At 44.2% G+C, this 72,089-nt stretch overlaps 3 long non-coding RNA genes across 3 annotated transcripts; 2 read left to right on the top strand and 1 right to left on the bottom strand.

Annotated features, from left to right (window-relative positions):
• Positions 1–19,727: 19,727 nt before the first annotated feature.
• Positions 19,728–28,119, bottom strand: LOC147371103 (uncharacterized). Its single transcript, XR_015165824.1, has 2 exons — positions 27,808–28,119; positions 19,728–26,976 (listed from the first exon to the last, which is right to left on the bottom strand). It is a non-coding gene; the product is annotated as an uncharacterized LOC147371103 (long non-coding RNA).
• Positions 28,120–30,289: 2,170 nt separating this feature from the next.
• LOC147371104 (uncharacterized) lies at positions 30,290–35,666 on the top strand. Its single transcript, XR_015165825.1, has 2 exons — positions 30,290–31,506; positions 35,200–35,666. It is a non-coding gene; the product is annotated as an uncharacterized LOC147371104 (long non-coding RNA).
• A 2,880-nt stretch (positions 35,667–38,546) lies between these two features.
• Positions 38,547–54,305, top strand: LOC147371105 (uncharacterized). Its single transcript, XR_015165826.1, has 2 exons — positions 38,547–41,149; positions 54,089–54,305. It is a non-coding gene; the product is annotated as an uncharacterized LOC147371105 (long non-coding RNA).
• Positions 54,306–72,089: the final 17,784 nt, after the last annotated feature.

A 72,089-nucleotide genomic window follows, 5' to 3' on the forward strand; every position in this document is an offset into this window, starting at 1 on the left:
TATCGGTCATCAATTGCCGCAAACAAATTGTCCCAACGTAGCAGTTAAAGACAACAGATATTTAGTATCATACAATATCTGAGGTCAGTGATTGAGGAATCTGGTCTGGTATTAGAAATCACACAGCATTACTTCATTTTATTCTATTTGTTAGAAGCAAATCACTAAGTCCAGCCCAAGATCAAGGGGAGAGAAATTAGGTTCCACTTTTAGAAGATACTGTTAGAATTTATGGACATATTTAAATCACCACATCTTACAATCTTTTCTCTTTTTGTCTTCTATTTAGAAATTTTTATTGTTGAGGCCATCAAATAACAGGTTAAATAGAATCAGAGATCATAATAACTTTATTTTGTTCAAGACCTTAAAGGAACTGATAGCTTGTGAGGTTTCTTCATCTACTACCATGTGGACCTTAGTTTTTTGGTATAACGTCTATCAGATTAAAAGAGTTCCTTTCTCTTCCTGGCTACTGAAACTATTATTATTTGAGCATAACTAAATGCTAAACTTCATGAAATACCTTTTGCATTCATAGGTTTTCGTTTCTTCCCTTTTCTTCTGTTTTCTCTTTTAAGATAGGTTTTCTGATATTAAACCATTCTTGCATTCCTGGGATAAACTGCAGTAGGGTTGTGTTTTTTAACACAAAATTAGATTCACTTAGAAAGTAATTTATATAGGATTTTCCCCTATATGTTCATAGGCTAAATAGATCTGTACATTTTTCCTGTGCTATACATACTGGTTTCAGACTCAAGGTTTCATTAGTTCCTAAAATGAGTTGGGCAGCTTTCCTCCTTTCTCTGTTCTTCACCTTGGAAGTCTTGCAGCATGCCTCCGCGGGAGGCTGGCCTTTTCCTTTCCATGCACCCGTTTATCTACATTGACTGGTCTACTTGCTCCTCTGGCCCCTGACTTACTGCCTCACTTCCAGTTCATGGTTTGCACCTTCTTTCCTGGCTCTGTGTTGCTTATACAGGCACAGCTCAAAGATACTGTAGGTTGGGTTCCAGACCACTGAAATAAAGCAAATATTGCAATAAAGTGAGTCACATCAATTTTTTTGGTTTCCAGGTACCTAAAAAAGTTACATTTTCACTATACTGTTGTCTATTAAGTGTACAATGGCATTGTCTAAAAAAAATGTACATGCCTTAATTAAAAAATGTTTTACTGTTAAAAGTGCAAACTATCATCTGACAACACAAGGTTGCCACAAACCTGCAATTCATTAAAAAAAGAAAAACCCTGAGATCTTTGCAAAGTGCAATAAATCAAAGTACAATAAAACAAAATATGCTTGTATACAGCAGGGGTCTAAATTTATACTATTTGGGTCAGATGTGTAATTAAAAGTGAAAGTGAAGTCACTTGGTCATGTCCGACCCTTTGCCTACCAGGCTCCTCTGTCCATAGGATTCTCCAGGCAAGAGTACTGGAGTAGGTTGCCATTTCCTTCTCCAGGAGATCTTCCCAACCCAGGGATCGATTCTCCTGCATTGCAGGCAGACACTTTACCATCTGAGCCACCAGGGAAGCTAATGGTAATTAATGGTAACTGCTTTATTCTGCATAGATAACTCAGGCTTCCTCATGAACCCTTCACTGTCAATGATGGAGGCAGGGGAAGTGATATGAAGCCATGTGGTGTGCTAAAATTTGTCAAATAGCAAAGAGTATCTTTATATTTTACTGTTTAATATAACAACCTCACTTTGAAGAAATATTCTCCCTCTCCCTTTTAGGTTCCAAGATGGCTTCTTGGATCCAAGGGAAACTGACTTGTGTTCATGGTGATGAGGGGAAAGGAGGCTGGTGGCTTATCTGCATGGCATTTACTCAACAGTGGACATAGCTAAAGAGGCATCAGAGACCAGAGAACAGCAGACACACCTGAGCTGACACCAGGCAGCTCCTCTAGTCACTCAAAGACACACAACATACCCAGGTGCTTTCTTAGGGAAGTACACTGGGGGTTGGGGAACTTTGAAAAGAAGACAAATGGTCCCGGTAGGAAGTTTGGACGTTGAACTTGACTAAATATTTATCCAAAAGAAAATAAACTAGAATGAATTCCTTTTTAAAACTGAGAGACATTGCACTTACTTTAATTAGGAGATTTAAGTGTTTGTTTTCCTTACTACCCAGTGGTATGTGGCTTGAAAACAAGATCAGTTATAGAAACATAAAGAATGGTCCAATTTTTACACATCTCATTATAGGGGATAAAAATCTGATACATGAACCAACAGATCTTGGCTTCCTTATCTTGGAATCTCACCCACCAACAGACTTCATGTCACCCGGTCCCCCCTCATCCTATCCCTTCCTGGCTCTGCCAGAGAGGAGAAAGGTATTGGATAGAAAACTGTGGACGAGTTCTGGCCGTGCTGCTAGCTGGCTGTGTGACTGCTCTGCCTCTTAATTTTCTGATCCATAAAATGGGAAGATAAAGGTAAATGAAGTTTAAAGTCTTTCCAGCTTTATGGATTTTTTTTTTTCTTTTCACAATCTTTCCTGCATCCTAGCACCTTCTTCTCCTTCTCACCAGAGTGTATGTAAACTGAAGGGAAGGTCAGACTTTCCAGATCATTTTTTCCACTTTATCCGGCCCTTTCACTGATTTCTCTGCTGAGTTGACTTAGGCAGCGGTCCTGCTGACTGCAGAGTGGCCACAGCGGTTAGAGCTGGTTCAGGTCTGTAACTGTTCCTTGTGGCCTCCTGCTCCTCTCACCTGCCTCTCCTTCCCACTTTCTTGTGAAAAATCCTATTGGCATTTCATACCCTTCAAGTTCTACATCATACAGCCTGTGTGACTCTAAATGCTGGTTTTAAAAATCAAAAGCACCAAAGCAGAGAGTCTGTTTGGATCAGGAAGGCAAGAGTACACTTTCCTGATAACACTGTTTCCCCAACAAAACATAAATCTGAACAAATGGATCTACTGAATCACTGGTGCTGGGGTGCACTCTTTTTCTCTCTTTTGGCGCCTGGTAGGGTTATTTCCCATCTTCCAAAGCCGGAGCCCTAATGAGCTCCAGGGGGACAGAAGTCTGTCAATCACAGGGTACTTTTCAAGTATAGTCATCTCAGCCGCATCAGAGAACCACAAGGCATGAAATAATTAGAAAGCCCAAAGTAACTGCTCTGTTTTACAAGAGCAAAATCCGTATGTGGATCATTTACATAAACCTGTCACTTCCCATTACAGTTCTAATGTAGGCTGGGCAGTAATCGCAGGCCTGCTGTCGGGGGAGGGGAGGTCAAGGTAGGCTGGGCCTCCATATTGGAAGCGCAAGGTACGCATGTGCTATGCCGGCCGCCGCCCCCACCTTCACCGACTACTGATTTAAAGTATCTTTTCTTTCCGTTAAAGAAGAACTATTCCTGCTGCTATGGCAGCAGACCCGTGCTTAAGAGAGAGAGAGAAAAAAAAAGCTTTTGCATCAAGCTATTGTTAGGGGAGAATTCACTTTGAGAAGCATTTCAAAGCTGATCCGATTGGGGAAAGAATCATGTTAAATATTTGCTATGAAATATTTATAAGAAGAGCACAAGAGCAATTGACAAAGTTGCCTGGGAAAATAAGCATTTCTCCTCATTTGAAAATTTGGGGAGTGGGGGTGGGGGGTTTAAATGCCCTAGGGAGAATTTATATAAGTACAGATACGTGTGTGATGTTTGTTCACAAACGTGTGCGTGCACACATGCACACTTGCACACATGGTTGAACGGGTTGATAGGATTTAGGTCAATCTGCATCTGAATGCAGTTTCCCAAATACGGCAGCAATAAGAGGTCACTGAAGATTCTGTGATAATTGTGTTTGAAGAGGCACTGTACTGATGCCCACAGAATGAGATGCCCTGGACTCAGCCTGGCCGGCCACAAGGTACAGCAGCAGCTATCTTATAGGTGCTCCTCTCCTGTCCACACCCAGGAAAGGGACTCGTGAGGAGGAAGATTCCCCAAGCCTGACCCTTCATCCTATCAGCATAATACTAACAATGCGTTGAAAAGGGAAAAAAACGGTATGTCTGAAACCAGACCTTCTGCTTTTAGAGGATGTATTTCTATCTTACCTGCTTGTGGATTTTTCAAAAATATTTAGCACCCAAACCCTGCCCACCTGAACATACAGTGTGTAATAAACATTATGTAATGAAAGGTGACAATGATGTGTTGACTTACATAGTTAAAGAAGCTCTGCATCAACTGTGTATATTTTCAATATCTGGGGGTTCTTCTCTCTATTGAGAAGATAGAAATGAAAATATTCTGTCTAATGCAGTGTCTCCAATAAATCAATCACTTACTTAACCCTTAGCCTTTGCCACATGAGCCTTGCAAACATTGGACGTCACATTTTATATGACTTTGCAATTAACATAGTGTAATATGATGAGTGTAAGTGAACAGCTAACTGGGTAATGCATACACTGTTACTGATGCTTGTTTTAATCCAGAAGTCCTACAGAGAATTTTACTGTAGGCCAGTTTTATTAATCAACAAACACATCATAAGATTCTGGCCAAAAGAGCAAGTGGCCTGAAACGACCAGTTGCAATAATCTCTGCCGTACACGACTCTATCTGAGAGGTCCACGGCTGCCTAACGGTGAGCGAGGCGGGCAGGGGGAAGATGCTTGGGCGTGATATGGGTCTGAACCACAGCCAGCCTGTTTCTTATCTGAGAGATCACCAAGTGGGAAAGCATTGTGGATGGATTTAAATCAGCCTTTTTCTCTATCCCTCCTCCCTTGCACACAACAAAAGTCTAAATCCCTTTTCAGGCCAGATTGCCCCATTTCCCTGCATGGGCCAGGCAGATTGGAAACATGTTTGTCATTCAGCTTTTCTCCAGGCTAATCAGGAGACACTGGGGTGGTGGGATTTCTGCCTTTCATCTATGGAGCCTGCCTCTAAAATCAGCCGCGCGGAGGCCGCTGGGCCCACTCGAGAGCGGGGCTGCCTGTCATCTCTGCAGACAGATATAAAAATATTGTTAACCACGAGCCTAAGCAGAGGGTTTAACAGGGATTTGAATCTAAAATGTGATACTCGACATAGACTAACTTGATCTGGTCCAACAGAGCCGAACCCCTTATTCTGTTCTAACAAAGTGTGTCACATAATGGAGGAGATTTTGATGGGATTTACAACGTCTCTGTTTCAGGCTAGATGCTGAATAGATCTAAACTGTGAATGAACATTTCTGCCTCCAGAGTGGTCACGAGGAGAGGCCTTGGCCGGCCTGCCTCCTGAGTCAAGGTCCTATTGACAGGACAGCTTTCAAGTTCACCAAGGTGTGGTCCAGCGCGAGCAGTGACAGCTGGGCTTGGCAGGTGTATAGCAGGGGATCGTTCTGTGCAGAGCCTCACACAGTGCAGAGGGTCACTACACAGTGATTCTCACATCTTCTACATTGGGAACCCCAATGAACTTTTGAACCCCCCAGTTCTGGAAAATAACTGTTTGTAAAGACAGTGGACACCAATCATGAGGAGGCAGTATAGAGTGGTGGAGAGGGTCCAGCAGGGATTGGTTTGACTCTTGGCTTCTCTGCTCAATGTGGGATCTTGACCAGATTACTCTCTACAATTCAGTTTCCTCATCTATAGTAAGGAGATGGTGATAGTGTCTTTTCTTTGGAATTGTTGCAAGGAATACAAGGGATAGTGCATGTTAAACATTCAATCTAGCCTGGGTATAAATGCTTGATCTATAATACTGTTTGGCTTCCCAGGTGGCACAGTGGTGAAGAATCCACTTGCCAATGCAGGAGGCCCAGGTTCAGTCCCTGGATGGGGAAGATCCAGCTGTCACAAGCCACTACAATACTCTTGCCTGGAAAATCCCATGGACAGAGGAACCTGGTGGGCTACAGTCCATGAGGTCACAAAGAGTCAGACACAACTGAGTGACTGCACATACACACACGTAATATTATTAGCTATTGCTTGTAGTTCGTGGCAGTTGAGAATGGTTTGGGACCTTCCTTCCACCACATGCTGGCTCATTCTTAGCTATTGCTGTTTGGAAAAGCAATGATAAAATTTTTTGTTGTAAACATCAGTGATACAGTGACATCCAGTTATATTCAACTATCAAGAGACCACTTGGGAAAGTCCTATATTTCAGGCATAAGCAAAATCTAGAAAACAGTATAATGAACACTCATGGATATACCACAGAATTTTGACAAATTTTAATATTTTGCCATACTTACTCAGATCTTTTAAATGAAATGTTAGGCATTTGGTTGAGTTACTTGCTACTTTCCTTGAGCCCATTCTTCCTCCTACTTTCTCATCTCTGCTCTGAGATAACCACTGTTCTGAATTTGAGCTTTAATTATTACCATTGCATGTGTGCTAAGTCACTTCAGTCGTGTCTGACTCTTTGTGACCCTATGGATTGTAACCCATCAGGTTCCTCTGTCCATGGGATTCTCCAGGCAAGAATACTGGAGTGGGTTGCCATGCCCTCCTCCAGGGGATCTTCCTGACCCAGAGATCAAATCCTCATCTCCTGCATTGGCTGGCAGGTTCTTTACCACTAGTGCCACTTAATTATTACCAGATATGTTTTTAAATTTGATATAGCTGAAGCAATAGCTATGTATGCCCAGAAGCAACATTTAGTCTTGTTTTATACCAATGTAAATGGTGTATTGAAAAGTCCATCACTGACTTTTTTCATTTAATATTGTGTTTTTATATTTATTCATACTTCTACATTTTAATAAATCCAAATGGATAAATTTTTACTATGGTATAGACTTTCATTCATTGTCTTATTGGTAGGCATATAGGCTCTTTCGAGTTTTCCTTTCTGAAACAATTCCAGAATTAATCTTTGTGTGTTCTTGTATATGAGTGCCTGTCTATGGCATGTATCTAGAAGTGGAACTGCTAGCTCCTTCAGGGCGTACATTTTCATCTTCATTAAATATTGTCAAATTGTTTTTACCACTAGCAGAGTATGAGGGTTTAGAGAGATATTTATATGGAAGGGAATATATTAAAAAGGTTTACTCACCCAACTTTCTTTGAGTTTCTAGAAACGATTTAGGAGGTGATAATGGCTGCTCTCTTAGAAGCAGCTATGGAGTGCAGGTTATTTTTTTCCTCCCTGTGTCAATTAACCCCTTTGGACTGTGGTCCTGGTACAGCCCAGTGTTGATAATAGAACGTGCCTGGAGAAAACCAGACACTCAACTTGGGTCAAGAGGTTAGGAAACAAATAGTCGCCTGCGGTCCTTAAATACTCTTCTTCCTGAGGCACCCCCACTAAAATGAAGCTCCTAAAAATAAAACAGCCAGGCTGAAAATGGTTCATTAAACAACGTCACATCTTGAGATGCATGCTCCTTTGATAACAGGGCGCACATACAGAAGGGAAGGGGTAGAGAGGGCTGGGTAGACAATGTTGCGTCCTGGACACTTTTTTTGGCCATAGTCACTGCAGCGCTTATCCTGTGGTATAATGGATACGTTTCACATTCCCCAGAGGCCCGATGCGCTCTTTAAGATTGAAAAGATGCTTGAATGTCTTTAAATAAAGTACAGTCCAGAAATAATTTTACATAATTACACTGGTAAGGAAGCAACTGATTTTATTTTAGTTCTGTGTGAAGTGAGTCCCAGGAATAGAAAATTAACAGCTAAAAAGAGATGTGGACCAATTTTTCCGAGTTCTTTTGGGAGAGAGCAAGTCCTTCTAGATGATAAAATGGTAAATGTTACATGCACACAATTCCAAAGCCAAATAAAATTATTTTTGTAGTGCTTACTTATTATTTTAAATCGTGAGTGCCATTACTTCCCTTCATTCTTATACCTAATTGTAAGTTGACTGTACTAGGAAATGAACTATAGTTAATTTGACTGTTGACTAACAACCAAACTGAAGCCATAAAGGGCAGACTGTTGGCATTAATTAGAGACTTCTGTTTGGCCTTTAGATTTTTATCTCTTTGACCTTGTGCCTCCTCTAATCTGGCTAGAGGGTTTCTGGGTCAAATGAAGGCTTCTGAGTTGCTGGACTGAGAACTCTGCACTAGCTTGCTTTTTCTACATCAGGGAGCTTGCCTCAAGGTCATAATGCTGAGAACTCCCAGTTCAAACCAGGTCAAAGGACCTCAGGTTTTCTCAGACCCTGAATAGGAAGGAGATTTCACTTCTTTTTCTCCCTATTACAAAACATCTCTCCATTTACACAGGTCTTGGAAAGCAATCCCCATAACCTCAGATATGCAGATGACACCACCCTTATGGCAGAAAGTGAAGAGGAACTAAAAAGCCTCTTGATGAAGGTGAAAGTGGGGAGTGAAAAAGTTGGCTTAAAGCTCAACATTCAGAAAACAAAGATCATGGCATCTGGTCCCATCACTTCATGGGAAATAGATGGGGAAACAGTGGAAACAGTGTCAGACTTTATTTTTCTGGGCTCCAAAATCACTGCAGATGGTGACTGCAGCCATGAAATTAAAAGACGCTTACTCCTTGGAAGGAAAGTTATGACCAACCTAAATAGCATATTCAAAAGCAGAGACATTACTTTGCCAACAAAGGTCCATTTAGTCAAGGCTATGGTTTTTCCTGTGGTCATGTATGGATGTGAGAGTTGGACTGTGAAGAAGGCTGAGCACCGAAGAATTGATGCTTTTGAACTGTGGTGTTGGAGAAGACTCTTGAGAGTCCCTTGGATTGCAAGGAGATCCAACCAGTCTATTGTAAAGGAGATCAGCCCTGGGATTTCTTTGGAAGGAATGAAGCTAAAGCTGAAACTCCAGTACTTTGGCCACCTCATGCGAAGAGTTGACTCCTTGGAAAAGACTCTGATGCTGGGAGGGATTGGGGGAAGGAGGAGAAGGGGACGACAGAGGATGAGATGGCTGGATGGCATCACTGACTCGATGGACATGAGTCTGAGTGAACTCCGGGAGTTGGTGATGGACAGGGAGGCCTGGCGTGCTGCGATTCATGGGGTTGCAAAGAGTCGGACACGACTGAGCGACTGATCTGATCTGATCTGAAAAGCAATCAAAATTTCAATACACATGGGGTACTAAGCTCCTGGGTTTAACTGCTACACAATCTTCTCACTTGAAAAACTGATGTAATGATATGTGCTGAGCACTGGGCTAAGAGCTCATGTATTATCTTTTTCAATACTTATTTTAGGTTATGATTTAGATACTGTTTATTCTATTTTTGGGCTTCCCGGATAGCTTCTTTGGTAAAGAATCCACCTGCAATGCAGGAGAACCCAGTTCTATTCCTGAGTCAGGAAGATCCACTGGAGAAGGGATAGGCTACCCACTCCAATATTCTTGGACTTCCCTGGTGGCTCAGCTGGTAAGGAATCTGCCTGCAATGTGGGAGACCTGGGTTCAATCCCTGGGTTGGGAAGATCCCCTGGAGAAAGGAACATCTACCCACTCTACTATTTTGGCCTGGAGAATTCCACTTTCACTTCACTATTGTATTGTTGTTGTCTAGTTGCTCAGTCGTGTCTGACTCTTGGCAACCCCATCGACTGCAGCACACCAGGCTCCTTTGTCCTTCACTGTCTCCCAGAGTTTGCTCCAATTCATGTCCATTGAGTCAGTGATGCTATCTAACTATCCCATTCTCTGCTGCCCCCTTCTCCTATTGCCTTCAATCTTTCACATCATTGGGGTTTTTTCCAGTGAGTTGACTCTTCACTTCAGGTGGCCAAAGTATTGGAGCTTCAACTTCAGTCCTTCCAATGAATATTCAGGGTTGATTTCCTTTAAGATTGACTGGTTTGATCTCCTTGCAGTCCAAGGCATTATCAAGAGTTTTCTCCAGCACCACAGTTCAAAAGCATCAATTCTTTGGCACTCAGCCTTCTTTATGATCCAACTCTCACATCTACTGCAAAAACCATAGCTTTGACTACAGAGCTTTGTCAGCAACTCGATATCTCTGCTTTTTAATTTGCTTTCTCTAGGTTTGTCATTGCTTTCCTTCCAAGGAGCAAATGTTTTTTAATTTCATGGCTGCAGTCAACATTTGCAGTGATTTTGGAGCCCAAGAAAATAAAATCTGTCACTGCTTCCACTTTTTCCTCTTCTATTTGCCATGAAGCGACGGGACCATAATCTTAGTTACTGTATAGATACCCACCCCCCCCAAATGTAGTGACTCAAACAGGGTAGAAATATATTTCTCTCATGAATCCAGCAAATGCATGTCTCTGTTCCATAGAGTCAACCAGAGACCTAGGATGGTGGCGTGGGTCCTCATGATTGCTGCTGATGTTACTGTTGTTACCACTTCTAGCATCAGGAAGAGGAAAGAGAGCAGGAGGGTGCTCCTCCACCATCCCTACATCCTGACCTAGAAGTGACACATCTAATTTTGCTTCATATTCCACAGAGATAATTTAGTCATGGCCACACCTGGACATGAGAAACACAAGGAAATATAGTCCAGTTCAGCAGTCATGTATTCAACTATTATTCTACTGTTGAAAAAGGAGAGAAAGGAACGCTGGCACTGCTATCTCATTTATAGATATTCACACTTCTTTGAAATCTTAACTATACTTATTAACCCATCAAGTCTCTGGGCAACTTGCAGTCTCTACCAGTTATCACCTGTATTTTACTATTGAGGCAAGTTTGATTTAGCAAATTTAAATAACTTGCCCAAATGTTATACACTTACTAAGCAGAGGCAATGAGATTCAGACCAGGCAATTTGAGGCTAAAGGTTCAGCATTTAAGGACCATTTATACCGATTCTATATTGACAGCTGTATTGAATAATTAATTCATTGGCAAGTTACTGTCCTTTAAACGGATACCTACTTGGCTCTGCAGGAAGAATGAGGTAATCAGGAATTTTCCACTGTGGGAATAGTGGAGATGAGTCCCACAGTTTCCATTGTCGGAGTTCAGGAGGCTACACGTCTGCAGAGTGATTATCATGTCCTTGGAAGTGAGGTTTCTGTGGTATAGGTAAAATACCTCTGGATTTTCGTGGTTAGAGGATATTAAGTGACAAAGGAAGGTATTACTTTAAGTCATCTCTAATTAGGTAGTTTGGTTTAACACACCCAGTCAAGGATATTTTGAGCTGAAGCTTAAAAAATGCTGCCTCTTTAAGTATAACTCACCATTAATGTTTAGATGAAAGGTATTCTGAACCTCTGGGACCATGGTCCATCAGCTCAACTTTGTCACCCATAAAATGACAAGAAAATAGTTATTTTACTCACATTTCTAGTCAGAGGGTTGGGGGAGGAGGGAGCAATTTAGGTGTCCCTGAGGGAGAAGAAGGAAAAAAATTGTGTGAAAGATCAATGTTATTGTAATTTAATTAAATGAATGATGTTGAATTTGAGCCACAAGAATGAATGCTAATTTGTGTAACTGTTGAGTTACAAGTGCCCCAAACAATTAATGACCCTCCTTAATTCAAGCAGGGCTGTTCTTAAAACACGGTGTGAACTCATGGGAAATTGCTTAATCTCTCTAAACTGCTTCATCTGTAAAATGGGCAGACAAATGAATATTTTTTGTTGTGAGAATTAAATGAGATAACTCAGATATCAACATTTGCATATTAAATGGTGATTACTGAATAAATATTAGGGATTATGGCAACCCTCTACAAAATGCATTGTCAGTGCTGGTGGGGGTTGCTGTGGATCACTAATTCTGTGAGATTATGAAAACAGAGTTCTGTGGAGGGAGCCCTTAACAAATTCATTCAAAATATTAATCCAGAACTTTGCTAATGCCAGCTCTCAAATATCGTGATGGACTAAAGATTTCAATTAAAGTCTTATTTAATCTTCCCAGGCAAAAACAATCTCTCTCCTCCCTGTGATCTCTTTGCTCTTTGTTCATCATTCCATTATTGTGCTTAGCACATTGTGTCACAGAAATTTATTTGCCTGTTTGGATTATTTGCAAACTTCACTGGTGATCAGGTGGTGTATGAAATCCTCTAGGTCAGGGACCATATTTCCTGGCTCCTGGCCTGGTGCCCGGGACAAAGCAGGGTCTCCATAAATGTTTCTTTAATGAGTGGCTAAATGGCCTGGTGGAGGTTGCTAGCCCTTTAGACGAGGAATCTGGAAATGCCCTGGGTTGTATTTTTCTGGTTTGCCAATAATCAAGCCATTTCACACTCAGTTTCCTCATTTGATAAATATTCCTTCCAATGTGCTTCCCTTGAAAAGATGCTGGGATAATTAATGAGACTCCTTGGAAAGGAGCACTTTTCTCTCTCCCTTTGAAGTTGGCTTTTACAAGAAAATCTTTATACACAAGGCTGTAAAAATTCTGTTCTCCTTCCTGCTTTTTTCTTCCTCAAACCCAAAGGTCCGGGAGAGATTATCTGCCTATGAGGCTTCCATTTCCTACATGCTTGACTCCCAGGAGCATCACCTGCAGTGTCCCTGGCCACCCGTCCAAGCCCTCAGGGCTTCCCTTTTCACAAATCCATGAAAACCCGAGAAAACTGGAAAACCCAGCAGCTTGAGGCTTGTCAGAGATGGCCCAGGGGAAGCACTGGTGATTCACAGATGCTTTTTAGCTCCTCTGTTCTTCCCAGGGTTGTCCACGGCTTCACTGGAGAACCACCCATGAGGGTTTGTCAGGGATTCTGTGTGAGGAGCTGGGCCTGCTGTGCTGGCCTAACACACTGCACATACAGGCGAGTTCTCACATCACGCTGGAGTGCTGTCGGGCAAATAGAGCTGTGTACAGAGTGTGTATAGGGCAAGAGGAAGCTCAGAGACAGGTGAACTGTGGGCTGCGGCTGAGAGAACGAAGAGCCACACTGGAGGAGATATACCCGGGCCAGGTCTGGGGGATGAAGCAGATGAACTAACTTTGTGAACTTGGACTTAACCTCATGATGCCTCCATTTCCCTCATCCACTTTCATGCATTGGAGAAGGAAATGGCAACCCACTCCGGTCTTCTTGCCTGGAGAATCCCAGGGATGGGGGAGCCTGGTGGGCTGCTGTCCATGGGGTTGCACAGAGTCGGACACGACTGAAGTGACTTAGCAGCAGGGCTAATAAAACAGATAAATAAAGCAATTTGTAAATTATAAGATGCTTTGTAAATATTGATTATGAATTATATCTCTGAATTACCTTCTGTAAGGAAAGCAGTGAAGATGTGGCATGTAAGACCCTCCTGAGGTTTTTTCGGGGGGGGTTGGGAAGGAGGTTGTTGTTGCTGCTTTTGTTTTGTTTTGTGTTTTGGTGTTTTTTGGCTGCTCCACTTGGCTCACGAGATCTTAGTTCCCCAACTGGGGATTGAACACAGACCAGACAGGGACTGGGAAGCCTGTGGTAGGCCTTTTCCTGCTGGCAGCAGCCACCCAAGGGAAGCTTAATAGTTTACAGAGGCACTCTAATGAGAATGCAAAAGGAATAATGCGCTAGGTTTAAGGTGACATCTAGTATTTACAACCTAACTTGGAGACTGGCAGGATGTTTTCTGCACACTTGGGCATGACCCCATCTGAGTTGAACTTCCATTAACTGTTTTTATTTCTAAATCTCTAAGATCAAAAAATGTCACTTACTCCCACTCAGTTACTTTCCAATCAACTTATCTTCACATTTACCAAAATGTCTAGCCCCTTGACCCTGACATTTCCTCCAGGCCCTTTCTGACTTTACTTTTTCCACTATCTAGCAATCACTGTCTTGTCAACCGTCTCAACTCATTCGTCCCGTACCTTTTTAAAGAACATGCCTCTCTACACCGCAGCCTCTGTGCGACGATCCGCTCAAGCTCAGCCTTCTGAGCCTTGCTAGAGAAGACCGTGCAACTGTGAGAGCAGCACTGCTCTGAATTCACAGTTTCCAACCTCAGCTACCGCCTGCCATTCTTCCCTAACAGGACCATATTTTAAAATATTATTGGATGTACCTTCCCTTGCTGGTAGTTTCCGCTGCCCCCATGGAAGCCCAGGGCGTCCCTTGCTGCAGGGAGAAGGCAGTAGTAACCAGCCAAGAACAAAGGCGTCAGTGTTGAGCTTCTCCAAAATAGGCTCTTGAAGCTCATTTCAGGGAAAATAGATTTGAAAGCCAAGGTTTTCATTTGTAAGAGCCAGGCTTTGTTGAGAGACGAGAGGATGTGTGGGTTCCAAGGAAACAAAATCAAGAACTAGAACATGGTTGATAGAGATCAGCACAGAGCAGGGAGATTGACTGGTACACTCCCACGTGTGAGGGTTTCCTGTCACCCCGGAAGGCAACAAGACAAAGCTGAGGAAACACAACAGATGCCCAGAGGGCCCGATAAGAGGGGTGGAGGGCCAGCGAAGAGAAAGACACGAGTATGGAAGGAAGCCTGAGCAGGGTAGGGGTGGAGGGGGACAGAGGAAGAATGCAGATCTGCTGGTGAGATTTGGGAGCCCTGGAGCGGAAAGAATTTGCATAATCCTTCAGGACTGGGACTCTGAAAGAAGGCTGCTCCTGATAGCAGAGGTATAGTGATCCTGGTAGCATGGAGCGGCCACAGTCAAGGGAAAACGCCATGTTTAAGTAGATGGATGTCCTGGTAATGGCTGGGTCCTCCCGTCCCCTCCACGTGCATGGAGGTCATCTAGCTGGAAAGGCAGGGGGTAGAGGGGACCTGGCACCAGAGGGTGAAGGATGCCTCCTCTGCACAGCCCTTCAATGCCAAGGTTTTCACCAGGCTTCCTCTCCTCAGGCCCTACACTCAGCTCCTGTCTTAAACAGATCATTCTCAAATTTGTGACTCTGAGTGGACACATTCTGCTTCATAACTTTACCCACAGAGCCCGACTTACGATCGAATCTCAGAGTATGTTTATGTTTCTCGGTTGAATGAGTGACCTTTTGTGGATCCTCACTGAAATGAAATTTCGCAGCATCTCTGACACTTTAAAACAATATAGTGTTTCATATCTTTGGCTTGCAAATAAACCTTTACATACATTTGTTGAAATATAATCATCTCATTATAGCGTTTCACATTTGAGACAATAACTAGTGTATTTGCCATTTGGCAGAAGAAATTTAGAAATAATAGTATAACATTTTTGGAATAATATAATGTAACCTAAATGTTAGTTAACCCAAAGCTTCATCTTTGTGATAATAGGTTTCTAGTCCTTCCAAAAAGTATCCAGAAGTTACTCATGGAAATCCCTAAGGGATGCCTTATTTGCACCCACAGATCGGGCTATTAGGTATTGTCACCACATGACACCCACTGCACTCATCTCTGCCTTTGGGTCTAGAGTGTCCACATCTGTTAGCCATGAAGCCATTTTGAAAGTGTTGCTTCTGCCACTGCCCATGAGGTGAACAGCAATGCCCATGACAAAGCTATTTAAATGCCCATCTTTGGGATATCAAAGTATAGCAAAGACATCACAACTCCCACATCCTGCTGCACCCTGTGCCTTGTTCTCTGTCTTCCTCGGGAGTTTTGCCACTGGTTTCACCATTTACCCTCTCCTCATGGTCTGCTTGTCTCTCAGACTTAACTCATCCTGTTCATCTGCTAGAGAGAGACTTGGCTGCGTCTTGTCCACATGCTTGCCTCTTCCTTCTGCTCAAAACAGGCTTCTACCAGCAGGACCCAAACTCTAATCACCCCAAACTAGACCCGGCCCCCAACAAGTCTCCTAATTTTGTACTGAGATCCGGTAATCCCCAGTCTTGTACTGGGAGGGGAAACAATTCTTCTAGATTTTAGCTTTAAAATTTGATGTTTGAAAGAAAATGGCGTTCTGGAGCTAGATGGTGATAATTTTAGCACACGACTGAACTATACACCTAAAAGTGGGTTAAAACGGTTTAAAAATGATTAAAATGAATTCATTGTTTCAATTCAGGACATATAAAAGGAAAACTGTAAATATTTACATAATTTTAAAGAATTTTTCTTTTTTTATAACTGCGAAGGAATAGGGAAAGAGAACTAGAAAAGTATTTGTAACATCCTTCAAAGTTATTAAATGAATTGGGTCAAATGTCTATGAAATCCTTTTGCAGTGTGCACTTGGATTTGCATAGACAATTTCTATTTTTATCTTTCCCACTTTATTTCTTCCCTTGGTGGAGTTCTAGTATCCATCAAGAGAGAAAAGTTGTAGAAACAAAACGAGGCTTTGTGTGTCCTTCACAAGGGCTGATTTGTTTTGGAAAGAATTTCAAGGAAGTAAGGAATCTTAAAACTGTGTTTTTATATATATACAGTATTTAGTTAAGCTTTCTCCTATCACTGAAGACCCACTTCACCAAATGCAAATGTAATTCTTATTAATATTGGTGAATCAATGAGCAAAAGAGATTTGCAGATCACAGGGTCCGTATGATTCTCAGCTTATTCAAAGGCCTTGTTTCCAGTGGCCAAATACAAATTCTTCATTTACCACAAACCCCAAAATGTGGGAAGAAGATAGCTGAGTCAACAGGAAATAAAGGAGACAACTCTCAAACTCTGTGCAGAGAATTAAAATGTTACTGTTCCCACATTCAGACAGAGACAAGCCCTTGCTTTTAGGAGCCGGAGACTGCCCAGCTCTGACCAGCTCAGATAGTGCACAAGGACACTATGGGGTCACTACATAAGAAGTTTATTTTCAGTGAAGAAAGAGGATAAAATCCTACTCCAGGGTACTGTTTGCACCAACGTCTTGGAAATAAGAACAACACTGGTGTGTAGTTTGAGTCTCTCATACTTATGACTTCTAACCAAACAAATCATAATCCCACCCCCTAGTCAGCCAAATAACCTTACGTGAAAGCTATATCTGAGGCACTGCAGGCCTTTAAACAACAGCTTACTCATCGTTCTCATGTCTCCTGGAATGGAAACAGAATGAGTATTCCTTATAGATTCAAACACCAAACCACAGAGGTTAAATGATTTACCCAAGGGTCGGCAAAACAGCTTCTCCCTGGGCAAAGCAGCATTGTTACAATTTCTCAAGAGATCCACACCAGTGCTTATGTTGTTTTGGGAGCCCTTCCTGTGGAGGAGAGTTCAGTTCCCAAACTTGGGAGGTCAATGCCATCACTGTTCTAATAAGCAGTTTTCCCAGTCAGATTCTTTTGCCGATGCTTGACTGCATCTCAGACAGCTTTACAAAATGGCGAAGACTGCCGCCTTCCCCACTCACCACGCCTCACTGGATATGCCTGGTGTTCATCCTTCGTTTCTTGCTTCAGCTTAATTTTTAAAACTGCTGCAGCCTTTCACTAACCTAACGTAAACTCTAATACCTCCTTAGCAAGTCGTTTGGGTGCACTATCCTGATGCATAGCGACGCCAGGCAAGGGAGACGTAGAAGTCAAGGTGAAGGCTAAAGACACAAGACATCCATGCTATGCGCCACGAGAGCAAGGGTCTTACTTGTGAGATGTGGACAAAGGGGGAAGATTCTAACAGGTAACCCACCCACAGGCATGTAAAGAAGAGATATATTACACTTGGGGAACCCATTTCCTGACTGCATTTAAACCAATTAAGAAGAAGGAGAATCAGTTTAGGCACATTTTTCTTTAAAGCCATGTATTGGATTATTTAATAATGAACACACCAGGATGTCATCCAATGATATAGTGGGATTCATGTTCCTGCAAAAATTTAGTACCCCAAAAGCCTGGGTGAGAAGCAATTTCTGTCGTCTATTCATTCAACAATGATTTAGTTCACTCCTACAGCATGCAATATGGATTTACATGGCTTTTGACACTATATAGAGTAACTGATTTAAAAAGTTATTCGGAGGGGAATATATGCTATCTCCTCTGCTTCCATGATCCTTTCAGCAAACGTTAGCTCACATCTGTTTCTGCTGGGGTAGGAATACCATCCCAGGGTATTCCTAGGAATACTCCAAGGGGAGAGCAGCATTCTGTCATAATATTCTAGCTGCCATCTTTAAAGGAAAAGAAATTTATGTTAAAACATACATGGGGGGACTTCCTGGTCCTGTCCAATGTTCCTCGTATATTACTCCTGACAGTAGATACTCATCACCCTCCAAGAACCAGCCTCCCCTGTGGGAGGAGAATACACCCATGCGAGTGCAGGTCGCTGAATTAATAAGGGAGGGGGCCCTCATTGCCCCCTTTGAAAGACACTAACCCTTTTAGAACCTTGAGACCTCAATACCGGAGATAAATATTTTTCCTAATAAGTGCCCAGATGGAAAATGGTATGCACTTTGCTTTTTTTCAGGGTCCAAACTCAGTTGCAGGCAGAACTCTCTTTGAAAGTTTCAAAGGCGAGCTAAACTGTGCCGGCATACCACCAAGCTTCTATAACTTTTCCAGATTGTGGGCATTGAAACAGAACAAAGGGGGCCCAGAAAAAGAGGGACAGAGGCTGTCAAGACCAGCGCCAAGCTGACGCGACTTTTCTTCCAAGTCTGCATGGTCTGATTTACCTTGCCACTCTATATTTGAGTGAGCTAAAAAGATAATACACAAAGGGGGAAAAAGTTGATAATATTCCTGTCTCATTTACTTATAGGTATTATCTATGCAAAATTATAGCTCACAAAGGATTTATACAGTAGTACACCAAATATTATTCGTAATTTATTTAAAAATCTTAAAGTCTGTAACCACAAGAAACTTTAAATTTGATATGCTAACCAAAATAAATAATACTTTGCTTTTAAAATCCCAACACTTTATTTTCCTTATGAAAGCTAAATTCAGAAATGTCTTTGCAATGACTATATTATAGTTATCAGGTGAATGATTATACAGAAATAAGTCATGTAGAAATGGACATATCTCTGTGATTAAAATGGTTCATCCAATGGTCATGCATAAGCAAACCAGGATTTAAAAATTTCTATGCTAACAGTCTGTGTTATTAGAAAAATTGTCAAAAAGTTAATAAATAGTGAGGGGAACGTAATTCACAATTGTAAAATGAAACCAGTGTTCAAGGGATATTTGCACACTGATAGGGTAATAAATAACCTCCTTGGTAATATCAGACTCACCAGTGAAATCCATTTACACTTTCTGGTGCACTTTCAGATGGTAGTTTAGGGCCATAAGGAAGATGAAGCCAGCATCTTGGTCCTTATCCTGCCGCCCTCTGCTGCCACTGCATCTGAGGATAGCGTTTTGTGAGCCCACTGCAGAGTTGTGTTTTTGTGTGGGAGGTTTAGCTGGGCATGGTTTCCTGCCTTTAAATTCTTGCCCTCCCCTAAAGTCAGGGAGTTGGGCAGGGGAAGGGAAGAAAGATGCTCCAGATAGAAGACACCAGCAAGTGGCAACATGTATGTTTGTGACATCAGTTAACACAGCAAACAAACACACACTGACCTAAGGCAATGTGCCCTGTGTCATAGCCGCCCTTTGTTTCGGTGAAATTATATCATTCAGGAGTCTCTCTTTATCAGAGAATGTGGGTGCCCTGGAATGGCAGGAAGAGGAGTCTCTCTCCTTGCCATAGTTAGTTAGGGGTGGTCGCTCAGTCGTGTCTGACTCTCTGCGACCCCACGGACTGCAGCCTGCCAAGCTCCTCTGTCCTTGGGATTCTCCAGCCAAGAAAATCCTCCCCTCAAATGGGGTGATGCCAGACTGAGAGGGAGGAGAGACCTAGCACCCCTGGAGGAGGCTTCCGTTCTGGGCAGTCGGAGCCAGTCCCTGCCTGTGCGCGGCCTTCAGGAGGCTGGGTGAGGAGGGGCACAGCACCCCCTGGGACTGTGTGAGCTCAGACTCAGCTCCACTGCTCTGTCTCACTTTTGCTCAAGTCCTGCCCAGGGCTTCGTCTGAGGGCCAGGGAAGGGTGCGCTCACCACAGAGATGCGGGATCCTGCAGGGCTCAGCCTCCAGCCTCCCCTGGACTGCTCCAGAGTTGGGTCTGTGGAAACATCCAGGCGTCCAGCCGTGGTCTGGCCTCCCCAGACGTGCCGGAGCCCCCCACCCCCGCAACGCTCCCCCTTCCTGACTCTCACTGCTTTGTCACCCCTTTGTTCACTTCCTACATTTTCACTCAGATGTGGTTTCGTGTTTTCTTTCCAAGGCATATTTTGCATGGAAGAATGCTTTCAGTGCGCTGAGGCCCTAATTGCCAAATCATGGTTGCCAAAACATGTTATTTTGGCTTCAAGCTGGTACAGAGCAGGAGGCATTTCCCCTTTTTGGTGAAGGAAAAAAAAACAAAAACAAAAACAAGAACCTTCTTCAGCAGCCCAGGGGCCAGCAAAGACAAGGGGCTGAGGCCTCTGTGGCCCATCCAGCAGCCTGTGAGGGTGACCCCACTCCAGTCAGCCTCTTAGTCAGGGTGGCCGAGGTGACGGGCCCTGGCGTAGCGGGCGACTCCGAAGTGGGGCAAGGAGGAGGTGCAGGGCTGGCTAGGGTAGGGGGTGAGGGGCACGGGCAGAGGGTGGCCTGAGACCAGCTGCCACCGGGGGGGTCCCTGCCCTGCCCGGTGCTGCACCAAACACTGCTGCCTGAACACTGCAGACACACGTGTCCAGCAGGCACAGGGATTCCAAGTGGAGACAAACCTGGGGCCCGGGGAAGCAGGGGGAACCGATCAGTATGAGCTGTATTGCTGCTAATTAAGTCCTGATCCCCTGGCTCCACTTGAAACCAATTAGGGAGGGGGATCGAGTTCTGAGAGCAGGTGCTAACTGGTTGCAAAAGCCACGTCGGTCATTTCAGGAAAAGGTTTCGCAGGTAGCTCCAGTGAGGACCAGCTCAGGACCAGGCTTTGCCGAGAAAATTCATCACTGGACGTTGCCTCAGGACACCAGGAGCGCGGAAGAACCCTCCTCTTCCTGTCAAAAAGAACTGTTTTCCCATCCTCTGTTTTCCCCTCGGTAGCTGACTTTCTCCTTGCGTGGACAATGGTGTAATTTAGAAGCGAGTAAACACTCTCCCGGAGATACCAGCGGCAGCCTCTTTGCAGCACAGACAATATGGTATTTGTTGGGGCTCAAATGCCAGTCCAGAGTTGGCCCCACACAATCCGGCTCTCTCCTTTCCCAGACTGTTGAAGAAAAAAAAAAAATTCTGATCACACATGTGTAAACACACTTCATTGCAATATTTATTTGAAGGAAGCCTGAGAGTTCTGTGAGTATTGTGTGCGTGTAAAGAGGAACTATGATAGAGTGTTAAGTACCTGGGAATACTCTAGCGTATTTTCTTCTTCTTCGGAAACTTTGCCCATGCTCTAGAAATTTTGGCCTGAAATAATGGCTGGGCATGGACTGGGCACTTCTGTGTGCCAGGGGCTCTGCCAAGTGTTTTACACAAATCCTTGTTTAATCTTTACAACGATCCTGTGAAATGGGTGTGGCTTAGGGAGGTTAACTAACACATCTAGTAACTGACTGGCCAACTACTTGAATTCTACCTGAGCCTGTATCTTTTAATGCAGTCCTGTTATCCCATCTCCCAGCTCCGGATCCTGAACAGAAAGAGCAAAATATCTTGCTGTGCGTGCCCAACAAGTAACAGTCAATGAATGAATGAACGCACGGGGCTCAGGTAGTATTAAGGATTAGCCCCAGTTTCATATTAAAACAGTAACCTGGGAAATGGTTCTACTATCTGTTAAGTCTACCAGTCTGGAGATCTCATAGTTGGGGGACATATTTGTACTGATTAAATATATATATATTTATATATATATATATATATATATATATATATATATATCTTCCTTTGATCTTCGTGGGACATGTTCTTAATCCTGGCAGCATCGGACCTACATTTGGCACATTTTGATGAAGCTCCAGGCAAGTTGGCTGAAGTTGCTGGCACTGACTCCAGGAATCATTATCAACATAATTTCCTTTTTCTTATGACATGTAATCCCTTTCCTAGCCTCACACCCGGATCTTCCGACTACTCTTGGTATTGGGAGCCTGCTGCTTTGAGTCATGCATCTAACCTCCGAGCACAGGCTTTCTCTGGAACGCATTCTGTGTTTATTGCATTATTTATTAGCTTTATAGCAACAGAGCCGAGTTCTTCTTTGGTGTCTTTCTTTGGATTGTGCACGCTGTTCAGCCCCACTGAAAGAGTGGTTTGGATTCTCGTTAGCACCTGGACTAACTTGAAAGATAATTGAAAGTGTGGATATTTATGTGAAACATTGTTTTATGGTTTTTGATTAAAAAAAATATTTCCCTTGATGGTGCTTGGAGATACTGTGAGATGAGAAGGGGCTGAACTCAACAATTAAAGCACAGAATCAGAAATGGTAAGGGGAGTTTTAATGACTGGATTTAGCTCTGATGAGGGCAGTCAGGTCCTGATCCTGTTTCATTTTCCAGCTCTTCCTCTGTCGTTTAGATTAATCTTGAGTAGTTCACAGGTTCTCTGGCTCTTTTTCACTATTGCTGTAATGAAGAAAGAGTGCTTTTTTTTTTTTGGCCAGAAGATTTAGTTTAAAAATTGTAACACAAGTTAAAAGTGATTGATTAAGAGAATCCAGGTCCGCATACTCCCACCCACTTCTATCCACCATTTTCTGGAATGCTGTGTTTGCCCACACAGCTTAACTGTCGATTAAATTGCTTTCTTCCTTTCATCCATGTGGGTCCCTGTCTATGCAAACAGACTTCCCTAACTCTTTAGGACCGTGACCTTTAAAGTCTGCCTGAGGAATGTAAGAGAACTGCACATTTTACAAAACTGATGTAAGACTTGTTCAGAACTTCAGAAAAAAACTGCAAGGGGAGGGCCTTACATTGCATTTTTACAAGAGGCCCATTCAACAACACAGGATATGGCGAAAATAAAACAGGATTGGGTGGGATGCCTGTTTGGGTTCTCAGGGGGCCGAAATCAAAGAGGTGTGCAAACTATTCTGCATAAATCCCTGCCATCCGCTTTGATAAACAAGATTACGGACTTGAAAGGTCGATTATATATTCTTAAGGAGAAATGCCAGGTTCTTGTTAATGTTTGTGCCTGTCAGGATCTTAAAATAGACTTGAGTGAGCTAATCACATTGATGGCCACGTACAGCAGTGGGGTAAGAGCTTAATACAATTTTATTACCTCCTATGGGCAAATATTTGCCTCTTGGGACACACCCACTCCCTCCAGAATAGTCTATTGTAAACAATTGGCTCCCCTTTTACAAGAGCTGAAATCTTTATGATGTTTGGGAATGCTGAAACCAAAGGCTAAACAGCTTATTTGAATCTTGTCTGGCAGCCAGTAATGCTCACCAGTTGATTTTTCCCTCTCTTTTTTCTCACTACTATGCCCAAGGCATGTTCTAGAAAACTAACATTGGCAAAAGTTCTCTTCATCCTTCCTAGTTTTGTTCCTGGGAATGACGATCGGTGGGTTTTTTAGAATCTCGCATGTAGTTCCAGCAGACAAAGACCCCGCCTCCGTTTTCCTTGGCCTTCATAAACCTGAGCATTACTTCAAAGTCTCAGATCTCTGATTGAAAGAGGTGAGAGTTATTTCTGATAATATTGCTGCCAGGATTTAAGCCTACAAGATTTAAGCCAGACTGCTTGCCTGGCTCGTGGAAATGCAATGAGTGTCTCCCCCAAATGCTTTCTTATAATCAAGTGGACACTCAGTTAACATCATTGCTCCTAACTTGTGTAGGTTGTGTTGTGAGGTCATGTGAAGCATTAATTTCAGTAATCTTCACTTGGCTCCTTTAACAGGGATAAACAGATTAAAAGAATGAGACTTTTTTTTTTTAACGGCGAGAACACAGTATTTTTTTCTCTTGTTAACGTGTGGCTAGATGTGCTTGTATGCGTATTTACATTCATGCTCACTCACAGAATTGCATTTCAGAAATATTTAGGACTGCTTAATATCATTCCCATTGTCAAAACTGGCTTAGTCTAAGCAGATTAATGCAATTCTGGCCCAAACGGGAATCATCTGTGTTCCAGCCAGCTTTCAAAATTAGGAAAGCCTAGTTGATTCATATGTAACTTCTAAAAATGTGTTTGGCTTGTTAATCATGCTTAAATTCTATCAAAGGAAACATTGCTTTTGCACCATCATAAGCCTCCTTTCAAATTATTCTCATACTTTTGGAGCCATGCAAGTTACCATTGTGGTGTATTGACGGTTAGAGTCATGTACTATGTGGTAGGTCTAAGTCGTGTGTGTTTATATATATGACTGTGGGGTATTTGCAAGTTAGGTTAAACTGCTACATAAGTAGAACCAAAACTGTATTGTGGTTTAAACACAACAGGAGTTAATCTCTTGCTCAAGTAAGAGTCCAAGGTGAATGACCCTGGCCAGACAGTGGCTTTCCTCCAAAGTGTCCAGGAAGAGAGGGAGGGAGACCTGGAGTCAATGTCTAGTAGTCTTTACCACCGTAGGTAGTTGTATGTGTCTAATATATGCACATACTCGTTTGCATTCAGGCAGCATGTGGGCATCTACCTGGCGCAGAAATCAGTATAAACAAATCACACACACACATCTATGCAAACCCAGGAATAATATCAGTTCCTCTTTTACAAAAGCAGTAACGTATATTAGGTTTCAGGAAGACGAAAGTCAATGTAAATGGCCCTGGCAGAGAATGCCTTTTCCTATTTTGTCTGTAATGGCGTTAAATCAAAAGGTAAAAGAAACAGTGATCAAGAGGGAGAGATTAGTAGTCGGGAGGACTAAAGGAAGAGGCTTTCTGCAACCTCCTCTTTCAGAGTTTTATCACCAGCCGCCCTCCTCCTTCACGTTTCCTCCTGACATCTATTCCTGTTTGTTCATTGCTACTTGAGAAAGTCTCTGTCCTCCCCTCCTTCAGGCAGTCCTGACCACCCAGGTCTTCAGTGGCAAAAAAAGATCCTGTCTTTTTCTCTCTACACGATGAATATGCCAGATGAGCAAGACACCCAAGAATATCCGTTATTTAAAAACATTACTAGATTACTGGCTCTAAGACAAAGGAAATGGCCGGAGTCCTTGTATCTGGTAAAGTCGTGGCCATCTGATGTGCCTGATAGCTTTAGAAGGCAGATATCTTGGAAAGAGTCCAGCTTCTTGAGTTGCTCAACACTTCAGCCCATACTGAGAGTGGAAAAGAAGGCAAAAGCTGCAACTTTGCCGAAGGAAGGGGGAAACCCACAAAGAAGCCAACCTGACATTTATCAGCATGAGCTCTTTTGTTTTGGTGACATAACACACACTGTCAGTTCCTGGCATGCTTATTTTCTGGCTTGCCTGAAGTAACAACAATGCCAGTTACTAGAAATACAGAAGCTATAAATGGTAACTGATAATATTATGCATATTTCTAATGACTTGAAAAAATATGTTTTCAGAAAACTGCCTTGGAGGCGCTAGTTTCAGTTCTGTAACTCAAGGGGTGATAAGATTAAGCCGTGTGAATCTCTGCTTCCTTGGGCTGAGCTCCTTCAACGTCTGCTCAAGCTTCTGGTTGAGTGCTGGGCAGCCTCTGGCCTTGTCTTTGAAACATAAGTTGGAGGGGACCCTAGAAGGGAGAAGGGCTGGGTGAGGCCTGAACGGCAGCCAAGATTCAGCTGCTACTGGCATTGGCCTCTGCTGGCTGACTCTGTTTGAAGGTCGTTTGGCACTGTGGGCTGGGATGAATTCAGTACTGGGATGTCATTGCTGACCCTTGATTGCCTGATTCTGCCCCCAAATGAGAATTCATCGAGTCGCCGCCTTCAAATATTATACATAAGAACGTGATAAAAACTTGCTAATGGTTGCATCGTCTTCATTTAAACATTGCCACTGGGTTTTCTCCAGAACCCAGAAATATGTATTTCCTTAGTAAACTTTTTGATGTGGAGAGCCTTCTGAAAGCCAAAATCTCTGTCTTGAGAGTTAGTGGGAAGTACCAAAAAGGTCTAGCCCTGCCCAGAGAAGCCTCTGACTTTCTTGAAAGTGAATTTGTGGCCTAAATTTCACCTCTGGTTAAGTTGATAGAGCAGATTGTGTCAGGTAAGGTAACCAACCTGCCTGTCTATTCTGCCTCTGTGTGACCACTTCTGATTTCCTCTTTGTAAGGGATCGTTAGGCTATCACTTCTCTTTCTCATCACCCTGCCTACATGTGTTATAAACAAATAACTGTTTGGATTTGCCGTGGTTTGAGATTCCCAACTTTGCCATGAGTTTTCCGTGGGGTTGCTGAGGGTTGGACACGACTGAGCGACTTCACTTTCACTTTCCTACATTGGAGAAGGAAATGGCAACCCACTCCAGTGTTCTTGCCTGGAGAATCCTAGGGACTGGGGAGCCTGGTGGGCTGCCGTCTATGAGGTCGCACAGAATCGGACACGACTGAAGCGACTTAGCAGCAGCAGCAGCAACAGCAGTAGAATAGAAAATCTAGGAACTTTGGACATGGATACAATTTCCCTCAAAGTAAAGTTGTGAGCTTTCTTCACCTTTATTTATGAGGTAAATTTGGATATCTTGACAGTAAATTTCAAGATGCTTTGCAAAAATGACAGATAATTTTGGCTAGAACAAAGTAGAGGATTAAATTACTCTGACTGTTGTTTAGTCACTCAGTCCTATGTGACTCTTTGCAACCCTATGGACTGTAGCCCACCAGGCTCCTCTGTCCATGGGATTTCCTAGGCAAGAATACTGGAGTGGGTTGCCACACACTCCTCCAGGGGATCTTCCTGACCCAGGGATAAAACCTGCGTCTCCTGCATTGGCAGGTGGATTCTTTATTGCTGAGCTGCCAGGGAAGCCCAAAATACTTCTGTTAGCTTTGAGAAAATCAGATAAACGTTCTATTCAGAAACACTACAGAAAAGTTTAATTTCCATAAAATTTAACCTTAATTGAAAATATTTTTGCATTTTAAAAAATCCGATTTTCTTACTCTTCATGGGCTGTGAGGAGGAAAGTCTGGTTGAGGACATTCAGATCTGCTTTTTTTCTCTTCCTGCTGCTTGCATTTCACATTAAGTCACCAGAAGTTTATGGAATTCACACTCAAGGGATGTTACTGCTTGCTAGCAACTCTGGAAAAAAGTAGGTGCAGAAAACATTTGAAATGAATGATTTAAATAAAAATGCTAGATTATATGAGTTTATTTTAATCATTCCATCCCTGACTTCTTTAAGCAATAAGTGTAACAATCCACATGGCCATGGAGCCTGCCTTTGAGGAGTCCTGAAGGCCCCTCTGTACTAAGCCTTCCTCTAGCACGGTGGACACATCAGAGTCCCACCCCTGCTCCCAAAAGCACTCGTCCTGCCTCTTCCTCTACCGCTCCCCTGTGTCACCACTCCCATTTGTATGGCTCATCTCCCCAGCTAAATATTAAGCCTCTTAAGGCCAGGACCTGTCTTCAGTCTGTTTTCTCCTGTTGTATGTATGAGAGCCTCGTACTTGTAACAGTTTGTTCTAAAAGTGTTTGTTGAAAGAACCAGATGAAGTCAGAAACTTATTAAATTGTCCCTAACTCCTTGTGTGTGTGTTTTTAACCCCACATTCATACTTCACAATTTGCCCTTTTTGTTTTTCTGTTTAGCAGAAATAGGAAAATTAAAAAAAAAAAAACATGAAGAGAAGCAATAAAGTATCAGCTACAAACATATGCTAAAATAATATGCAATTATTATTTGGTATAATAAATACCAAATAATTTTTGTTATTATTTGTTAATCGTAAATATTTGTTATTATTTGGTGGTTTTTTGAACATATATGTGTGTATATACACACAGTTGGGGGGTTCTATTCAGTTCAGTTCAGTCGCTCAGTCGTGTCCGACTCTTTGCGACCCCATGAATTGCAGCACGCCAGGCCTCCCTGTCTATCACCAACTCCCGGAGTTCACCCAGACTCACATCCATCGAGTCGGTGATGCCATCCAGCCATCTCATCTTCTGTCATCCCCTTCTCCTCCTGCCCTCAATCCTTCCCAGCATCAGTCTTTTCCAGTGAGTCAACTCTTCTCATGAGGTGGCCAAAGTACTGGAGTTTCAGCTTTAGCATCAGTCCTTCCAAAGAACTCCCAGGGCTGATCTCCTTCAGAATGGACTGGTTGGATCTCCTTGCAGTCCAAGGGACTCTCAAGAGTCTTCTCCAACACCACAGTTCAAAAGCATCAATTCTTTGGCGCTCAGCCTTCTTCACAGTCCAACTCTCACATCCATACATGACCAATGGAAAAACCATAGCCTTTTACTTGCCAACATACTGTATTACAGTTTTCCATGTCACTTTTTTCACTTAGTTACAAAATACTTTCCCCGTGTCTTAAGACATTTCATTCAGGTTATATTATGTTCTATCATATGAATACATCATAATTTATTAGTTAGGCTCCCTTTCAAGTTGTAGGGCCAACTCAACCTAAGTGATGCAAGACAAGGGGAAGTATTTATTATAGTGTGATATAAAATGTGACGTATATTAGTGCAATCCTAGGTATACGGTGATCAGTGCCAAGGGCAGGGTGACTCCATGGAGCTTAAGGGGAAAGGATCTCTGGCTAGAACAACTGGACAGGGCTTCAGAACGGACGTGGTATTTGGTGTGGGCACAAAGGCGAAGTGAACAGGATAGTGACTTCAGTGTCTTAAGTGCAGACCACATGACACACTAATCACCTTACACAGATTGTCTTATTTGTTCTTCAAAGGCTTTGCTCCTTTCACAGAACAAGCACAGTGTGATATTTTCCCCATGTCTTAAGACATGATTGGCTAGGTTATTTTCCATCATTTGAATTCTATAGATATCGCATTATACGAACACATACTACGGGGATATTCATTTTTGCAAATAGCTTCTTTTACACTGAAGAACCAACTCAATGTAACTGAAGCAAAACATACTTATTACTTTTATTATAAGATGTTTTCATTCGCATTTCACAGATGAGAAGACCAAGGCTTAGAGAGGTTATACGAACTTGCCCATGTGCCAGTTAGGACTTTGACAGAAAGGAGAACCAGGGACCAAGCTGGATGGTAGGGCAGCAGGAGGCAATTTATAGAAATGAATGGCCTCACCCAAAGCATCAGTAGCCACATATGTCGACACAGTGTCACAGTGAGTCTGCTCCTTGGAGTGTATTTCGTTAGGACCTGCCAGATGGAGAAGACAGGAAATAACTACCTTTCATGGTGGCTCTTTAATGTGGTTCCTTAAACAGCCATCTGTGCTACCCATTGCAAGAAACCGAGGATTTCAAGTCATCTCTTGAATCTTCCGTGTGACAGTTTCTCCCATAACGGCTCCTCAGTTGAAGATCAAAGGCCACCATCCATTTTAACATAGAGCCAACTTTTAATAAGTGATTTCTGCAAAGATGGGTAATTCAGATGACATTGGAGCAAGGCACACGGTTACAAAATAAAGACTTCAACTCACTTTCAGCCTGTAAAATGTATAATCTGTTACAAACATAAAAGTTTGGTCAAACTCACATGCTAGGATGAGTTGGTTCCCCTCACTATCTATCCAAGAAAAAAACGTTTGTTTAGGACAAATGTAATTAGGGCTTTGCAGAGAGCCCTAGATATGTCTCCTGACTCATTCTTGCCTCCTTGCTTCGGAACTCCCCACGCACACAGGCAAAGTCCGATTTTTGAGTTTCCCTCGACTCACTTGTTGCATGCAGGGAGGCAGGGAGTCACCAGCTAAAGGCGGCAGCCCCAGGCTGTTGGAATGACTGCAGTGGGTCTGTCTTTGAAGTTCTACCCTGCAGTTATCTCCCACTGCACCCGGCGGGCTGTAAGCAAGCCCGTTGCATGCAGCTGTCACCATTTAAGCCAGCAGGCGTTTGAAGATGTGCCGTCCCACCCCCGCCCCCATGAGCAAAGCCAGAATAGAACAAAGTGTGGTCTTCTCATGAAATAGTTTGAATGCTTGCTAAGAGTGTGCTCCTGCACCTTTCCCTCTGGATGGAGCGCTTGGGGGGAGGGGACAGGGAGGAGAGGAAGGTACCATTACCTCCCCCTCGGCCAACGTGGAACACAGGTAGCTGGAACCGCCACGTGTGTTTATCACTGTTCCTGATGACAAAATAGTTTGCACGTGGTGGAGATGGTGGTGATCGCATCAGGAGGAAAAAGGGAGGGGAAGGCAGGTCTCTGAATTTCTGGAGGACTTGTCACAGAAGCCTCCTCCATGCAGTGCTTCTCACCTCTTCCCCTCTGTGTTGAGAGCACAGTTGAGACCCCGCACCCCAATGCTGCTGTTGAACATATGTTCTAAATGAGTGGTGAGATAATGTCGCGGCCGTTGAGGCAATAAGCGTCAGCTGTGGTTTCTGATTTCCTCACCACGTCTTTATCACTTGATGAGTGAGCCGGTGTGTTTCACCCCTGGAGTGTGAGCTAGGACAAATTTTTGCCACCTCTTTTCCCCACACCCAGGGCCTCATCTCACAAAAAAGAAGACAAGTCTTTCCAAAGAAAGCAGCTGTCCAGAAGGGCACTGCATTTGCCCAGACCTCCCAAATGCCTCATCAAAACCCTTCCTTCTGGGTTGATTTCTCTGTTGCTGCAAATACCACACATGGAGAACCAAGAGTGCCTCCATGTGACAAAAGTACTTGCAGGATCCAGAAGGAGGGGAAAGGCACAAGCCAAGCGCTAGGGGATTGCCCTCTGCTTTCACTGCCCAGCTGTCCCCCTGGGTGAGCCGCCCTCGCGGCCGACTTCACAGAGGAGCCAAGCGACCAACAGCAAATTGCTCATTTTACAAACAAAAACACAGACAGTAGGAGAGCCTGTGTAAGCTGAGTTACAAATTGCTGTCAGGCCTGAGTGGGGAGTTGGCAGTCAGTGGTGGAGCCTCAGGTTCTCTGGAAGGAAGGGGAGCGACCTGTTACGCAGGCTGGAAGGACAGTGGAGGAATGCCTGGTATGAGAATTGTCGGCCTCTCTCCCCATCTGCAGACACCATGTGGCTGGCCCCTTGGTGGCCCAGGAGATTACATAAAGGGCTGGAAAGCTAGCCGTCTTTGTGAAGGGTAAACATCTTCCTTCTGCCACCAAAGCGGTAGCAATTGTGGTTCCAGGAAGGGAGGTTTCAAAACAAAACTAGGCCACTGCTGCTGGCATTGCTCTGCCTCCAAGAAGATACCATCAGCTCTCATCAGACACCAATTTTCGAGTTTGTGGATTTCCCAGACCTTTATTCTTGCCTTCCTATTTGGCAGAATCAATAAAACAAAATTCAGATGGGACAATTTTTCTATTTGTAAGCACTTTATAGAAAGAGCTTGGTTGCTGAAGTCATTCAAGCTGCCGACCAGAATTCAGTTTGCAGACCATGTGTGCCTATAAATGGCTCTGCTCTCTTGGGCAGAAGTCGGAGAGGGAACTGAAGGCTTGGCCAAGCAGGTCCCGGGCTCCTTGCTTCTTTCAGCTTAAGCCATTGTGAGGCCAAGAAGAGGGTTAGACCTGTGTCTAGTTTAGCACTTTGGGTCCTCTCTGAGATGTGGTTGCCTGATCTGGAAAACTGGAGCAATCATGTCCATGGTAGAGAGCTGATAAGATAATCTACATAAAGTATGCAAGGACCTTTAATAAGGTGGGTCTATAATAAGCACCCAATACGTGTAATCTCCTCTCCCCTACCCCCATTTCTCCATGTGCATGATCAATTAAGAAAAGGCACTGAAATATAGGGTTGAATTGTCTGACTCCAACCTGAAGCTCAAGAGAAACTAGAAGGTCAGTTTGCGAGGACAAGAATGGGCACTGTGTCCAAAGCCACTAGTAAGAATTGATGCTTTTGAACTGTGTGCTGGAGAAGACTTTTGAGAGGCCCTTGGAAAGCAAGGAGATAAAACCAGTCAATCCTAAAGGAAATTAACCCTGAATATTCATTGGAAGGACTGATGCTGAAGCTGAAGCACCAGTACTTTGGCCACCTGATGCGAAGAGCCGACTCATCGGAAAAAACCCTGATGCTGGGAAAGACTGAAGGCAGGAGGAGAAGGGGGCAGCAGAGGATGAGATGATTAGATAGCATCACTGACTCAATGGACACGAGTTTGAGCGAACTCCAGGAGACAGTGAGGGACAGGGAAGCCTGGCATGCTGCGGTCCACGGGGTCTCAAAGAGGCAGCCACAACTCAGCGACTAAACAACAATCTCCAGAGCCTGACATCCAGCACGTGCATTTAAGCAGAGGCTGAGCAAGGGACTCGATGGTGGCTGCACCGTCAGGTGGTGTTCATGAGGGATGGATAGTCACCTGTGTCATTTGGAGACTCAGCTGGAACGTGAGATTCACAGCAGGCCTTCCGGCCCTGGGGTGGGGGGGGTGGGGCATAAAAATAGGGAAGGGGGGCAGGAAACTCACTCATGAGTATAGGGTGTGAGGTAGGATTCATTCATAGGAGAAAATGGGCAGGAACCTAATTATTGGGGTGTTTGGGGTTCCCCCAAGACAGAGAAATTCTTACTGGAAATGAACTAGGAGTTCCAGATTAAAACACTCACATGCACTATGGAATGAGGGCGATAATGGCTTAACTATAATATCAGAGAAAAAGTTGGGTACTGACTGAGTACAAGTCAGTGGGGCCATGTGGTTGTACACCACCGGGAGCACTAGCATCACTAGATGTGTCCTATCCAGGTGCAGAAAGAGGACAGCTCCACTAGTCCTGCTTCATCAGGGTGCACAGAGAGAGCTGGGCACCTTGATAGGGGAGCAATGATGGCGAGCAGGCCATCTGGGAGAATGTGGGAGGAAGAGAATGTATCAGTCAGGGCTCACGGTTGCTAATGACAGAAACTGACTCTGGCTAATGTAGGCAAAAGAGGAATTTGTTGGAACATTATTTGCTGACTTGTACCATCACCAGGAGACTGGAGGGTCTGGTGGGGAGAATACTCAAGAGCCAAGTGAGGCCAGCAGCAGATCGAGCTAGGATGCTGTGCTAGCCCCTCCTCCACTGCCCACGGTGGCCATCACTGCTGGATCCTTCTGGATCCCTCACCAACTGAGCCTGCCCCTCCCCCTTCACATTAAAAACCCTACTCAGTGCTTCCAATTGGCTATGTGACCATGTGCTGGCTGTCTGCAGATGAGTAGAGGGAATCCCCAGTCCTCTTTGGCTTCTGTGATGGGAAGTAGGTCTCTGCCTTCCTCTGAGACTGACAAAATGAAGAATAGCTACAGAAGATGAGTTAGCCCGTGACTAGAGAAGCCTGGCAGGCTAGAGTCCATGGGGTAGCAAACAGTAGGATACGACTGAGCACACGTGCACTCTGAAGTGAACTGAAGTCAAAGTTGTTCAGTCGTGTCTGACTCTTTACGACCCCATGGACTATACAGTCCGTGGAATTCTCCATGCCAGAATACCAGAGCGGGCAGCCTTTCCTTTCTCCAGGGGATCTTCCAAACCCAGGAATCGAACCCCGGTCTCCCGCATTGTAGATGGAGTCTTTACAAGCTGAGCCACAAGAGAAGCCCAAGAATACTAGAGTGGGTAGCCTGTCCCTTCTCCAGCGGATCTTCCCGACCAGGAATCAGCTCAGGGTCTCCTGCATTGCAGGTGGATTCTTTACCAACTGAGCTATCAGGGAACCTGCAGGCACACTGGGGCACACATAAACAAATGAAAAAGCAAAATCAGGTACAAAGCAGCTGTGATTACTTCTGTAATACCCTAAGGGGTAGGAAAAAGGTTGATAGATACATGCAATTGTGAAGCAGGTATTCATTTGTTCAAAATATGATTCTAATGAACAAAACTGGGCCAACACGACTGAACTGCCTTTGGCAGTAGTGAGCTCCCCATTCCTGGCAGAATGTAAGAAAATGCTGGTGACCCTTGGTGAAAAGTTTTCTCTGTGACAATGAATTTCTAATAATAAGTCATCTAGTTCTAGCGAATTCCCTGGAAGTCAGTGGTTAGGACTCAATGGTGCTTTCACTGCTATGAGCTCGGGATTCAATTCCCAGCCGGGGAACTAAAATCCCGAAAGCTGGGTGGCAAGGCCAGAAAAAAGAAATCATCTTGTTGTAAACCAATGTATTTCTTTCTAACTTATTCTCTCTGCATTGTAACAAAGAAGGAGAATATTCAAGAAACTCTTAAATCTTAGACCTTAAAACAGCTTGCATGTGCTTGGGTACAAAGGTGGGAAAAGTTATGCATCCCCTAATGTTTTCTAACAGATGAGAGGATGGTGGAGGTGGGGAGCGGAGGGTGAGCATGTGTTTCCTCTTCCCAGAAGTACAAGTCAGTCATCCACGCCAGCAACAGGCAGGTTGGAGGTGTGGGAAGTTTCTGGCTACTAAATTGGTCCCTAAAACCTCCAAGAGGTTGGAAGTTAGAAATGGGCTGGGGGTAGAGGAAAGGGAGAGAGAAGAATTCTGCTGCTCCTGATGCCAGGATCGACTTCCCACACTCCTGTCACCTCCCACCCAGAAGGGAGGCCCCCCGGGTGGCTAATTGCACCTGGCACCCAGGGAGCAGCATCTAGGGTCACTGGTGTTTGGCCAGCCCTCTGCCTGGTTCCTTTACTCTGTGTGCTTGGGTCAGTTCCTTCTCTGTTGCCCATAAATATTTACAGCTCCTGCATGCCCTTGCAAATGGGATTAATCTTCACATATTTCTGGGACAGAGACGGGCCTGTCCAACCTTAGTCCTGAGGAATAGGGAGGAGCAATTTCTAACCCACCCGTCCCACCTTTATAGCAATTAGTCTCAAAGAGAGAAGGAGAGTAGGGAGGAAGGAACAAAAAAAGGGAAGGAGAAGGGGTAGACAAATATTTTGAAATGTAAGCCAAATGTCAAAGGAGATCTGAGCTCAGTGTTTGGGGAGCAAACTAGGAGAACGGGGCTTGTGAGGGCAGTATCAGTACCAGGTGAGGGGGTGAAGAGCCTGGGTGAGTCCAAAAATAGACTGAACCATAATTGTAGTTCCAGAGCACGATGTTGAGAAATCGAAACCCTCTTCTCCAGGTAAAGGAGGGAAGGGATGCCTGGCAGTCTACAGCATTCTAGAAGTGAAACGACAGATAAAGGAGTTTCTGAGCAAGGTTATTAGTGTGGATAATTACCATAATCATTCAAGTTTTATTTAAATTCATATGATATCTTCGGAAAAGGAATTTTAAAGCAGTTGAACTGCCAGGCACTCCTTCCTTGCAAATTTTAAACTGCCTGAGGTTTCAATCTTTTCAGATATTCACCATTTTCTGTTAAGAAAATGCCTTCCCTTGAAATGTTGACTGTTAAGGAAATTTATCTTTTCCTTCAGTCTTCACAGGAATGCGAGCGATTAGCCACGGAGCCCTTCTCTGTCTAGCACCAGGCATCAGCCGCCCGGCGACGCAGAGGCCGTTTGAATGGGACCGCAGAATAATCTTCAGGAGAAAAAGCCAGCTTTTTCGAGTGGCGGCAGCCCATTGTGCTGAGTTAAACACACTGCAGACTCTGGCTGGCGAGGTGTGGTGTTAATGACAATGGTGGCTGCAGAGGTTAATATCTGTCTACCAGACCCTTTGCAATTTACTATCCCCTATTTCATCCTAATTTAAAACCCTAAACACTTTCAATTAAATATTTTTCTTTTGTTGGCAGCAGAAGACCTTTAAACCATTTAAGCCTAAACATTATCAGAACTCCAATATATAAAACAGTAATATCTGAAATTTATACAACATTTTTCATGTACCAAGCTTTAGATATTAATTTATTAAATCCTCATAACACGCTGTAAAGAAATACTATTGTCATCTCTGTTTACAGGGAGGGAAACCGAGATGCATGAAAGATACCTTCTCTGAGATCATGCGGCTAGGAAATAGTAGGACTGTGACTGGAAGCCAGTCAGCCAGCCTCCGGACCCTCTTATGCTAATGTGGGAGTGGAGGGCTCTGAGTCCTGGCCTTATCCCTCTCTCTTCTTGCTCTCGACTTCCCAGATGGCTCAGTGGTGAAGAACCTGCTTGCCACTGTAGGAGACATGGGTTCGATCCCTGGGTCAGGAAGATCTCCTGGAGAAGAAAATGGCAACCCACTCCAGTACTCTTGCCTATGAAATCCTAGGGACAGAGGAGCCTGGTGGGCTATAGTCTGTGGGGCTGCAAAAGAGTCGGACATGATTTAGTGACTAAATGACAACAACCTCTTGCTCTACTAAAACACCTTGGGCTCTATAAAGCACAGCTGAAAAAGCAACTCATGCAGTTCCACTCTCCTCTTCTGCTGCTGCTGCTGCTAAGTCGCTTCAGTCGTTTCCGACTCTGTGCGACCCCAAAGACGGCAGCCCACCAGGCTCCCCCGTCCTTGGGATTCTCCAGGCAGGAACACTGGAGTGGGTTGCCATTTCCTTCTCCAACTCTCCTCTTCTAGGGATGACAAAATTGAAACCCAGAGAGGTAAAATGACTTTCCTAAGATCTCATAATCAGCACTCAAAAAAAAGGTCACACACCCTGTTCTTTAAGTCAAAGACTCACTGGTTTCTCTCCTGATAGTCAAGCTCTGTATTTTCTGTTGAGAAAAAATGGCTCGAGGGTGTGTGAGGTTATCTTGAAGAGAATTTAGATGGATGCAGGAACTCAATTAAGTGTCAAAGTGATCAAAGAGCAGCTTAGGGGGAAACCCAAATTAACTCAATTATAGCTTTCACTTCCTCCTCCTTCTTATATGAAACAGAATAAGACAAGAGCAAATGAGACCCAAGTCGTAAATTGTCATTCATTCACTCAACAAATAATGATTGACAGCCTACCGTGTGTCATGAACTGATCACATGCATAGATATCTCATGTGTGACATACTAGGTGTGGGAACACTGCAGAGAATAAGTCAAGTTCCTGCCCTCTTAGAGGTCACAGTCCAGGGCCAGTGGGTGGACCAGTTGCCTCTGTGTAGATGGAGTTTTGAGAGGGCTTTGAGCTGGTCTGTATCCTAGCCAGCTGCCTTGCGGCTGTAGCCATTTGTCATCAGAAGACCAAGCGAGAGGACGGGTGACCTAGAACAAATCCGTGACTGTTTTTGAGATGTCTCTGTCTTCCTTATGGTGAACCGTTAGGGGATCTGTTTAAAAGATTTTACCTTAACAATTTAAAACTCTGTGCCTCACTTCATCTCTGTGTAGTGAGTACATGTAATGTGTTTTATTTCTATGGAAGTGTACAGTAACCTTTCAGGAATTGATAGCATCTTTTTCTGCCCATTAACTCTAGGCAATGGTCTATTGCTGTTGATGCAAAATGCAATACTTTACAATTTTCAAGTCAATCTAGAGCTTGCTGATGATTCAAAGTTTAATAACAGAAATATGATCACTAATAATGTTACATTTTATGTGTACTAAATTACAATATGTATAACTATCCAGTCATTCAACAAATATTTATTGAATCACTTTGTGTTCATTTGGAAGCTTTCAGTTGCAAATCACTGAAGTTCAAGGTGGCTTAAGCAATAAATATAATCTGTTGGATTACATAACTGAAAAAGTTCAGGGTTATTTCAAACTTCAGAATGGTCTGATCAGGGCTCTGTTTTTTAAACTTCTCTCAGCCCTGTCTCTCCTCTGGCTAATGCCTTTATTCTTGGCCTGGTTTTTCTCCAAGTAGAAAAAACGGCTGTTTACTTTAGCCTGTGTACTTATCTGCACACCACCCTAGACTGAGACAGAATTTCTTTCCAAATCAGCACAGGTCTGGGCTTCACTCTTATTGGACCGTCCTGGGTCATGTGCCTTCTCTAGACCAATCACTGTGGATAGGAAATTGGGATTACACTGATTGGTCTAGGCTATTTAGGGCTCACCCCTGTTGCTGGAGGAGAGGTAGACAGTCCCATACAAACTGCACAACGGCCGCCCCATGGAGGAGAAATGGGTGCTGGATAGCAGCTCAACTCTGTTTTAAGCTACCATATGCCATACACTGTGGTAGTATCACTGTGAACAATCTGCTCTAGCCAAACACCCATAAGCAGATTTTTAAAACGTTCGTAGCACAACTTTGAGATGCTTTCAGTTGGAAACAGTAAGCTTTTCTAGTGGGAATAATACCTTTAAATATTCAGATACATCAAACTAAACTATCGATCTAGGTTATTGCATTGTGTGTTAAACCCAAGTCTTTAGCAAGCTGGTATTTGGCAAAGGGGAGAAGGCACTGCCGTCTGTCCATTTTTCCAGTTGTCTGGTCATTTTCTGTGCAACAAGTTGTGTCTGCGGGGTCACCTGGCAGCCTGCACGTGTGACACTGTGGTCACTAGTGGGTCACCAAGACGTTGAGGCTGGAATTGATAAGAATGCAGAGGCACCCGGAAAGTTCTGTTGCTCATAAATACCTGAGGGTATGCAAGTTCTATCTATCCAATAGGAACATATTTCACTGAAGTATGCTGTATTCCTGAAAATCCTTAAATTGCTATCTGAGTACCACTCCTGAGTTGCATTTTATGATTCCTAAATTATATGATGCTATAGCAGAAACAGTGATCTTTGTCTTATTCACAGTCTTAGCCAAGACTGCTAGAAAGCAAGCATATGAAGTTTGATACTCTAGGATGATAATGTCAAATCTTACTCAATGAAGTTCCTTAAAATTCAATCCCCTGCCTTTAGTCTATTACTATTACTCTCACCAGTTACTATAACTACCGTGACACACACATGGACTGTTCATCACCTTATTTTGAGATTCTCAAATTTGAGAGAACTGTAAAGATATGAAAAACTGGGTATTGGAGTTGAAAAGATGAAAGGTTATGACATGTACATTTCATGAAAGTTAGTTTAGAACAAACGCTTCATTTTCCCAATGAATCCTAATTACAAAGTAGGTACTTTGGCACAATATTTCCCTCTTAACTGTTTGCTACAACACTGGGAGTAGATGAATAATATCGGACCTCAGATGACTCAATGGTCCAGGAGGACAAATCTTTGTACAGAGGGGAACAGGGCGTATTTCACTGCTAAGGGTTCCATCTCATAATCCTCCTAGTTAAGAGGACTGTGGATGCCCTCAAAGGCACAAAGGGATAGCATTCTGCCTATTAAATGTGCTTCTGCATTAATCCAGAAGTTCTTTGTTGATAAACAGATGCACAGCAACCACATTTAAATTTCAGAACCTTACAATTAGATGTATTTGAATAAAAAAGAAAAACAGGGAACCCAAAGCTATTAAGTGGAGCTTTTTAAAGTCATGGCCAGGTGCTATTTCAACACAAACATGTCAGTTCCATCCCAGTTAAAGCAGATAAAATCCTCCAGTCTCTTCAAGAGTTGTGCTTGGACAACGAAATGGGAATTTTGTGTAGGGTTTTTCAGGTGTGATGTTTTTAAAAATTTTTGAGAATAATATTTTCAAGGCAATTGCTTTTGAACAGGGCAGCAAGGGGAAGCCAAGTTAGGTTAACAGATCAACCATAGAAAATTCAAGAGGGTCCTTTGCTGGGTGAGAGGGAGTCTGTGGCTTTGCCATGTGGTTGTGTGGCTCCACCAAGTTGCCCTGCCTGTTTTGCAGGGGTTTGTGGTGTATTCACTGACACCTCAGTGGCTGCAGGCTGAGGATGGCTCTTAGGCGGGCTCAGCCAGCTTGGCACACTCTCAGCTCTGGGAAGTCCATGCTGTTTTACAAAGAGCAGGTGGGCGAAAAAGCTCAACACTGCAGGGCACGTTGCGCAGCTGTGAGAGGTGGAATTCCCCTCAAAAGGATCGGCACTGCTTTGAAAATAAATTCATCATTAAAACAGAAGGATTTCTGAAGCAGTCGACGAACACAGGGCTTGATTGGTTTCAAATTAACTCTTTGTACTCATCTTTCATTCACCCCTTAAGAAGATGTCTCAGCGTTTTCCAGGGAGGTAACACAAATAATCCTTGACATCTTTTCAAGGAGGAGAGTAAAAAGTTGGAGCACTCCACCACTGCATCTGCTTTCCATTCGCCCTGCATCTCGCTGCTTCGATGCGCTGTGGGGAGGCACCCATGCTGCAGTGCAGGCGCTCTGTTTTGCTTCATGTTCAGTATTTAGGAAAAGAGGGGTGTGCTTCTCCCTGGACGGAGGGTCTATGCTTATCCTGCAGGCTAGGCAGTTGCTCCTTCTTCCTCCTCCTTTCCCTTTCTTCCCCTCTTTCTGGATCTGTCTCTTCCTTCAGCCCCTCTCCCCCACCCTGGCCCCCTCCCTGGGAGTTAAGAATGGCCTCACTTCTGTTCTTCTTGCTACTAATTTAAAGCCCTTCCTCTCCCTTGTGGAAAATATCTGATAACGCCGTTTTCTCTGAGGGAGGCCATTTGTATATCTTTCGACCACGAATCCCATAAACAATTAAATGCAGAGCAGGCTAGCCTGTGGAAACCTTTCTGGCTACTTAAGTGAAGTTTCCTAATCCTTTTCTGCAGCGACCCAGGCTCTGGGGCCCATTCATCTGCCGTTGCTTCTCAAGCACTTTGATCTCAGGCCTTCATTACAGCTCATTTCAGCATTAAGGATGATCTGAATTCATGAGCTCTTCCCTTCCTAATAAGTGCCATTCATATCCATCCTCAGGAGCAACCACAGCTCACAGAAAACTGGTTCAAACCACACGCAAAAGAATAATGGACTAGCTTCAAACACAAGTGAAAAACGGGGGTTTTATTAGCCGAATAAACCTCTGAATGAGCTGCTTCATTAAACAGAGGAGTCTCGTTTTCAGGGCGCTGTTAAATCCACCAGTTGCCACTCTGAGATTAGTAAGTGTGATTACTTCATTTTTTTTTCAGGTGGAAATCCTGAGGTGGAAGAGAGACTGAAATATACTCACTACACCCAATGCAGGCTACAGCTGATCTGGGGTTTATTTGGCTTCATAGATTTTTCAGCCAGAGACCGTTTTACATATCTTTCCTGTTAGATTGTCTGGAGTGATGCGCCACTCCTAAAAAGAACCTACTCTTTTTTTTTTTTTCCTTTAAAAGGAAAAAAAAAATTAATTTGGATTCAGCTAATACCCTTGTAACTTCTAAAGCTGTGAAGCCAAAAAAGGAAGAGATAATTAGAAGATGATGAGAGCTAGCACATAGCCCGGTGGACGGAAAAAGAGGTACAGAGAAAGGTGGCAAACCTGCCACCGAGTCCATTAACAGCCTTTGCTATAATTATGTTTTGCTCTGGCTTTAAACTGGTGAAAGCACAAAGGAGACACTATTAACGTCTTTTGCCCGCAGAAGAAAGTTCATCCTGTATACCCGGTGAGTAGGGTGCGCCGAAGTGCGGCTTCAATGCACCGTCTGCTCGCATGCTCAGTCGTGTGTGCCTCTTTGCGACCCCACGGACTGTGGCCCGCCAGACTCCTCTGTCCATGGGGAATCTTCAGGCAAGAATACTGGAGTGGGTTGCCTTGCCCTCCTCCAGGACATCTTTCCATCCCAGGGATCAAACCCAGGGGTCCTGCATTGCGGGCAGATTTTTTACCATCAGAGCTACCAGCTAAGCCCATGAATACTGGAGTGGGTTGCCATTTCCTTCCCCAGGGGAGGTTCCCGGCCCAGGAATGGAACCTGAGTCCCCTTGAGTCTCCAGCATCGGCAGGCGGGTTCTTTACTACTGAGGAACCTGGGAGACCGATTTTAATTGAGCACTTAGCAAGAACGGTCAACGAAATGGCAGAAACAGCGAGGAAAGAGTAGATGGCATTCGTTTGAAAGTCCTTGAAAGCTCTTCAGCGGCACTCCCTGCTGCCGCTCTAGTGGTTCGTTTTCTGCCCACCTCCTTGTCTTCTCTGCCCTTCCGCACGGCTCTCTATCCTCTCCCCGGAACTCCTCAACGTGCGTGACCTTTAGGAAAGGAGACAAGGGGGAACCACGGGCCGGCTCCCTCCACGGGCGGTGCGGCACTTGGGCACAGCGGAGGAGGAACGCCCTCCTCTGCGGATCTGAGGGGACAGAGCCTCTGTGGACCCCGACAGCCCCGCCCAGGGCCTGTCGGGTCTCAGCAGATTTCCGAAGGGGAAGCGCCTCACCGTCTCTCCAGGGGCCCTCACGATTCTAAAGGGCTGGGCCCTACGCACCACCTTCACTCCTATCCATACCCTGTGAAAGGCTAAAATTAAAATTAATGGCAGGAAGAGGAGCTTAGAGATCCCCCTCACTGAGCCTTTCAATTAAGGCTACTGATTAGATCTTAGATTTCCTTACCACATAAAAAAAGACTCAGGGTTCGCTCCTGTGAGTGGTGGTTTCTGTTTTTGTCTTTCCCACCCCCCACCCGCGTCCCCGCTTGGCTCTGCCGGGTGTTTTTAATTTTGCTGCCCTGCCTAACCAAGCGCTGCTGCTGGAGCAGAGGGAAGCATCCCAGATGCCCTTTCTGTACTGGGCCAGGAACAAGGTGATTTACACCCCTCCATCCTTCTAACCTCACCCCTCTCCCCATCCCGGAACACATCCCCCCCCCAACTCCCAACCCGCCACCACACCCCCTCCCCACAGAGCCATCCTCCCTGGAGCCATTCTCACTTCCAACAGCCAGTTGGATCAAGATTTTATACATCTTCATCATGCTATTAAAGATGCAAACAATTTCTCTTTTTACAACTGACTTAAAAGATGGAATATCAAGACATTTGGGTGTGTTTCATGACAACCAGTAGAACAAACTGTTATTTTGCTTTGTCTGTGTGTAAGGACTGTAATGAGACTTCTTTGTTCCCTGGGACATTATCTGCTAAATTCATGTGTCTATAGTCCTTGGAGGACAGATGTGTTAGAAATAGGATTGTCCCAGGGCCCAAATGTTAGACCAATACTATGGAGCAGAAATTAGTGGATTTGACCCTAAACAGGAAGTCATTGTTAATAATCTAGCTTTTAAACTGTCATTCCAAGGCCTGAATGCTTTGGTTGGAGTCCACACAGTTTACATTCATGAAGAATTACCAGAAGACTTCTGATTTTGCTATGTAGGCCTGTTACAGGACACCTGAATAAGGATACTATTGGCCACAGTGGGCTAAGAGGGCTGTTAAGCAAAGGACTAGAGAACCCAGGTCTTTGTAACTCATGAGGCCTGCAGTAAAAGGTGAGAAGAAATTAGAAAGACCTTTTTTGTCCCCCAGCTGCTTCTCTTTCCACCAAATATAAAGAGACAGTCATGATGTGTTATTTATTTCTTCCTCATCTTCTGACTTTCAATGTGTGAAGTTCAAGATGTAAGGTGGGCAAGTATTAATATCATTTTAGAGACCAGGCAAAGAACGAGTGAATGGACTTAAAGTCGTGAGGATTGTATAAATGAACTATCTGTACCTCCTGACTGCCAGCCCTAAGAAAATAGTGGTTGAGAATGGAAGCAGCGCAGTCAGGACATTCACTTAAAATGCTAGTTTTCACATTCTTAAAAGTACAGGCGAGTCACTGCAGCTGTCTGAGCCTCAGTTTCCTCATTTATAAAAAAGGGGTTGTAATAGAATGACTATACCTCATAGAACTAGTCTAAAAGGGTGCATGAACCTTTTACTAGATCATTGGTCTAATACATAGTGAACACCCAATACATGTACTTGTATTGCTACCATTGAGGAGGAGACGGAGGATCAGAACTGTTGAGGGATTTCCCAGAAGAAGGCACACAATTAGAAGCAGAGCACCACGGCCAAGGCCATCTTTTTGTTTTCGTGGCTTTTGTGCCTGTTCTCTAGCGACAGCTCTTATTTCTTTTCGAAATACAAGTGTGAATTTCCTCTGAGCATTGTTGTTATTCAGTTTGGTCAGATTCCTAAGAATATACATATTTTAAAATGGGATTAGCTTGCAGAAATAGCCAAATGGAGAGCTGGTCAGAGGATTCCTCCTAATACTGATTCAAACATAAATTTTAACAGCGGCTGAACGCATCAAAGTACAAGGGCTCTGTTTAGTCCGGTACCAAGTGGTTCCAGCAAGTATTTTTCCTAAGGGGCACCCAGGCCGATGCAACTGCAGTTGCTCTAAAAGGCTATACCATTTGGAAATGAGTGAGTCGTCAGATTTGCCAACAAATGTGTCTACAGTTCTAAATCCATCATTCCAACACTGCTCGTAAAACAAGGTCCAGATTTATTTTGCACTTGGTGTTTGTTCTGCTCATTAATTATATTCATATCTGCTCCTTTGAAGTTATTGAGACTATTGGGAAATGTAAAAGAAAGCAATATTGATTTCAGTCTTAATATCATTCCATCTTTATTTCCTTCATCTACAAGCTCTCAGGCATGTTGAGTGACATGTGGTGGTGGGTATAGTATGTCGGGCAGAGAGTAGGGCATTATCAACAGAGCCCAGGCTCTCCAGATCTGCAGTCTCTTTGGTGAGAGGGTTTAGATTTAGAACGTCTGGATTGTATTCAACGAAAATCTCCACAGCCTTTCCTTTCAAAATCAATTTCAGTTGTCAAAAAAAAAAAAGAAGGGGGGAGTGGTGGTGAGTCACTTTGAAATCATATAGCTTATTATTATCATCGTTTTTTAAAAGCTTATTACTATAATTTTTCTCCCAAGGGAGCTGAATTGATTTCTAACCCCACCTTCCTTATCTCAACATGTGGCTAAGTTCAGAAGGGAATTAAAATTGGGGGATTTTTTTCCCCTTCAGGAAAAACTGATAGAACACACCCCAGTCTCATTTTCAAGTTGAGCAGGAACTTTTTTTTAGCCCCTTGAACTTACTTAAAAATGCACCTACAGCAACTAAGATCATGCCTTTCCCCAAATTTACATATTTTTTCCTGAGTGCTTTGGAAGTGAGGTCCACCAGGTAATGGTCTTCACAACTGTGGCATATTGGCTCCACAGCACTGCAGTCTATCTGGGTTGAACATAACTTCCTTGAGAGCAAATATTCTTATCCAGGGGCTTCCCAGGTGTCTCTTGTGGTAAAGAACCCTCCTGCCAATGCAGGAGACGTAAGAGATGCAGGTTCAATCCCTGGGTCCGGAAGATCTCTTGGAGGAGGGCATGGCAACCCACTTTAGTAATCTTGGCTGGAGAATCCCATGGACAGAGGAGCCTGGTGGGCTACAGTCCATTGGGTTGCAATTCATCAAACACGACTGAAGCGACTTAGCATGCACGCATTCTTATCTGATTTATTCACTGCTGTATCCTAAGCACCTAGGACAGTGTCTAACTCATAGGCAGTGCTCAATATTTGTGGCATAAGAGAATGAATGAGGAAGTAACAGAGAGTGAGAGCTGGGAGTAGGGCTGTGGGGTCAGACAGACAGACCCAAGTTCAAGTTGTAACCTTGTACTGTAACCTTGTACTCATGGGCTTGGTGGCATCGATTAGCCTGCTTAGCTGCAGCATTACCATCTGTAAAATGGTGTAAGGATAGTGCCTACCACTTCAGACTGTTGGGAGGCCATGCATGGGAAAGGCTTAGTGGCCTTCTGAATATGTGAATTCTCCATACATGGTTCATATTCTTGCAAATCCTCCAGATCTGGACACAAAAGTCCCTTGTGAGTCCACATATTTGGGGCCCATGAAGCACAATCCCAAACTGCACTTCACACTAATACATAGGAAGCAACTCTAACTCTTTAAAAAGGAAAAGACCCCTGTCTTCCTGGCATTTTCAGCCGTGGTGGACGCAGCCTCTTCTGTGTCCCCGGCAGGGATGCAAATCACTCCTGGGCTAAGGGTCTGTGTCCTGCCATCCTAGGCCCAGCAAAGAGAGAGGAAGAAACTGTTTTCAGCTTGGATGACTGATGGCCTGGGATTATTATTCTTCGGGTTCCAGGACACAGTGCTCCTATTATTTCCAGAGAGTTTTCATTTATTTTTTCAACGTTGAAAGCTCATGCCAGTGTGGTGGTCTGAAACCTCATGGCAGCATATATATGAGACGATCATGTTCCATCTTTGGTTCCCTTACACAGGGTGCTACTGTTGCAGAAAGGAAGTTCCAGGGGTAACTGTTCCCCTGTGACTCCGCTGTGGTCAGCGGAACTGTCTTATGCAAAGTAGGCTTTGAAAAGGTGTTTGCTGGCTGGAACACAGGGGCTGCCATTCCCAGCTGGCTTGTTTGCCCATCCCGGCCAGTATCCTGCTTCTCCCTGGTGCCAACACCTGATATGCCAGAAGAAGACAGATCTTCCCTTTAGCTCCCTTTCCACGAACTGAAAGTAGCATCCTCCTCCCGCCTCTTCTGCCGTTTCAGGATACACTGAGGGAGCAAGATGTGGGTATGGCCAGAGTGGGATGATGGAAAACCACTGTAGTCCGTATGTGCTGTCATGGGCAGTCAAAAGCAGGGGAGGATCTGATGGATTGGTCCAAGGGGATCGGGGGTACAGAATGCCTAATGGGGTGAGGTGGGTTTCCCACGTGCATGAAGAGGGCAGGTGTGAGGCAGCAACACTTAAGAATAGGGTAGAGATTGGGATAAACAGCAGAGTAACATCTTCCCCAAAAGGGATGGCCACTCCTCAATTTTAACTCATTGCGTGTGGGAATTCAAGCCTGGTATAGCCAGCCCTTTGGATTGTTAAAGCAGATAATCCTTTTTGCCTGTGAAATCTCTGAAGTTGTAAACATTAGCAACATATTTATTATTATTTTCAAGTGGCATACTGACCAGGTAAAACATATCTCTGGGACTTTAGGTTTCTCTGAGATGGACATTTATTCTGCAGTCATCTGCTGGGTACCTGTGATGTGCCTGGCACTGTATTAGAGGCAGCAGATACAAAAATGCAAAAGAAATGGTTCATATTTTCAAGTATTTTGTTAAGTAAAGGAGACACAGAAACACATGAATACATAGAAAGTGCTGGAATGGGATGAAATGATAAAGATCAACGAGACAGTAAAGAAAGGGACCCATCTTAGTTTCCAAGGCAGGAGGTCGTCAGAAGAGGTTTCACCTGCTGGAGGGATGGGGAAGGTGGTGGTGATTAAGAGCATTCACAGCAGAGGGGACAGAGAGGCATGGGTAAGTGTGGGGCATGCACAGCACATTTGGAAAACCAGGAGTGGGCTTGCTGAGCTGAGTGCAGAGCAAATAGCAGGTAATGAGGCTGGCGCTGCCTGCTGCAGCCTGAATTTCCTGGGTCTCAGGTTGATCCAGAAATGTCGGAACACACTTCCACTTAACTCCAACTCTCCCTGGGGCACCTCGGCTGCCTCAGTGACCGATGGGGAGCCCACACAGATGTGTTTGCCTTTATCCACATCCAGCCACATATGTAGCTGTTCCATCTCTCTTTGCCATCTGCATTTCTTGTCCGTGGTAAGCGTGTCCATTCAGCATCTGGGCTCTCCAGTACCCATCCACCTCCAGCATCTGTTTCCAGTCGTGCAGGAGTGTGGCCTGGCGGCAGCACTGCTTTTACCAACAGCTAAAGCTAAAATTCTAATGTTAGGTAATTGGTTAATGTCCCACAAACTTAAAAAAAAAAAAAATCTACTAAATTCATATGGAAGTGAAAAGTTGTTCAGTTGTGTCTAACTCTTTGCGACCCCATGGACTATATAGCCCATGGAGTTCCCCAGACTAGAATACTGGAGTAGGTAGCCTTTCCCTTCTCCAGGGGATCTTACCAACCCAGGGATCAAACCCAGATCTCCTGCATTGCAGGAGGATTCTTTACCAGCTAGGCTACCATGGAAGCCCCAGAGCCTTAATAATCGGTATGATTCCATTTTACTGGTCCTGTCTGAAAAGATGTTTCTTTCAGTGTCTTACCTTTTATCCTCCCACCCAGAGCTGTTACAGGTCATGAGACCATTATCCTGATTGAAATAGATGTACATTGCCTTTCCTCTCACAGGCTGGTACCAATAGGGCAGTGTTGCACGATGGTTGAGGATGACTCTAGTCCTAGGGTTGAAATCCCAGCTCCACATCTGACCTGCTGTGAGAGCCTGCAGTGACAACTTCACTGTTATGGTTTGAATGGTGATCCCCTGCCCCCAATAAAAATCTGTGTTTTGGAGCTCTAATTCTCAGAACCTAGGAACGTGACTGTATTTGGAGACAGGGATGAGAAAGAGGTGATTAAATTAAAATGAGGCTGGTAGGGTGGGCCCTAACCCAGTTTGACTTGTGTCCTTATCAATTCAGTCAATTCAGTTCAGTCACTCAGTCGTGTCTGACTCTTTGTGACCCTATGGACTGCAGTGCACCAGGCCTCCCTGTCCATCACCAACTCCTGGAGTTTACTTAACTCACGTCCATTGAGTCGGTGATGCCATCCAACCATCTTATCCTCTGTTGTCCCTTTCCCCTCCTGCCTTCAATCTTTCCCAGCATCAGGGTCTCTTCAAATGAGTCAGTTCTTCGCATCAGGTGGCCAAAGTATTGGAGTTTCAGCTTTAACATCAGTCCTTCCAATGAATATTCAGGGCTGATTTCCTTTAGTACAGACTGGTTGGATCTCCTTGTAGTCCAAGGGTCTCTCAAGAGTCTTCTCCAACACCACAATTCAAAAGGATCGATTCTTCAGTACTAAGCTTTATTTATAGTCCAGCTCTCACATCCATACATGACTACTGGAAAAACCATAACCTTGACTAGAGGGACCTTTGATGGCAAAGTAATGTGTCTCCTTTTTAATACGCTGTCTAGGTCGGTCACAACTTTTCTTCCAAGGAGTAAGCGTCTTTGAATTTCATGGCTGCAGTCACTATCTGCAGTGATTTTGGAGCCCCCCAAAATAAAGTCTGTCACTGTTTCCATTGTTTCCCCATCTATTTGCCGTGAAGTGATGGGACTGGATGCCATGATCTTAGTTTTCAGAATGTTGAGCTTTAAGCCAACTTTTTCACTCTCCTCTTTCACTTTCATCAAGAGGCTTTTTAGTTCCTCTTCACTTTCTGCCATAAGGGTGGTGTCATCTGCATATCTGAGGTTATTGCTATTTCTCCCAGCAATCTTGATTCCAGGAAGCTGTGCTTCCTCCAGCCCAGCATTTCTCATGATGTACTCTGCATATAAGTTAAATAAGTAGGGTGACAATATACAGCCTTGACGTACTCCTTTTCCTATTTGGAACCAGTCTGGTGTTCCATGCCCAGTTCTAACTGTTGCTTCCTGACCTGCATATAGGTTTCTTAAGAGGCAGGTCAGGTAGTCTGGTATTCCCATCTCTTTAAGAATTTTCCACAGTTTGTGGTGATCCACACAATCAAAGTCTTTGGCATAGTCAATAAAGCAGAAATAGATGTTTTTCTGGAACTCTCTTGCTTTTTTGATGACCCAAGGGATATTGGCAATTTGATCTCTGATTCCTCTGCCTCTTCTAAAACCAGCTTGAACATCTGGAAGTTCACAGTTCACATACTGTTGAAGCCCGGCTTGGAGAATTTTGAGCATTACTTTACTAGCGTGTGAGATGAGTGAAATTGTGTGGTAGTTTGAGCATTCTTTGGCATTGCCTTTCTTTGGGATTGGAATGAAAACTGACCTTTTCCAGTCCTGTGGCCACTGCTGAGTTTTCCAAATTTGCTGGCATATTGAGTGCAGCACTTTCACAGCATTGTCTTTCAGGATTTGAAATAGCTCAACTGAAATTCCATCACCTCCACTGGCTTTGTTTGTAGTGATGCTTCCTAAGGCCCACTTGACTTCACATTCCAAAACATCTGGCTCTAGGGGAGTGATCACACTATCATGATTATCTGGGTCATGAAGATCTTTTTTGTATAGTTCTTCTGTGTATTTGTGCCACCTCTTCTTAATATCTTCCGCTTCTGTTAGGTCCACACCATTTCTGTCCTTTATCGAGCCCATCTTTGTTCCCTTGGTATCTCTAATTTTCTTGAAGAGATCTCTAGACTTTCCCATTCTATTGTTCTCCTCTGTTTCTTTGCACTGATCACTAAGAAAGGCTTTGTTATCTCTCCTTGCTATTCTTTGGAACTCTGCATTCAAATGGGTATATCCTTCCTTTTCTCCTCTGCTTTTGGCTTCCCTTCTTTTCACAGCTATTTGTCAGGCCTCCCCAGACAGCCATTTTGCTTTTTTGCATTTCTTTTTCTTAGGGATGGTCTTGATCCCTGTCTCCTGTACAATGTCACGAACCTCCCTCCATAGTTCATCAGGCACTCTGTCTATCAGATGTAGTCCCTTAAATCTATTTGTCACCTCCACTGTATAATCGTAAGGGATTTGATTTAGTGGATTTGGTTTACTGGTCTAGTGGTTTTCCCTACTTTCTTCAAGTTAAGTCTGAATTTGGCAATAAGGAATTCATGATCTGAGCCACAGTCAGCTCCTGGTCTTGTTTTTGCTGACTGTATAGAGCTTCTCCATCTTTGGCTGTCCTTATAAGAGGAGGGAATTTGACACACAAGGGGCCAGGGATTTGTGTGTGCAGAGGACAGAAAAATAAGGACAAAGAGGGGAGGTGGCCACCTGTGAGGCTAGGAGAGTGGTTTCAGGAGACACAAGCCCTGTTCATGCCATGATCTCATCCTTCAACTTGATCCTCCAGCCTCCAGAATGGTGAGACAATGCATTTCTGTTGTTTCCGCCACCCAGTCTGTGGTATTTTCTTATGGTAAACTAATATATTTACCTTTCTAGGTCTGTTAACCTTTAAAACCTCACAGGGCTTTTTAAAACATTAAATGAGCCAATATAAGGAAAAGAGTACCTGACCCACAGATGCATTTAAGTCTTAGCTAATAGTAGTTATAATAATATTAATGGTAACAGTATTATTTCTAATGGCCCTGAGTCAAAGAAAAGAATAGGTGAATAAGAGTGTGTCTTCAGCTGGCCCACACGCTTCTCCAGCTCTGTACCTGAAATGTGCAAGTTTTATAGGAGGATGAAGCAGATCAGATGAAAAAGGTTAAGAAACATTTTGCCATGTAGGCATTTTAAGTGTGGAATATTTTTTCTTCTTTGTATTAACTGCTATATGTAATTCTAGAATTCACTCTTGTGTTGGTTAGAATAGGTTTCCTCTCTAGATTGAAGTAATAATAATTTCATTTGCCCCAACTCCAAAGCCCTTTGAAGTTAAACACTGAGAGAGAGGGCGGCAGGCCCACTCAGGAGAGATTAGATCTTGTTTTAAACACTAGCTGCTCTGAGAATAATTTCCTTAATTAATATTCACAAGATATCATCCACTTGAGACTATATTTTCATGTAACCTACTTGCATATAATTGTTCTGCGCTAAGGCTCTTCACTACATCTGTATCTTCCTTTTGTGTCAGTGTTCAACAAAATCATTTCCATCTAAAAGCAGAGCTGAAGGGGGTTGGGAGGCTCGTCGGGTCTCCCCTTCTGTGTGAAAGCTAGCACACATGGGCTTTCATCGCATTTCTAAAGTTAATATTGTTTCGTGCTTATTCCCTTTCTTAACGGGATGCACATGGCTCCCAGGCCCCCTCTCCCTTCTGGAATCAAAGCCGGGACATTCTCAGGTGCTGCCCTCTTGTCATCTCATGCCATATAGCGGAGAGTTTATCAAAGCCCCCTACAGCTTCCATCGGCCCAGGGGCCTTCCAGCCTCGAAGGTGCCGCATCTGCGATCAGTCACAGCTTCCCAGGTTATCAGTGCCCACCTGGGACAGGTGAGCAGATATCCTCAACTGCAGGGACCTCGGGTTATTCCAGGGTTGACTTGCCCAGAGATTGGTGAAAGGAGCTAGAATGACTTGCAAAGAAATCTTTCTGCTTGTCTGATTTTAAAGCCTTACAAGCATCACATACACTGTGAGTAGCCGAAGAATTGTCTACCTTTTAGATACATATTTTTAAAAGTTTAAACAAATTTGCTCAAAGTCACAGTGGAACTCAATATTCTATAATAACCTATATGGAAAAAGAGTCTGAAAAAGAATATATGTGTATGTATATATCATGTACAACTGAGTCACTTTACTGTACACCTGAAGCTAACACAACATTTTAAATCAACCCACTGATGACTCAGATGGTAAAGAATCTGCCTGCAGTACAGGAGACTCGAATTTGTTCCCTGGGTCAGGAAGATTCCCTGGAGAAAGGAATACTACCCACTCCAGTATTCTTGCCTGGAGAATTCCATGGACAGAGGAGCCTGGTGGGCTACAGTCCATGTTGTCATGAAGAGTTGGACACAGCTAAGCAACTAACACAAAGCCACTATACTCCAATATAAAATGAAAAAAATTTTAAAGTCACAGTGAATCTTTTACATTTGAAAGCAAATGCCTCTTATAGTGAAAGAGCACCCCCACACCACACAAACACATACACACACTAATTGAGAAATATTTTTTTGCTTGTTTTTGCTTTTGTAGGTGTTGTATATCATTCTTAAACAGCTGATAACAGTTCTACCATCAAATGACCAATGTTTGAGCTAACTCTTAGGACAAATTACATTTACTGTTTTAAAGGTTTAAAATACTTGAATACTTTTATATTGTGTGTATGTTTTTGTTGTTGTCCTTCAGTTGCTAAGTCGCCTCTGACTCTTTGCAACCCCATGAACTGTAGCATGCCAGGCTCCTCTGTCCTCTACCATCACCCAGAGTTTGCTCAAACTCATGTCCATTGAGTTGGTGATGCTATCTTATCATCTCATCATATGCTGCTCCCTTCTCCTCCTGCCTTCAATCTTTCCCAGCATCAGGGCCTTTTCTAATGAGTCCACTCTTCGCATCAGGCGGCCAGGAGCATCAGCTTCAGCGTTAATCCTTCCAAGGAATATTCAGGGTTGATTTCCTTTAGGATTGACTGTTTCAATTTCTTTGCAGTCCAATGTATATGCTGAAAAAAAGTGAAAGTGTTAGTCGCTCAGTTGTGTCTGACTCTTTGCAACCCCAATTATTTTAGCCTGCCAGGCTCCTCTGTCCATGGAATTCTCCAGGCAAGAATACTGGAGGCAGTAGCCATTCACTTCTTTGGGGATCTTCTGGACCAGGGATTAAACCCAGGTCTCCTGCATTGCAGGCAGATTCTTTACTGTCTGAGACACCCGGGAAACCCAGTGTACGTGTTATTATATACCAAGTATAGTATATACTGTATATATCTGTGCCAACTAAAGAATGTTACTCACCATCCAGCTCTACAAGGATTGTTTGCCACTGCAGTCACTGACCTTCAACACCCTCTGAAAGTAGTTCAGGGCAGAGATCAGGAATAAGGCACTCTGTGTTCTGGGAAAACGGTCAGAACAGGCCTTCAGATAGATATTTTCAGGAGAAACCTTTAAGATTTTTCCAACGTTTTGCATTTTCCTATACTTAGAAAGAAAAGCACTAAAACCATTAGCTAAAATATGTTTCCTGGTGATGAGCCGCAACCTTCTGCTGAGTTATGTGCTTGGCTGCATGCACGTACTCCCTTCACCAAAAGCACATGGGGCAACTTCTCAGAGCTCTCTGAGATGCTATCTCCCAGGCTACAGTCCTCAGCAAGACACTGAATAAACACAACCCACAGTTGCTGCTTCATGTTTGTTTGTTTTTTTTAAACTAGGCTTCTTTTTTAAAAAAAAAAAAGTATTTACGACTGTGCTGGGTCTTCACTGCTGTGCGTGGGCTTTCTCTAGTTGCAGCAAGCGTGGGCTACTCTCTAATTGTGGCAGGCAGGCCTCTCACTGTGGTGGCTTTTCTTGTTGTGGAGCATGGGCATTTGGGCTTCAGTAGCTGTGGCACATGTGTTTAGTTGCCTTGCGGCATGTGGGATCTTCACTGCTGACCAGGAATCCAATCGGTGCCCACTGCATTACAAGGTGGATTCTTAACCATTGATCCATCAGGGAAGCAGCTTCTATCTTGTACATTTTAAGTCAACATGTGTATTTTCATCTGTTACCTATCATCGTTTATCTACATGTATTTCCCTCCCTAGATTCAGTAACTGCAAGACCAAATTTCTTTAGTGCATTAGCACTAAATATTAATATTACAAATTCTTACATTCGGAGTATCAAATATTTTCAAGATTTTTTTTTGCTTGTTTTGTAACTTCCTGTTTGCTAGATTCTCCAGGAGCATATTATCTGCTAATAATTTTCTCTTTGAAATCATTACCCACCTAGGAATTTGCATGGGAGACATGACCTAGAACTGTTTCTGCACCAGGCTGAAGTTACCACTGTCCATGTTTGCATTGTGTGTGGCAAATAGTCCATGCTTCTTGCTACATGGGCTCCTGAAGCTTCACTGTCTTAATCAAGCCCTGTCCCTTTCTCTGTGACAGCATCCCCTACTATTCACCTGTGTGGCCAATGAAGTAATCCTTCCACCATTTCCAGACCTGTCCAGGTAAGCATTCAAATATCATGTGCAAGACAGTTCACAAAATAAGAAAATACAAGTGACTGAAGTGTAGGGAAGTTATTTGCTCAGCCTCACTCAACTGAGATTCAATATGTCACCATTTGGATTGTCAATGATTAAAGAGTTTGGCAGCATGGCATGGAGGCGAGTCTGTATAGATGGGCACTCTCCTGTATTGCTGGGAAGGGTATAACTGGTGCCATTCTGATGCAAAACAATTTGGCAGCATCTTTAGAACTATAACTGCATGCCTTCTTTGACCAGCAATTTTATTTCTAGGAATTTATCCAGTAGGTATATTCAAATATGAGCTAAATGATGTATTTAGATTATTCATCGCAGCATTATTTGTGATAGACTTTGGAATGTTCAAGAGTAAGGAACTAGTCATGGGTAAACCCATGGCTGATTCATGCTGATGTTTGGTAGATACCAACACAATTCTGTAAAGAATTACCCTTCAATTAAAAATAACTAATTTTTTTTTTTAATTAATAAAAAAGAGTAGGGAATGAGTTAAAGTCTGGGACATCCAGCCAAAGGACTATAATGTAGCTACAGAAGAAAATGAGGAAATTATTTTCTGATCTAGAGGATCTTGAAGATATTCTTATAAGGGGCAAAAGCAAAGGGAAAGTGTGAGGGTGAGTGGGAGACAGATTATAAATACACGATCGCTTGTATATACACAGAGTGTCACTGGAAGGATTCTCAGGGAACTACTTATACTCCTTCCTGGGAGTGGGGGATGGTGCTGGGGGGCTTGGGACAAGGATGTAAGGAAGCTGTCACTTGTACACCCTTCTGTAACGTGCAGGGTTTAAAATATATGAAACTTCTACCTACGAAGAATTGGAAGTGAAAGAAAAATAAAACTATCAAAGTCATGCACACATCTTGCATGTTCATTTCTCTGATGCACAAATTATTTGAAATGTAATAAAACTAGAGAAATTAGAGGAGAAAAATCAAAATTATTAAAGGACCTTGGAGAAATGACCCTCTGAGAATTGGGCTCATTTAGCTCCTGAAAGAAGAGGCCTGAGGAAGATTTATAACCTTTAATAACAAGTCCTGAAATATTCATAAGTAAGTTGAGGGCACAAAAAGTTGCTGTTCTCCTGTGCTGGCTGTTAACATTAAAGTTTTGAATGAGGAAAATATAGAAATTCCCAAGAGAGATACCAGATCATCACTTACAGATGATCTAAAGGAAAAAAAAAAATTAAGAATTGGCTTTACAGTTTTGGATTCCCTCAGCTAGAGGCCCAAATTGGGTTAGCGAGTGTAGGAGAGGAACACGGAATGTTGTAAGAAACTCTCCATTCAAGAGAGCTGTGATCCCCACTCACTCTAACGCAGAGGTGCATCTCCTCCCTGGATTTTAGGAGAAGCTGCCAGAGAATGGGTCAGAGGACAGGGTGGGCTTGGGTCTGGTGCTTGGGGAGATCTAGGAGGAAGGAGAAAGCTTGGGTTTTGATGGCAGCTTTGGGAGTGTGATGCTGAGTGGGAACGGGCTGTGCGTCTGATTTCTCAGGGTAAAGGATACATGAGCACTTCTCAGGGATTAGCTGTGGGCCAACTCTGAGAGGAGGGCTGCACTGTAGCCTTGTCAAATGTTACACGAGAGGACCAACCCGGAGAATGGGGATTCCAACGGCAGGGCCATGGGGAAAGGCTGCCAGTGGGGGTTGCAAGACGGCGGATCTCAGGGATGGGAACCTTGGAAAGGGTGAGCGGCAGGCATCTGCTATTGTCAGAGTGCACAAAGCCAGTGACCAAAGAACAATTGTCCCCCTGCTTTCTGGGCCTATCCTGCCCCTCTGTCAGCTGGTTGGGGTTGGTATGAGTGACCAGGAGTAAGAAAGGAGGTGAGCAGGAGCCGCCCCCACTCCCTTCCCCTGGGGCTGCCAGCCTCAAACCACAGGCCTCAAGAAGCAGAAAGGGGAGGAGCAGTCCAGTCTTCAAGTCAAAATCCAAGAACTGATTTTCACCATGGCCTGGATACCTTCTCTTTACTGATTTGGAATGAATGGGGACCACAGTTCTCTTAATCATTTTACGATGGCGTGTTATTCCAGGATGAGTAGAAAATTCTTGGGGCCTGAGTTTTCATCAAGTGGCAGTGTGTGTATGCGTGCTCAGTCATTTTAGTCACGTCTGACTCTTTGTGACCCCATGGACTATAGCCCACTAGGCTCCTCTGTCCATGGGATTCTCCAGGCAAAAGTACTGAAGTGGGTTGCCATTTCCTTCTCCAGGGGATCTTCCTGACCCAGGGATCGAACCCAAGTCTCCTGCATTGCAGGCGGATTCTTAACCTGACTAAGCCACCTGGGAGCCCCCAAGTGGCAGAGGAATTAGTTTTAAAGGAGACAAGATTTGAGGAGACAGAAGTTTTAAAGGAGAGATAAGAATAAGATTAAGTTTTGGTTTTCTTCCATGGGACAAGTACTTATTGCATTGGTGAGATTTATTTTCATAAAATCTACAGAAACTAACATGAAGTGCAGTCAGAGATAGGGAAGCAGATTGGACACCCATAGAGAACGTTCTCACTCCAAAATTTACAAGATATGAACTTGTTTACTATGGGAGATTGTGGTGTCTTTCTACTTTTTTTTTTTTTTAGATACTTTACTAGTACTATTTTCTTTCTTTTCCTTCTTTTTTACAATTTTCTTTTGAAACAAGTTTTTTAAAAAAGAATTGATTTAAGAAAAATTAAGTAAAAATTAGAATGAGTTAAATGAAAATTTGGCCCAATTCCTGAAGATGGGAAATAAATGTGGTTTGCAAAATACTTGTCTAAGTGGAGTATGTAGAAAAGTCAGAAAGTAAAATGCTATAGAGTGCTATTTCAAGCAACCACAAAGGAAGTCTGTAGAATTTTCCTTACCTAAAGTTTTCTCAAGATTAGTTCAGAATAATCCATAGATTTCACTAAACGATAGTTTCAATCAGTTGAGTCTAATGGCCAGTCCAGAAATAAAGGAAGAAGCTGCAGTGTAGGGGTCAAAAAAGGGGGGGGGAGCGCAAAAAAAAATCAAAGGTTTAAAATTTTTAAAAAGTGAAAGAACAGAAGGAAGGAAGGAAGGGACAGAGGGAGGGAAAAAGGGGGAAGGAAAGAAAGAAAGAAGGAGAGAGAGAGAGAAAATGGGTTCTACACAGTAAAATATAGATTGTGAGCACTCTGGCTCCTTAATTTCACTTTGATGGTTGGCGTTACTTCATAAGACAGTTCGATTTACACTCTTGGTTTAAAATATTAATTAAGCTCTTCTGACTCCATAATTCTGGGCCTTTAACACACAGTCATTGTTCCGTTTTCCCTGTTATACATTAGAATGTACAGACACTATGATTTTATTTAGTTAATTTCAAGATTAAAGATTTCCTTAATTGTAGTCTTCTGTTATTTCTTTGTAGTTGCTAAAACTGCATGCTTTATAGCTCAAGGGAAAACTTGTACTATTTGAGTCCCTGTTAAAAGTAAACCATGGGCTTCCGCTTCCAGGAAGACAGAACAGACGTGCTTCTCTCTATTCCTCCCACTGAATACAGTTAATACCCCAGCATTGTGTATACAGCAAGCCTAAGAAGACTCTGAAAGGTAGAGACATGAGGGCCAACCAGCTAAGGAGTTTGGGACCCTAGATATGATGCAGTGGTCAGTTCCCTGGGTTTTCTTCTTGCCTCATATATCCTGGACTAGGCGCTGCAGCAGTTGGAGATACCAATGGGAACAGACCAAAAAAAAAAAAAAAGCACAAAAGCTGACTGTCTCTAACCATTGGTCCAGGAATGGGGAAGTGTAGCAAAACAGAAAATCTTCGGTCAGTAACTTCTCTGCTCCCGCCAAAAACTGTAGGGAAAAAAGCTGTGGTCCTCACTGCTTCCCACAATAGTCCCGACAGAGTGGAGCGCCTAGACATCCACTCTCACCAGCCTGTGAAGAGATGTCCGACTCCTGTGCCAAAATGATGCCAGAGAAGGCCCAGTAGGGGGTGAGGACTCTCCCCACTGCCCAGAGGCAGCGAGGCCACTACCCGCAGTGGTGTCAGTGGAGGCCACGTGGAGTGCAGTAGGAGGTGCTCCTGCCTCGCCCAGGCAGGGGTCTGTGGAGGGCCAGTAGAGGGCACAGCTCCCACCTTTGCCCAGCAGTAACAAGGACTGTCGATAGAGGCCAGGAGGGAAGCCTGGATGTCTACTCCCCAGGGTAGTAAAAAGGCAATGCTCCCTCCACCCATGCCAGAGAAGAGTCACAGGCAGCTAAACTAGATGCTTAAATAAGATCCAGAGTCTCATAATGCCTAGGTTTCGATTTAAAAAATCACTATCTTTCTCCTTTATCTTTAATAGAAAATCACTTCCAGTGAAAATCAAGATCCAATAAGATTTCAAATCAAATAATAAAAAACAATCAACAGATACCAACACTGAAATGACACAGCTGTTAGACTTATTTGACATGATTTTTAAAGGAGCCATCATAAAAATGCTTCAGTGAGCAATTATGAAAATGCTTAAAACAAAAAACAGAAACTCTCTGCAATGAAATAGAAAATGTGAAAAAGAACCAAACAGAAATTTAGAAATGAAAAATACAATAGCCAACAACAGCCAAACTCTATGGATAAGTTCAACAGCAGAACGGAGGGGACGGGGGAAGAATCAGTGAACCTACAGATCAATCAATAAGGAAATATCTGTTCTGAAAAACAGAGGGAAAATAGACTGGGCAAAAAAGGAAAAAGAACAGAGCCTTAAGGACCTAATGTAGAACTATATGTAAAAATCTAATATTTCTGTTAGCAGTGTTCCAGGAGAGGAGGAAAAAAGATTAAAAAAAGATGAAAACTTCCCAAATTTGGTAAAAGACATAAGTCTGTAGATTGAAGAAACTGAATGAAGCTCAAATAGAATCTCCAAAGAAATCTATATCAAGATACATCATCATCAAACTTCTGAAGCAAAGGAAAAACCTTGAAAACAGCCCAAGAGGAACAAAACCTAACCTACAGTGAGTGGAAAAATGATTCCAATTTCCATTTTTTCCAAATGGAAATCAAAACCTTTAGCTCACAAGATCCACCCATTATGAAATATAGTTTTATTCTACAAAGTGTTTCTTCATTGCTGGCTCTACCATATGACCCAGCAATTACACTTCCGGGCATTTATCCCAGAGAAATGATAACTTGTGTTCACATAACAACCTGTACATAAATGTTTATAACAGCTTCATTTGTCAAAGCCTCAATCTGGAAGCAACTGAGATGTCCTCTGACAGATAAATAACCAACTGTGGTATAACCATACCATGGACTACCACTCAGCAATAATAAAGGTACAAACTAGTCATTCACGCAACAACCTGGATTAATCTCCAGGAAATGATGCTGAGTGCAAAAGCAAGCCCCCAAATGTCATGTACTGTGTAATTCCACTACATGAAGTATTTTTTTTTCTTTTGATGGGGACCATTTTTAAAGTCTTTATTCAATTTGTTACCATATTGCGTCCCTTTGATGCTTTGGTTTTTTGGCCCTGCAGCATGTAGGATCTTAGCTCCCTGACCAGGGCTTGAACCTGCACCCCCTGCACTGGAAGACGAAGTCTTAACCACTGGACCACCAGGGAAGTCCCTATGTGACATTTTGAAATGATGAAAGTATGCAAGTGGAGAACACAGCAATTGCCAGGGGTTAGTGAAGGGGTACGAGCTTCCCTGTAGCTCAGATGGTAAAGAATCTGCCTGCAATGCGGGAGACCCAGGCTCGGTCCCTGGGTTGGGAAGATCTCCTGGAGAAGGGAATGGCAACCCAATCCAGTATTCTTGCCTGGAGAATCCCATGGACAGAGGAGCCTGGTGGCTACTATCCATGGGGTCGCAAAGAGTCAGACACAACTGAGTGACTAACACACAATGAAGGGCTAGTCATAGGAGGAAAGTGGATTTGGCTATAAAAGGGCCATAGGAGGGATTCTTGTGGATATGGAATGTTCTGTCTCTTGACAGACTGTATCCAGCCTCCTGGCTGTGATATTGCATTACAGTTTTTCAAGATGTTACCATCGGGGGATACTTGGTAAAGGGTACCTGTGTGTGTGCTGTGTGTTAAGTCACTTCAGTTGTGTCCGACTCTTTACGACCCTATAGACTGTAGCCCATCAGGCTCCTCTGTCCATGGGATTCTCCAGGCAAGAATACTGGAGTGGGTTGCCATGCCCTCCTTCAGGGGAATCTTCCCAACCCAGGGGTCAAGCCCACATCTTTTATGTCTCCTGCATTGGCAAGTGGGTTCTTTATTACTAGTGCCAACTGGGAAGACCCAAAGGGTACGTAGCATCTCTCAATATTATTTCCTGTAACTGCACATAAATCTGCAATTATCTCAAATAAAGTTTAGTTAAAATCAAGATATTGTATCATGTGTATAAGCTCCTCAAATTCTAGCAGGCTGTGTGCCCAGTTTAACAGAGATTACTTCTGGGAAGATGGATGCGTTCCTCTGAGGGTCATGGGGTGGTGAAGACAGGACTCTTTCCATTTTATTTCCTTAGGAATTGTTTGAAAATAAATTTCTGAACATGAACATGTATTACTCTTCTAATGGAAGGAAACAAGTTACTAAAATTAAAAAAAATTAAACCACATTCACTTATGATTACTTAAAGAGAATCTTTTCTGCACTTCCCCATGTTAAAAAAAAGTTTCTTGGCACAAGCAACCCTGGTATTTAGGAAATATATTGAGTTCAGTTTTTTAGAGAGGGAAATCTTCAATTTAGTTTTTTTAAAGAGAAACTCACCCCAAGCAAGATTATGAAAGATTATGAAATATAATTAGCTCCCAAGATTATGAAATATAATTTTATTCCACAAAGAGTTTCTCAGATATCTCAACACAATCTCTGACAAAAAAAGTCAAAGGTGGTTGGATATATGGTGTTTAGTCACTCAGTTGTGTCTGACTCTTTGTGACCCCCGCAGACTGTAGCCTGCCAAGCTCCTCTGTTCATCAGATTCTCCAGGCAAGAATACTGGAGTAGGTAGCCATTCCCTTCTCCAGGGGATCTTCCTGACCCAGGGATCAAACCTGGTTCTCCTGCGTTGAGGGCAGATTCTTTACCATCTGAATCACACATCTTCTGAATATCTGTAGAACAGCTCACACGAGAATATCATTAGGAAGCTCAAGAAAACGTCTTTAAATGGATAGAAACAAACTCTCACCTGCTGGAACTACTTACAACCAGATGGTATCTTAACACGTTCCTTCCCCACAGATTCAGAATTTGACAGTTGAACCCTTGAGTGTAGTCAGTGACTAAAAAGCTGACCCTGGAAAACTTGGACATCACCAAAGGACACTGAAACCAAGACAAGCACATATTTTAGATGGTGATGTCCTCTGGTGACCCAGGAGAAATAAAGAGCTACATTAAACCAAGAATATTGTCCTACTGCTTTATTCCAATGAACTCCAAATAGTAATTAAATTTACTGGTTACTCAACATCCACTATGTGCCAGACAGTGTACTACCAGCTCTTAATTGTCCCCAAAGGTAAGGTAAAAGCCATATGAGACTTCAAGATAATAGAGGAAACCAAGATTTAGCTTGCCAAGATCACAAGACGGTGAGCCCAAGTTGGAATTTGAACCCAGGCCAGTCTGATGCTAGAGCTCACATTCTTCATTGTGTTCTCCAAAGCCACCACTTACGCCAGCATGACAGGACTTCAGGAGGTATGCTGTTATATCACTGATGTAATGTGTCATCAAAAATCCTTCAGTCTTTCCTCTCCTAGGAATGTAACCAGCCTGGACCGCAATCTCCTTAAAGAAACCTGACTCCTGTTATTCCCCATTTTCTTTGGCTGTGCTCCACTTAGGAACATATATGTGTTGTATGTGTTCAGTTGCTAAGTCATGGCCAACCCTTTGTGACCCCATGAACTTCAGCCTGCCAGGCCTCCCTGTCCTTCACTATCTCCCAGAGTTTGCACGAATTCATGGCCATTGAGTCAGTGAGTCTCCAAATCACAGAATGTTAGAGCTTGTAAAAGCCCTAGAGAGCCTGGTAAGAAATCTATAAGCGTAACATACTGTTTCCCTTACAAGCTTACAGTAGGAGCTGAAGTCAGAGAGGAAACTGACAGCCTCAAGACCATGCTGGCAGCTAACGGTAAGCAAGACACACACGCAGACACACACCCAGACGCCAAGGGAGACTGTAATTGAATGTAGGGTTTTGGAGAAAACTCTGCCGTGGAGGAACATTCAGTAACAACTTTAACCACCAGATCCTTCCTCATACCTCTCTTTGTATGGTGGATCTTATTTCATTTGAATGTCAAAGGGAAAAATGCTCTATTACTCATGCTTTACTATTTAGCAAGTACTTTCCTACACAGCGTCTTAATCATTACAGTAGACACTGCTTTTAGCCAGAGAAAATGGTGTTTTCATGACACACGAGTCAACCAAGGTTAGTGAGATAGTGATTTGCTTGAGGTAACAGTGTCACCAAATAGGAGAACCATGACCCAAAGTTACCTCCTTCTCCAGTTTTTTAGATGGCTTCCAATACACCCTTTGTTCCTAATATCTGATTGTGGAAACTTAGATATTTTTAAGTTAATGTTTTCCTTACTATATAAAAGTGATAAATGTTTATGGTAGAAAATCTAGAGAATAAAATAAGGCAAAAGAAATGTTACATCTCATTTCATTATCCAAAGATATTGTCACAATTTTGTGTAAATCTTTCCAGTCATTTATCCATGCCTGTATATGCTAAAATAAAGACAAAATGGAGCCATGGGGTGTGTGTTAAGGCCTTTCCCTCTTTTTAGTAGTCAGTTCAGTTCAGTTGCTCAGTCGTGTCCGACTCTCTGCAACCCCATGAATCGCAGCACGCCAGGTCTCCCTGTCCATCACCAACTCCCGGAGTTCACTCAGACTCACATCCATCGAGTCAGTGATGCCATCCAGCCGTCTCATCCTCTGTTGTCCCCTTCTCCTCCTGCCCCCAATCCCTCCCAGCATCAGAGTCTTTTCCAATGAGTCAACTATTCGCATGAGGTGGCCAAAGTACTGGAGTTTCAGCTTTAGCATCATTCCTTCCAAAGAACACCCAGGACTGATCTCCTTTAGGATGGACTGGTTGGATCTCCTTGCAGTCCAAGGGACTCTCAAGAGTCTTCTCCATCACCACAGTTCAAAAGCATTAATTCTTCAGCCCTCAGCTTTCTTCATAGTCCAACTCTCACATCCATGTAGTACTAAATCACTATTATGTAGTTAACATTTTTTCATGCATTTCAATATTCTTCCACATCATATTCAAAAGAGTCATCATATTCTATCGTATGAATGCATCATAGCCTAACTAGTTAATATCCTATTGTTAAATAATAGTTTGTTTGTAGTTTGGGGTTTTTTGGTTTTGTGTTTTGCAATTATTATTAATGCTGAGGTGATCATCCCTGTAGCTAAATCTTTGCACACGTCTGTGATAATTTTCTTTGAATAAATTCCTAGAACTGGATTTTATTGGTCAAAACGCTTGCAAAATACTTAAGTTTTAAGATGCATTTAGATAGTAAGAAAAAGGTAAGGTTAATTTGACATGGGGATTTGTTTTAGCAAATTTTTATAGTATTTCTGAGCTTTCACTAATTGCAATGTCTATAGATTTTATTGCTAATTTTCTAAGTCAGAGGACAGAAGATTCATATGACTGTTCCTACTGTTTCACTCTTTAGTGAGTACTCTTAAAAATTTAGACCTGCAGAAGAAGAAAACCGGAACCAAGGTATGCAGAGATCCATTGTACGATGTACAGACCCTTGGGGACCCCAGTGATCACATCTCTAGAGTTCATGTCTTTGTGTAACCCCCTTTCACTGAGTGCAGGCTCCCAACCCGTATAGCAAAGTGAGGGGATGTCATATATGTGACTATGTAGTGCTATAAGAGACTCCCTCTTAGCAAACTGGAGTCAGAGATGCTCCCTGTGGGCTTCATCAAGTAAATGGCCCCATTGAGGGAGCCCATGCAGCTGCCAATAGCCATGTTAGCTCTCGGACCAAAGGATGGTTCCAGTTGACAACTAGCCTGGGGCTTCCCAGAAGGTGCTTGTGGTAAAGAACCTGCCTGCCAATGCAGGAGATGTAAGAGATGTGGGTTCAGTCCCTGGGTCTAGAAGATCCCCTGGAGGAGGGCGTGGCAACCTGTTAGGTAGTTAGAATAAGAAAAAGGAGTTGAGAATAGTGGTGGCTAAAAGACAAAGAAGGGAAAAGCCTGAGAAAATAGAACAAAGAAGGTCCTAGGACCGGAGTATGGACCTCAGATAAAACAAACAACCCTCCTGGCTAGCCCAATTTACATAGGGCAGACCCAGGGGGAGAAAAAACAAAACAAAACAAAACATAAAAAGAAGAGCCAAAGGGCCAGGAGTCTCTTTCCCCCACATGCTCTCTGTCTCTCTCTCCCTCTCTTCTCTTCACGTCTTTTGGGTCAGCATGCCCTCACGCCTCAAGGATGTATTTTCCTTTTATTCTCTAAATAAAACTGAGCTGTAACACAGAGCTATAACACTGATCTGTCCGAGGGCTATGACACGGTCTGTCTGAGAGCCAAGAGCTATAACGCGGTCTCTCTGAGAGCTGTGACACACCAAGGGCTTTAACATCCATCGCTTCAATTTTTTGTTGAGACAAGACAGAACCGAGGAAATTTCACACTCCCCTGACAAACCCACTCCAGTATTCTTGCCTGGAGAATCCCATGGATAGAGGAGCTTGGCAGGCTACAATCCTTGGGATCACAAAGAGTCAGACATGACTGAAGTGACTTAGCACATCACAACTAGCAAAAAGCTGGGCCCTCAGTCATACAACCATAAGGAATTGATTCTGCCAACAGCCTGCATGAACTTTCAGGTGGATGTCCCTCCAGTCGAGCCTCTAGATGAAAGCATAGCTTGGTCAACCCCTTGATTGAAGCTACTTGAGACCCTAACCAAGAATCCAGCTAAGTCATGCTTGTGCTCCTGACCCAAAGTAACTAGAGAAAATAAATGTATATTGTTTTATGCCACTAAATTTGTGGCAAAAAAAAAAAAAAATATGGCAACTAACCTACCTTCTTGCCCTGAAAGCAGCACGCTTACCTGACTCTGGCTTTCCCTCCTTCAGCCCATCCTTAGCCTGGCCCTGCATTCCCTCCAGAGTGGCCTTCCTCCCATGGATGCAGCATACCTGTATGGTCTCGTCCTTCTCCCTCTCCCCAAACTCTGCTCTGCACCAGAGAGGCTGACCTGGCAGGAGGCACTCGCCAGGCTCCCGGACCAGCTGCCTTGGAGCTGGGAGAGGCCAGTGGAGGAGCTGGCCAGAGACTGGAGGGCAGAAGGCCCTGCTGTCTGTGTCCCCTTGGTGGCACTCACTCCCAGAACAGCCTCTCTTGCAGGTTGCCTCTGCTCCTGGGCTCTGGGAACTGTCACCTCCTGTCTTTGTCTCCTGGTGCCATCAGCGGCTCCCACCTGTTGCTAATTTCTGGTTTCTCTTGTCATCTGTTTGGCTTCTTAGAGCCTCAGCACCTGTGGAAACCACTTATCTGCACTATGTTCCCTTTGCTGTGCACACTTGAAGTGGCTTCTCTTCTGTGGACACCCTGGTGCTGCAGTGCCCACAGCTGTGAGCCTGTGCCTCATTCCACTTTGAACCTGAAGTGTCAGCATGGCACCTGGATAATGTCAGTGCCACGGACACTGCACATGTGTTGCTTCACCAAATGACGGCGCTCTGTGAGCACTGGTGTGCTTTCTCATCGGGGGCCCTTGCCAGGTGAGTGGAACATGGGTGAGTGGGACAGGACACCTGTCCCTAGGCACACACAATTCAGGGGCAGGAAACAGACATAAACAACTAGTTAGATCCAGGTGCTAACTACTGCAAGAGAGGTATATTCAAAGTGTGAGGGAGCAGGAAAGTCGGGCAGTGGAGGTGGTGCTAGAGGGAGGAGGAAGGGCCTTCTTCAGAGGGAACAGCCTGTGGGAAGGCATGGAGGCCTGAGAGACTCTAGTAGACTCTGTTCTGAGTGAATGTGATCATGGAGTCTAGCTCTCACGTGTGTTTTCCCTTAGTAACAAATTCTTTACCCCCACAATATCATGTAGGATTCTACCAATCTTCAAAGACACTTCTCAGCTCCTACTGAAGGAAGTAGCCTCATGTTGTCAGTCTATGGTGCTTTCGTCATTCTTCCCAGGCTTCTTCCTAAAATATGTTCAAGACTAAAGGACAACGGTATGACAGTGTCTGTAACACTCAGCAGTCCCCCGGGGAGAGGTCTCAAAGGCAGGCCGCTTGATGCAGTCGCAGTAGAAGGCAACAAGCGTGGCCACACGGGGTGCTAGCAGTATGGTCGTGCGTGAATGGCAAACCCACCACTTATTAGCTGTGTGACCTGGCTGAGCCTCTTTCTTTATAGGTATAATACCTACCCAGGGGAATGGAGGAATTATCTTATAAAGCATATTTATGGCTTACTGTGTGCTAGGCACCATGCTAGAATTTATTATTCATTATATCACTTAATCCTCAAATAATCCTATGAATGGGATACTGCTATTAGCTCTAATTTAGAGATTTGAAAACACTGAGGCTCAGAGAAGGAATTTGTCCAAGGTCACACAGCAGTGATAGGCAGAAGTCAAAGTCCATGCCCTTAACCATTCCCTTTCGGGCTACCTCACAGCAAAGCATTGGCCCCAGGGTCTGGTTTGAATGGAAGCCTCAGGGAATTTCTGCTCCCTCCCTTTCCTGCTGGCAGAGATGAGGAAGTTGAGTGCCTGTCCTCAGGCCCTATCCACTGGTGCTAGAAACAGAAAAAGAGAAGTCATCAAGCCTGTTGTTTGCCAATTCCTTCTGAGCTTTAGAGATGGGTGTTTTTAGGTGAGATGGGTGTTTTTAGGTGAGATGGGTGTTTTTAGGAAACCTCCAAAGGTTTTAAGGTGTTTTTAGAAACCTCCAAAGCCAAGGAAAGCCAAAGAATCCTCCCAAGTGAGGAGGACACTCACACCCTCACTGAAGGAGAGGGCGGGAAACAGCAGCCGGGCAGCGCTTTGTGTGAAGCCCTCGCACCAGAGGAGCACCTTGTTATGGAAGTTTTACAGACATCACAGCAGAGGCCGGAGCCCCGGCCTCGTGAGGGGGCAGAACCTCGGCAGGATGGCCTCCTGCCTGCCCCTCCTCCAGCGCCCTGGCCTCCCACAGACAAGATCAAGTTCAGGGGAGGCACAGCCAGGGGCAGGCCGAAGCTTGGTAGGATACCAGCTAAGCGATTCAAACCCTTCCCCGAGGGGCTTAGGGCGTGGTGCGTTAGCAGTGCTTTCTTTTTTCCCTCGCTGGGCTTTAGCTCTCCAGCAAGAGCGTCGGGACCCAGAGCCAGCTGCCAGGATACCTCCGCGCTCACATCAAAGACGAAGGCCGGGCCTGCCTGCACAAGTGCTTGCCGGCCGACCCGCGCACACGTCTCTCACACACATGCTCTCTCTCACACACACACACACACACTATAAATCCCACACATAAAATACACACACTGAGACAAACTACACATAATACACACACACACACTCAGACAAACCACACACAATATACACCACACACATACATACAACTTGTATTAATAACACACACCACACACCTCTATACCCCAGGTAGCACATATGCCACACCTCACACCTTCGTATCACATGTGTACACCACACACATAAATACACGACACACCAGATATACATACCACATATAGCCCACACACCCTACAGAACACACATACCAAACCTCACACCCTTCATCTCATATATACGCCCCCACACACATATGATCCACACACCACACCTCACATCCATAAAGGCAACACACACATTACAGCACACTCATATCACACTTTACCCCTTACATCATGCATGTTTACACACCACACACTTATGCTTCACACACATATACACAGGACACTTGCACCGTACATACCGCATACACAGTACCTCAGATTCTCACAGAGTACACACACCGTACACTATAAGCATCACACACCCACACTGCACACGTACCACATGTAAACACACACACACCACATGTAAACACACACACTACAGCACACACATGTCAAACTGTACATTCTCACACCACGTATACCCACACCGTACCACTTTCACACACACACCACTGCTAGATATACCCATCACACCAGAGCACACAGACACAACACTGCAGTCACGTCACACACATATAAACACGTAGCACACACATCACATGCATCCTGTATATTCGGTGTACACACACACACACACACACACACAGTTTTGAGTTCATTCACATCTCTGCTGCAGCCCCAACCCAACAGTACCCAATCATTCTGAGGAAAAGCCACAGACAGCCCCTCCAGGGGTTCTTTTCTCTTCCTGGCATCATTAGAGCCTCCTTGCTGGATAAATTAATTACAGAGTTGGAGAAACAGAAACTCAACTCCCACCCACCGTCCCCCTGAAGTATCAACATTGTCGATCTATTTTTGAACTTCAAAATCCAAGGTGTGACGTGCCTCGTTGCTGCGCAGCCAGCGCTCTGGCAGCGAACTGGCCTCCCACTTTCATGTGGTGAGCGGCTCAGCGCTCCTCTCAGCGCTCACCTGGAGCGTGTCAGCGCGGAGGGAGCGGGCGTGGGCGATGCCCGAGTCAGGCACACGCCCAGCCGTGGGGCTGCAGGGGCGAAGAGCGCCCGGGGAAGTGGTGGCCGTTCCAAGGCAGATAAAGAATCCGTCCTGTGGGCTGCATGTACTGTTTGGTCAAAGGGGGGGATTTTGTCAGCCCCGGAAACCAAAGGACCAAACCATTATTGTAACCATACTGTTCAGGCTTTGGGGGTGATTTTTAGGATTGTTCAATTTTGCAATCATATGAAAGAGGATGGCCACTCCTGACCTCCGTGTCATCTTGTCAGATTCATGTCATCTACACATTCAGGACACCGGTCTCATTCAATAGGTCTGCTGCCTGGAGGTACTACATTCTCGCTGAAAGGCCGTGTATGAACTGCATAAACCAATGCGCTACTAAATCCACCTGTTCTAGCAGATGAGACGGGTGAGGTGGTTGGGACCAACACACTGCCGTCCCTGGTCAGCCAATGAAACGCCACGGGGGACCAAAGGCCTCTCTCCGAGGGCCCTGAGGGCTGGGACCGCCACCGCTGCGCATCTGCCCTCTATTTTCCTGGGCCCCCTTCCTATGTTCTTCAGGCCAGTACTTTTCCAAGAGACCCTCCCAACTTCCCTGGGTCTGGTCTCCCCAAAGAACCAGGGAGAGCAGCAGAGAGAAAGTGTCCCTTTCTCTAAAGCTCTGCAGGGTGCGTGAGGTGGGAGGCAAAAGGTTGAGCCAGGATGGGAGGATGGGGCTGACTGGGGTAACTGTCTGTTATCTTTGGTTCAGCACTTCAAAGGCAATTAGCTTTCATTAGGGGCCAGGGCAGGACACCACCACCATCTAGATAACGCTTAAAGCAGCAGCTTCTACATGTGCCACAAAGGTGAGGTGGGTGGTCATGGCAACCCTTAGGCTGTTGAAGGAACTCTGAAGTGGTGGGAGTGGATGTGCAGAGGAGGGAATTGGTGGCAGTGTTATTTTGGTGGGTGAAAGAATCGGAGAGCCCTGTGGGATCCATCCTGGAGTCCTCAGGGATGATACCACCACTGGCTAGCAGGGTGTTCTGGGTAAAATTTGAGTCAGGGGTGGTGCAGTAGTTTGGTGAGCACCTTTCATTCCCCCTGAGACTAGGTTCCTCCCTGATAAGCCATTTTCATTTCAAGTCGACTTTTCCCCAGGCCCATCTCCGTCAGCATTGAAATAAGGCTTTGGTCTAATTGCCAGCTACTTGAGATGTGTCCATCTTGAACACAGGGAGTCGGGAGGCCCAAGGAGAGGAGGCAGCCAGACAAGTGTTCCAGGGTGAAGCCAGCCAGATGGCTCTTAAATGTCTCGTGAAGGAGCCCGGCCAGAAGCCCCGTGGAAGTTTCCTGCAGCACAGCCTCATCTGTGGTCACATTTCTGAATGCCGCCGCCCAGGAATTGTAGGGTGGGCTGAATAATCCTGCTTCCTGAGGGCGTGTGTGGACCACACATCCCCTGATTTCAAGGAAAAACTCAGGAAATACGTGGTCCGAGGAGAAAGGAGCCTCAATAGGGTTTTTGTTGTTGTTATTTTGCAAGGATCTTGAAGTGAATGCCCACAAACTGCCCACGCGATGAATAGCCGCATTCATCTCCCTGGGCAGCGAGGCCAGAACCCGGCCTGCTGGGGGAGGCTCCACAGCCACTTTTCCCTGACGCGGGTCTGGTAGTGTGAGCCTGAGGGGACGGGCAGATACCAAGAACTCCTGCCCTCTCATCCCTGCCCCGACCCTGTCTCTTCTGGGCCTGGGGCCATTTGCTTGGTTATTTCGCCCTCAGTTTCTCCATCCATAAAATGGGGATAATGGTGTTTACTTACTTGCCTCATGAGTTTTATGGGAATTAATTACTGTTTGTAAAGTGCTTTGAAGATGAAAAGTGCGAGGTGGCATCATCGTTATTATTGTGAAATATCTTCCACTGCTCCCTGGCCAGGTTCTTCCTGACTCCAGAGAGCATTTCAACTTGGGCTCTAAATGAGACCCTCATAGGGGCCCATGTGAACAGGCCGTGTGTGTACACAGCTGGGTGTCTGGAGGCGGAGAAAGCACTGTCGCCCAGGAAAGGTATTTCCCATTTATGGGAGTGTTCAGGGGACCTGGCCAGGAGGAGGGGCAGTGCCTAGTGGTCCCAGGACACAGTCACCTACCACGCACATGAGTCAGCAGTAGCAGAGCCATCTCCATTTCCACCACGTGCTCTTCATGTGTATACAGCATAACGAAGCCTTCGCTACCAAGAATTTTTTCTTTACTCTTGTTGTACCAGAAACATAACAATATAAAATTTTTATAAAACATAACAATATAAAATCTAAAATCTATGCTACCATGATGTGCTCTAAGATGAAGTGAAACTACCCAATGCCTTCCATGAGGGGCCACAGAAAACAAAGTCTCAGAATTTCAGTCTCCTAAAGATTATCCCTCTTCTCCAGTGAGTATGATCTCACTTTCTGAAATATATGAGACAGAAAATAAAGTTCTGTGACACTGCCTTTGATTTGGGTTCCAGTAGTGAAACTCCAGTACTTTGGCCACCTCATGCGAAGAGTTGACTCACTGGAAAAGACTCTGATGCTAGGAGGGATTGGGGGCAGGAGGACAAGGGGACGACAGAGGATGAGATGGCTGGATGGCATCACTGACTCAATGGACGTGAGTCTGAGTGAACTCCGGGAGTTGGTGATGGACAGGGAGGCCTGGCGTGCTGCGATTCACGGGGTCGAAAAGAGTCGGACAGGACTGAGCGACTGAACTGAACTGAACTGAGTGTCCTTTTGGAGCTAGTTCTAAAGAACCTGCTTGCCAATGCAGGAGACATTGAGACGTGGGTTCGATCCTGGGGTTGGGAAGATCCATTGTAGAAGGGAATGACAGCTCACTCCAGTATTCTTACCTGGAGAATCCCATGGACAGAGGAGTCTGGCAGGCTATGGTCCATGGGGTCACACGGAGTCAGACACGACTGAAGTGTCCCTTGGCTGATGGTGGGAGTGTTTTGTTTTCTTGATCTGTGTCTGGCTAAACAACGGTATGGACAGCTGGTTATACTTGGTAATGGGGCTAAGCGTGAGAGGACTCCTGGGGCAAGATTACTAAAGAAGGGTCTAAACGGGGAAAAAAAATCTATTGCATTAGAGTCTATATCAGACCCTGTCGGTGATTTATTCAGAAGTT

This window comes from Bos grunniens, chromosome 6 (genome assembly GCF_055505025.1).
Source record: "Bos grunniens cultivar Pamir isolate PY7600 chromosome 6, Bosgru_T2T1.0, whole genome shotgun sequence".
In the NCBI taxonomy this organism is placed as follows: Eukaryota; Metazoa; Chordata; class Mammalia; order Artiodactyla; family Bovidae; genus Bos; species Bos grunniens.